General features: G+C 37.1%; 4 protein-coding genes across 4 annotated transcripts in view; 1 reads left to right on the plus strand and 3 right to left on the minus strand.

The window, feature by feature from the left end:
* The window catches only part of LOC127081335 (uncharacterized), a 538-nt gene extending 56 nt beyond the window's left edge, over positions 1–482 (plus strand). Inside the window, exons 1-2 of the mRNA XM_051021602.1 lie at positions 1–53; positions 136–482. The exon at positions 1–53 is cut by the window's left edge and continues 56 nt beyond it. Of these exons, the coding sequence (XP_050877559.1) occupies positions 1–53; positions 136–482 (400 nt within the window). The remainder of the gene's footprint in view (positions 54–135) is intronic.
* A 21,197-nt stretch (positions 483–21,679) lies between these two features.
* Positions 21,680–22,585, minus strand: LOC127081336 (uncharacterized). Its single transcript, XM_051021603.1, has 2 exons — positions 22,186–22,585; positions 21,680–22,134 (listed from the first exon to the last, which is right to left on the minus strand). Exons 1-2 carry the CDS (start codon positions 22,583–22,585, stop codon positions 21,680–21,682), a joined length of 855 nt encoding a protein of 284 aa, XP_050877560.1.
* Positions 22,586–47,844: 25,259 nt separating this feature from the next.
* On the minus strand, positions 47,845–48,285 carry LOC127081337 (AP-4 complex subunit mu). Its single transcript, XM_051021604.1, has one exon. It carries the CDS (start codon positions 48,283–48,285, stop codon positions 47,845–47,847), a length of 441 nt encoding a protein of 146 aa, XP_050877561.1.
* Positions 48,154–49,198, minus strand: LOC127085434 (uncharacterized). Its single transcript, XM_051025945.1, has 2 exons — positions 48,378–49,198; positions 48,154–48,302 (listed from the first exon to the last, which is right to left on the minus strand). Exon 1 carries the CDS (start codon positions 49,156–49,158, stop codon positions 48,379–48,381), a length of 780 nt encoding a protein of 259 aa, XP_050881902.1. The 5' UTR covers positions 49,159–49,198; the 3' UTR covers positions 48,154–48,302; position 48,378.
* Positions 49,199–72,089: the final 22,891 nt, after the last annotated feature.

A 72,089-nucleotide genomic window follows, 5' to 3' on the forward strand; every position in this document is an offset into this window, starting at 1 on the left:
TAAAATTCTTGAGGTATTCGGAGATTCCGCTCTAGTGATACATCAAATCAGAGGTGATTGGGAAATAAGACATGCTAACCTAATTTTGTACCAGGATTATGTGCTGAAGTTACTCCCAAAATTTGACAAAATCAGTTTCTCTTATATTCCTCGAGAAGAGAATCAGATGGGAAGACACTTTGGCAATCTTGGCTTCCATGTACAAGTTAATATGGCCTAACCATCAGCCTAATATTGAAATCAGGCGTTTTGACGAACCTACCCATTGTCTGACAACAATAGAAGAGTCGGATGACAAACCCTGGTTCTTCGAAATCAAACATTATCTAGAGAAACAAGAATATCCGGTGGAGGCTTCCAGCCTTAACAAGAGGACTATACGGAGGTTGGCGTTGAAGTTCTTCTTAAATGGAGATGTGTTATACACACGAAATTATGACATGGTTTTACTCAGATACATAGACAAACATGAAGTTAATTAGCTTATGAAGGATATACATGAAGGATCTTTTGGCACGCATGCAAATGGGCATGCAATGGCAAAGAAGATCCTGAGGGACAGTTACTACTGGTTAACGATGGAAGCTGACTATTATCATTACACCAGAACATGTTACAAATGTGAAATCTACGCTGACAAAGTGCATGTACCGCCTACCCCATTGAATGTCATAGCATCACCATGGCCTTTCTCTATGTGGGGAATTGACATGATTGGGATGATAGAACCCAAACCATCTAATGGACATAGGTTTATTTTGGTGGCCATAGACTATTTCACCGAATGGGTCGAAGCTGCTTCCTATGTGAATGTCACATAGCATGTAGTGGCTCATTTTCTAAAGAGTAATATCATATGTCGATATGGGGTTCCCAGTAAAATCATCACTGATAACGGGTCCAACCTCAACAACAAGACCATGGAGGAGTTATGTGCAACGTTCAAAATTGAACACCATAACTCGTCGCCATATCGGCCCAAAATGAATGGGATTGTCGAAGCCGCAAACAAAAATATCAAGAAAATTATTCAGAAGATGGTACTCACGCATAAGGATTGGCATGAGATGATACCTTTTGCGTTGCACGAGTATCATACATCAGTGCGTACTTCAACAGGGGCAACCCCTTATTCCTTGGTTTGTGGCATGGAGGCAGTTCTCCCTATAGAAGTGGAGATTCCCTCAATGAGAGTCATGATGGAGGCTAATTTAGACGGGGCGGAATAGGTTCAAGCAAGATTCGATGAGCTCAACCTTATTGAAGAGAAGCGCTTAAAAGCGTTATGTCACGGTCAACTCTATTAGAGGCGTCTTAAGAAAGTCTTCGACAAGAAAGTTCGTCCTAGAGTATTCCAAGAAGGAGATTTGGTGTTTAAGAAAATCTTGCCCATTCACAAGGATTCTAGGGGAAAATGGACGCCAAATTATGAAGGTTCATTTGTGGTGGTTAGAGCCTTTTCCGGAGGTGCTCTAATTCTCGCAACTATGGACAGTGATGAATTGCCACTCCCTATAAATGTTGATGCAGTTAAAAAGTACTTTGCCTAAAAGAGTGGAATAATAAAGGTTGCAAAATCGAAAACCTGAAAGGGCGACTTAGGCAAAAATGGCTATCCCGGTGGATCAAAAACCCGAAAGGGAAGTCTAGGCAAAAATTAGGGATAAAAAATAAAAATATTCTCACCCGCTGAGTTGAAAACTCGAAAGGGCGACTCAAGAAAAAAAGGGTACCCTGGTGGATCGAAAACCGATAGGGCGATCCGGGCAAAAATTAGGGATTAATTCCAAGGAAAAGAACTCCACTTTCAGGCATTCATCACACCTCTGAAAGGCGAAGAATCAATCCACCTGACTTTTTCGAAGGCAAGGTGCTCGGACCGTCAAAAAACATGAGGATTATAGCAGTGCTGAAACTTAATGGAAACTCAATTTTTATGGCCATTATATCTTTATACACAACAATTGCCTCATTAAGGAATTGCATCTCTATGTACAGTTGCCCATTCAAGGGACAAATAAATAAAAAGAGAAATTTTCTCGTCAAAGTTATGCCCCAAATTATTTTTGTATTTTATCTGCTTGTTTGCAAAACACCTTTATTATTGATAAGCATCATTTTTAAAATTTTGAAGAAAATAAAAAAAACATTTGAACAAAATGATAAAATTACTCTTGAAACATCAAAAGAGGGGTACTCATAGCCTCCAAGATTATTCTTGTTTCATAAAGATGTTGGATCATTTGCATGCAACCATGATCGTTACCATTACTAACAACTCCCTTTCCTTTAGAAATGTACTCATGTGCACCCTACCACCAGCAAGCCTCTGGTATAATTTTGACATAAGTATTAGCAAAATGCAGTGTGGTTAAAAGTATCGAGTGTTGAAAATTCTGAACCCCTTAATAGCTTGGAATGCCCAAATATATTTCCAATTACCCAAAAGGACATCGTTGCCTGATTTCCATTGGTCTCCCCAACAACAGAAAGTTCATCCCACTAGCATCTTCATCGAAACAAAATTCATTAACCGGGGCACCAAAAGAACCTTTGTCTTCCAAGAGGGAGAGCAACTTCAAAAAAGACATACCCAATTACCCATTTGCACTCCCGCATACATCACATGCATTATTTCACGCATTATGTTCCTGCCAACCAGGAATTTCATCAAACAGTCATATCCATCATCAACATACTTATGCATAGCCTCATACAACATAAAAAAAAATCATTCGCATTCTTACATGCACATCCTAAATATCCCAACAATTACATCCCTTCATGCATCTCATGCATCATCCCATGCATGGAATCACCACCCAAAGTGGAACATCATACAAAAATCACACCAATATCAGGATCCAGGGTCATTCATATGTACCCTGGACTTTCCTCATTTAGTTCAATAGAGTTATTACCATGCATGTGCTCGTAGAATTATTTCCCCACAAATCATTCTTCAACTTTATGGTTAATAACGATATACCCCATCATCTTTGCTATCATTGTTCCCTAAGCAGAGGTTACCCTAAAAAGTCTCTTATGAGCTTTTCCTCTGTAGAGCATTTCTAGTAAATCTCCTCCAAATGGAGTGCTTTTTTGAACTATTTCCCCCAACAGATGAACGTTTGAGATACTGCTTCATTAATCTGAAGAGTCTCATTTGCATTTAGAGATACTACTCTAGTATCCTTGAAGAGTCTTAGATTCAATTAAGGTATCATTCCCTTGTTGGAATATCTTAATTAAATCATATAAGACGTTGCTTCGTTGATGTAGAGAATCTCATTTATCTGTTTGAGATACTGCTTCATTCATATGAAGAATCTCATTTATCTGTTTGAGATACTGCTTCATTAATTTGAAGAGTCTCATTTGCATTTAGAGATACTGCTCTAGTATCCTCGGAGAGTGTTAGATTCAATTAAGGTATCATTCCCTTGATTGGAATATCTTAATTATATCATATAAGATGTTTCTTCGTTGATATAGAGAATCCCATTTATCTGTTTGAGATACTGCTTCATTCATATGAAGAATCTCATTTATATGTTCGAGATACTGCTTCATTAATCTGAAGAGTCTCGTTTACATTTAGAGATAATGCTCTAGTATACTCGGAGAGTCTTAGATTCAATTAAGGTATCATTCCCTTGATTGGAATATCTTAATTATATCATATAAGATGTTGCTTCGTTGATACTGAGAATCTCATTTATCTGTTTGAGATACTGCTTCATTCATATGAAGAATCTCATTTATCTGTTCGAGATACTGCTTCATTTATTTGAAGAATCTCATTTATATGTTTGATATACAGTTTCATTTATCTAAAGAACCTCGTTTTCTCTGTTTGAGATACTGCTTTATTGATATGAAGAATCTCATTTGTTTTTAGGTACTGCTCTAGCATCCTCGAAGAATCTTAGATACAATCGAGGTATCATTCCCTCGATGGAATATCTTGGTTATATCATGTAAGATATTGCTTCATTGATTCTCAGAGAATTTTGTGTGTTCAGCTCAAGACACTTCTCTGATGATACTCAGAAACCTTAGGTACAGTTGAAGTATCGTTACATTGTTAGAATATCTTGATTGTGACATCTAAGATATTGTTCTGATGATTCCCAGAGAGTCTTGATTGTTTCATTTACCTTATGATAACTTTTCTTACTGTATTTCGCATTGCACTCTCTTTCTGCATTTCATCTTTGCATTTTAAGGACAAAATTTGGGTTTTTTTTTCTCGTATTTAACTATCTTGCACCAAGAATGTATAAAGACTATTGTCATTCATACCTTCTAGTTCAAGTTAATTAAATAGGGGTAGCTGTCATACCCCAATTTTGTCCGGGTTGTTTGAAGCTTTCATTGGTGTTTATAACTATAGGTCTTGATGTATAGCCTCAAAGCTAGGGGACCTTACCAGTGATTGAATTTAGGTCTTCTCCTTGTAGTTACCCTGTCCGTGTTCAACGAAAATTTAAGAGCCTAATTTAGAGAAGGGGTCCTCACTTGATTAAAGTCATAAACCTTAAACATGTCTAGCTTTCTTTGTAAGGCTTCCTAGCCCTAAGTTCCTCTGAACTTCCCATCATTCCTAGCATGGCTTCATTTTCCTAGTCAGAGGTCCATTCAATATTCACATGTTCATGGCCATTAGCTAAATTCTAAAGCTCTTAGTTTCATCAAGCTTTCATCTATTCTTTCAATGGAATTTCATCTAATAAATTCCTTGTTCATAACCCATGACTTATTCAAGTATTTATTGCGTTCATTTCCTCTAGCTACTATCAGTACGTGGGTTGGTTTGTTCATTTTTGGGACATTTGGTTTATACAGTCTCATTTCGGTTCGGTCTTTGATAAGGCATAAAGTTCTATGTAAGCAACATATCATCTGCACATACCCATTGTTTTGATCTTGGTTCTTTCATTAATTATCCACGGATCTCTTGTTTTAAGGGAACAATCATGTTAACATGTTCATCTTAATATTGCATTTCGAGGTTCGATTCAAGTCACTCCCGTACGACATTATTCGAATCCATTCTTTCATAAACAAGGAACAATGTCCATTTGGTGTCAATCATTTAAGGCCCATATGTACATAGAATTACAAGTTTCTCTACAAATAGTTGACCTTCGGTCAATGCATTTACCCAAATCCATAAACCCATCTTAACTATCATAAGGCTAGAGTTAACCCATCTTGTTTCGGTTAATCATCCAAGGTCACACTTACTTTCCTTTGGCTTGATTTCAAAAGTTGTTTACATACAATGAATATATTCTTGTTTTTTTTGTAAATAAGGAACAATACACCTGATTAGGGAGTTTCTACATATTACCATTCCAAAATCATTATTATAAATAAATACATCACTCATTACAATTTATGAAACCAAATCTTGACCAAAAGTGTGATATAACAAAAACCCATCCCTAATACTCTGTTTTTTTTACACTTAACCAAAACTCCTTTCTTTTGAATCTCCCCATGTCAAGCCTTGGTCCTATTTGGACGTTCTGTAGCTCGTGACCTATTGAAAGAAAAAGAATTAAGTCCAAAGTATTAGGGAATATAACCTCATTAACAAAACAGTTCGAATTAACAGCAACCAAACAAGAGCCGAATATTGGCGTCGCAAGCTGAAATCAATTAAAAGCACTTGAACATAAAACTTAATAATCATTTGAAGGATAATTTCAATCTAATTTACATAAGAGGACCACAGAATATAAGTAATGTACGATTTTTACATAGGATTTTTTTCCATTACAAGGTGATGATACCACTCAAGTCTCGGCGCTCGCGAATGGGATCCCACAAAATCATGGATGGATGAAATACTCCAACGGATTGATCCTAACAGCAAGAAAACAACTCACCAAATCTAAGAGGACCTCACCCAAAGTTTAAATGGAAAAGGACTCTCCTATAAATAGAGGGGGACAGGAATTGTAGAGAGGATCCTATCGTTACGCTGCAAAAAAATCATTCACCCATCACCAACCCTAGAGCTTATTTTCTATTAACCGCTCAAACTCATCATCAGAGTTCGAGCAAGGTTGAGATATAAACCGAACTTAAAGCAAAGAAGGAGTAGAAGGTAGCTTTAAAGGAATCAATAGAGGATTACGTTACCTTCGAGTTGTCACCTGAATCACGTTGGAGTCTCTCCGAGTAGGTAATTTTGAGTTCTTCTTGCTTTTTTTGAATTTGTCATGATGTAGAACTCCTTTCACTGAGCTTTTTTCCTTTAGTATTTTCTTGAGACGCCTTCGATCTTGGGTTTAATTTTGTTTTGTCTAAGTTAGGGTTTTTATGTTAGGGTTTCTGATCTGGAGTTTTGGTTGGGATTTTGGTGTTTTGGGGCCGGATTCATAATCACGAGTCTAAATAAGGGTGGTTTAGTGTTTGAGATTTGGGTTTTTGTGTGGTGCTTCGCCGGAGAAGAAGGTGGTGCCGCCGCCGTTGACCGGCAACCACCGTCTTCTCCGGTAGGTTACGATCAGAGTAGATGTTCGGAATTGTAGAGCAATTTTGGGTTTTGGGATTGAAGAGAGAGAAACTTTTAAGAAAATGGTTGGGGGGCTAGGCTTTCGTTCTGTTTTTATAATTTTCACTGATCCGTTATGGTGGTGACAAGTGTCTCCACCAATGAGACACTTGTCACCGGTGGTGTGTCACCCCTCCCTAGTATCCTGTATGGAGGCTCATTATGTTGTCGCGCTCTAGCTCATCATGGCCATTGGATACGTTTGACCAGGACAGATCTAGCGATCTGATGGTCAAGATTAGTACCCTCAGTCAACAGAGTTGACTGCGCCTCTAGGTGGATTTCTCTGCATATTGGGCCTCCGGTTTGAGGCCTGAAGTTACATTTGCTCCATACACCCCCGTTTGTAGACTGAGGTCTCCTTTTTGGGCTAAGGGGAGGCCCATTGGGTTTGTTTTAATTTATTCACTCTTTTACTTTTGTTTTGTTTTTATATGATTTGTTTTATTTAAACTAATTAAATGATTTTAGATTTTTTTAACCAATTAATATTTTAATTAAATAAATGAAGTTTAATAATTTATGTAATTAACCCTTTTATTTTTGTTATTATTATTTTAATTTTTTTAATTGATTATTTGTTTATAGTACTAATTTATATTATATTGCATTTGCATGATTGATCCGCTTATACACATTTTTGTGCTATTTAAATCGTATGTCGAAATTCATTTTTTTTATAAGGATGTATAATTGGTGATTATTCTAAGTAATATAGTCGCATTAAACCATCAAGAATTACATAATTCTCGATTTAATATCAAGCCCACTTTTCATACCCTTGTAAGTCGATCGCTTTTATGCATCGCCACCAACCTCACATAGCTTACTCTTGGGCTTTCTTATTATGAAACCTATTCGGTTATTAATAAACCGAGTAGATGATTGATACACTAAAATAATCCAATTTATTTACAAACACAAATTTCAAACCTCGATCCAACATCGAGCATTTTTATTCAAATTAAATTAAAACACCTAATTACAATTAAAATACCACATAGAAATGAAAAAGGAGATGATTTTGAGCCTTCAACTCCTCTCTTCAATTATTTGAATACGAGTTCTCTTACTCGGTTAATCAAATAGTTGTCATTTCTATCCGCCTAAAACCAATTAAATCGAATCATTTTCGTAATAAGAAATAAAAAGGGGGATGGTTTTGAGCCTTCAACTCTTCTCCTCGATTGTTTGAATACGAGTTTTCTTACTCGGTTAGTTAGACAATTGTCATTTCTTTACAAACCTCTAACTCAATTAAATCGAACATTTTCATAATAAAATACACGAAAAGGGAGATGGTTTTGAGTCTTCGGTTCCTATCCTCAAATACTTGGATATGAGTTGCCTTACTCAGCCATTCAAGTACTTGTCGTTTATCTTAAAACACATCAACCATACACAAACTTACTTTCATAATCAATTAAGGATGAAAAGGGAAATGGTCTAGAGCCTTCGATTCCTCTGCTCAACTATTAGGATACGAGTTACCTTACTCGACTATTTGAGTATTCGTCGTTCATTCAAAACACCTTAACTATTATCAAATCCTTTTACAATTAAGAATGAAAAGAGAGATGTTCTAGAGCCTTCGATTCCTCTCCTCGATCATTAGGATACGAGTTGCCTTACTCGATTATCCGAGTAATCATCATCCAATAAAATATCTCAACACATCAAATTTGTCTTCTTTTTCTCGCCCACGTGCGATCGAAACTAATTAAATAAAACATCAAACATATTAACTCAACTTGTCACCCCGGGTGACCAAAGCTCTTTTCAGAAAGAACGATGTTTAATCCCTTCTAACGCGCATAACAAACTAGTGCTTAAGCCTCTGCCGAGAGTAAACAAGCCAATGTTTAGCCTTTAGAGCATGATCTAAACAATCGTTCACTAAAAGACACCAACCAACCGTAGTTCCCCGAACTACGAACGCTCTGATTTCCTTGTTGCACTATAAGGATACGTAGGCCGGATATTGCTATATCTTCACGAGCACACTAATAAAAAAACCTCCCTTTTCCCCCTTCTGAGGTTTCCATCAATATCCATTTTTAATCCTTTATTCACTCGAAGAAAACAAATAACATTTAGCTAACATTTAAATCACAAATTAAACTAAAAGGTTCCTATTGAATACAACAGACGTGAGGGGTGCTAATACCTTCCCCTTGCGTAATCGACTCCCGAACCCGAATATGGTTACGACGACCATTATTTTATTTTTAAAGGTTTTATCGATATTTTCCTATTCCTTCATTGGGATAAATAAAGTTCGGTGGCGACTCTATTCGAACTAGTTTTTTCCGTGACCATCGCGAGGGATCGTATTTTTCGAGATGCGACACCATGCAAAGAAAATGGGAGCATCTCATGCCAATCCTTGTAGGTTTCCACCATCTATTTCACGATCTGCTTGATATTCTTATTGGCTTCCTCAACAGCTTCATTCATCTTTGGTCAATACAACAATGAATTATGGTGTTTGATCTTGAAGTTCTTGCATAGTTCTTTCATCATTTTGTTGTTGAGGTTGGACCCATTATCGGTAATGATTTTGTTTGGGACCCTATAACGATAAATGATCTCTTTCTTCAAGAAACGAGCCACCACTTGCTTGGTGACGTACGCGTATGAGACTGCTTCCACCCATTTGGTGAAATAGTTTATGGCTACCAAAATGAAATGGTGTCCGTTTAAAGCAGTCAGATCTATGTGCCCAATCATGTCAATGCCCCACATGGCGAAAGGCCAAGGTGATGTTAAGACATTGAGTGGTACTGGTGGTACGTGTATCTTGTCGACATAAGTCTGGCATTTTCTGGGTATTCTTAACTCTCCAAGTATCTCATGATACCATAGAACCAGGGATAGCCATCAAACTCGACTTCGGATGCCAAACAGTAGGTTGGTTCGTCCAAGTAGTTAATGCAGATAAATGGTGCTTCATTTTCTCCATTTAACCTTAAACATGGATGATATGGTTGCTAATGCATCAGCCAACTGATTCTCCTCTGGAGGGATGTGATGGGATGTGATCTCATTAAAATAGGGGATTAGCTTCAAGACATGCTCTTTGTACGAGATCAACTTGTGATCACGAGCTTCCCAGTTTCCTTTTACTTGGCAGATTACCAAGGCTAAATCACCATAGACTTCAAGGATTTTGATCCTTAGGTCAATAGCTGCTTAATGCCAAGGATGCAATCCTCGTACTCCTCCATATTGTTTTTACAGTAAAAGTATAACCTTGCGGTGAATGGTAGATGAAAACCAATTGAGGATGTGGTAACTACTGTAATTCCATTGCCTTGAGAGTTATAAGCGTCATCGGACATAAGCGTCCAACGTGAGCCAGGTTGTGGTCCTTCCTCGGGGTCGGGAATGTTGCAATCCCTTATTAACATGATATCCTCGTCGGGGAATTTAAAGTGGATTGACTGATAGTCCTCCAAGGGCTGATGGGAAAGGTAGTATGACAAGGCACTTCCTTTGACGACTTTTTGGGTGACATGCTGGATGTCATACTCAGTTAAGGCCATTTGCCAACGGGCGACTCTTCCTGTCAGAGCAAGATTTTCAAAGATGTACTTGACATGATCCTTCTGTAGCGGGAAATTCATGATCATCAAGCTATTGACAAGCTAGAGATCAAATAACAAGAGTCGCCACCACACTTTTATTGTTTCCAAGGGAAAAGGGAAAAAGTACGAACAAAACCCAAAAAGTAAGAAGTTTTAAAATAAAAACTAATAAAAGTCAGAGATCACAGGTAAGGGGGTTGGTTACACAGAGGAAAGGTGTTAGCACCCAAAGTGTCCTAGGTACTCCTAGGGAGCCCTTTTTGTGTGCATATGTATTTTGAAAAGAATTCATTAATTATATTTTTGTTTTTGACAAGACCTTCGGTCTTGTGCCTACGTACCAACATAAAAATGAGGGATCAAAACCTCGTAGTTCGTAATACAAATTTCAAAGTGGGTGCATGTTGGTGTAAGCCCTAGAGGCCAATACTTTTGGTACTTGTATCGAATAATAAAAGACTTTTCTTTATTATGGTTGATTAACAAAGTCCCTGGAGTAGATAGTCCGTTTAATGTATTAAGTGTGACTTAATCATGAGAACACATTAAACATAAGGACACTATTCTTAAAGTATCCGTAGTCGAGCTTTAATGTGAAGTGGGATAACATTAAAGCATTAAGACTATTATGTTTGTAGACTGATGATCACATCTCATGGATCATGGATAAAGAGTTATCAAGTCTTAAACATAGGTATGGATATTAGGAGTAATATTTATACCAGATTGACCCGCTATGAGAATACTATATAGAAAGTTATGCAAAGTGTCATAAGTTATTCTCATGGTGATAATAGTGTATACCACTCTTCGACCTGAAACCACTATGGATCCTAGATGTGGAGTCGAGTGCTTTATTGCTGATCCAACGTTGTCCGTAACTGGATAACCATAAAGACAGTTGATGGGTACTCCACGAAGCATGCTGAGGGACATGAGTGACCTAGATGGAATTTGCCCATCCTGCATAACAGGATAAATGTCTATGGGCCCAATATTGAACTGGACAAGGATGACACGGTCTATGCCTTGTGTTCAATATAGACATAAGGGCAAAAGGGTAATTATACACATAAGTATTATCACAGAAGGAATTGTCAGATCACATGACATTTTCGTGTCTTGGGTAGCAGTGATGTGTTGCTAGATACCGCTCACTGTTTATTATATTAAATGCGTGATTTAATATAATTGCCAACGTCACGAAAACCTACAGGGTCACATACAAAGGACGGATTGATAAGAGATAGAATAACTAAGGAATACCGCAAGGTACGGTGCCCTTAAGTGAATTATAGAACATCGTAAGGTACGGTGTACTTGAGTAGAATACGAAATATGGTAAGGTACCATGGGCTTAAGTGATTTTGGGCATATTATAAGATATGGGCCAAAATACACTTAAGTGGGCTTTTAGCTTGAAGCCCACACAAGTGGTTCTATAAATAGAACCCTTGTGCATAAGCATTGATTGCGGTTGCATTATTTTCGTTTTCTCTCACCCTCTCTCTCTCTCACTCAAAGCCTTCATTCGTACCAGCTAGCACTGAGATTGAAGGAACCCGTTCGTGTGGACTGAGTAGAGACGTTGTCATCGTTCAACGTTGGTGATCGCTTCGTGGATTTGCATCAAAGGTTTTGATCGTCACAAGAGATCTGCACCAAAGGTTTCAATCGTAATAAGAGGTAAATATTCTATCACTGATCATGACCATTCGTAAGGATCTCTAAAGGAGAAAATTTTAATTTCCGCTGCGTTTTGGACCGCAATTCTCCTTCAGTGCATTGCTTTTAACAAAATTAAGTTTGAAAGGCCCAAAAGGCCTAAAAATGATTTGAATGAGTTAGTTATTTTTGGCTTTTTTTGAAAGTTTAAGTCAAGTATAGTTAAGTCTATTTACAAGTTTGATTTAAGAAAAGAAGTTTGAAAATGCAATGGCATAAGGCCAAAGTTTCTATCTTTTTGCAAAAGTGGTCAAAGTTTAGAACAAAAGTAGTTCACACAAAGAAGGTTTTTGAAAAATGGAGGGAGAGATTTTGAAATTAAAGAAATGGAAGGAGATGAAGAGACTATCCTATGTACAAAATTAAAACTTTAGAGTTGAAAAGATCTGACCAAATGGGTAGCAATCCAATAAACAAGTATGTCAATAGAAACCCAGAATTCCCTTGGACTTTTTAGAATCAAGCAATACACAAATGCACAATTAAATTATCTTGAAGAGCAAGGCATCAAATAAAGATGACCTCATCCAAGCTTATCCATTCCATGATCTTCTTCAAAATAGCCCATGTAATAGATGAATTCCACAAGTCACAGGTTCAAAATAACAGCTTCACAATGATCATATTGCAGATGAACTTAGAGAGGTCTTCAAAGATGTATCAGATGAATTTCAAATTTGTAAGCACTTGGTTCTTCAGCAAGTTGGCATTGGCCAAGTCCATTAGCATATGGAGGTTGCCTAGATTCTAAGTCCATTTGTCCAAGATCAAGCCAACAGTCCACTCAAAAGTTTTTTAGGGTTTTTTGTTATTATTATGTACATTAATGGTCAAATACCACACAAACAAGCAAAGTATACACAAATAAAATATATCACACAATATGGTCCAAATGGAAAAAGTGAAAATTGCATTAACATAAACAATTAGAATGATATGAACAATGGCAAATGAAATAGAGTGCTAAAAGTAAATTGCATTAAAGTAAAAGCTTGAAATTAAAAGTTAGTAGTTAGTAGGTTAAGAGTTAGTATTGTTTTGCTCTTGCTTTTCATTTCAAGACATTCTTTGGAGAACACTCAACCCACTTATTACAAGCATGGATCCTTGAACCAAAACATCTCCCAAAGGAAGGAAAGAAGGCCAAGTTTCTACACAATACCATGAAAGAGGGGAAACTTACAATCTCACTAACTAGAATGCTTATGCCTTTTATGTCACAAATTTAGCGCTATGTTAAATAATCGTAATTGGACTTATGTAGAAGTCTCAACTATTTGAGGCCGGGCAATAAAATTTTGGTATTAATGCATGTTAGAGACATAGTATAATGGACTATGCTCATGAAACATACCACACACACAAAAATATATGCAAAAGGTGTGGCCTAATCTCATCTATACTCATGTCAATTTTTCCATCAACTAGCATTAGGACTTTGAGATGTCATAGGCCAAATGGAATGAATTAATGAAGAAGAGGAATGAGATGAAGTGGGAGGGGAATGAATGAAATCAGAAATTGGTCAAAGGATGACTTTTACCAAATTAATATCATTCATTCATTTTGGGAGATGGAATGTACATTCCATCAATCCCCCAAATCCAATGATATTAATTTGACAAAGTCAAATCAACGTTGACCAAGGCCCAACAACAAGAGTCAAACATAAACAAAATCATCACAATTGGTCAACAAATTTATTTGACATTTATTCAATTAAAAAATATTAAAATAGTGCATTTAAATTAAATATGGTTTGTTCAATTCCTAAAATCTCATCAAAACACCAAAGAAATGGCCATGAGATTTATCATAGGTCAAACAAGGTCAAAGGACCTTGGAGAAAAACTTTCATAATTTTTGGACATTTAAAAATATTTTTAAACAATTAAAAACAAATGCAAAATCAATTAATTCATGAAAAATATTAATAATGATCTAAAAAATAATTTTAATTCAGAATATGAAAGAGAAAAATATTTGAATTTTTTGGTGAAAGTCCCATATTTTTTGGATCAATATTGAATTTAATATGAATTATTGAAAATAATGCAATAAAAATAAAAATTCAGAAAACCAAAAATACGTGGACCACTTGATCTCCCTCATTAATTGAGGTGGCAATTCAAGTGGCCAGGAGCACGCTATCCACCATAGACCTTAGTCAGTGCGTGGCAACTTTGGTAATCAAAACCAACGCTCAGGATTAAAATAAAAGGAATGGATCATGTGGTTCAGAGTCTTGTCAACTCATCGGCGGAGCCAGAGCTTCGGTCATCTTCTCCGGTGGACCTCACCGGACTGGTCCACCATCAACCATCACCAAAATGAAAAACAGGGACATGATTTTAAAGTAAAAATGGCACTGAGCTCGAATCTGACCTCAATTCACTCTAATTCCAAGTGTATTGAGAGATACATGGAGTTGAAATTTGAGGTACATGAACTGAGTTGCTTCAATTTGGCCTCAAAGTAACTCAATCTTCTTGCCTACATTGGTAGGACTTCATACAACCAAAGAATCAATAGAATTAAGCAAGAATTTAACAGAATCGAAGAGTTCAAAATTTCTGGAAAATACCTTCAATGGAGGTTTGGATTCAACTGATCTTGATCTTGCTTGTGCTTGATCTCACTCCACTTGCTTGCAGGAGAAGGATTAGATGGTTAAGAGGCTGTGGATTCCTGGAGATTTGAATTTCAAAACAGTGGAAATTCAACCTCAAATTCAAAAGAATTTCTCAGGCTTATCCTTTGCAAAGTGAGGGTTTGAGATGGGGGATCAAAGCTGGCGCCAATGTTTGTTCATTTCTGAGCAATTGAAGCTCTATTTATAGCTGAAACAATTGATAATTGCACACTTCAAATCACTTTCCAATTTTGGCAAATGGTGATGCAAGGGTGCATGGGCGCGCACATGCCCATGAAATCATTGCTTGAGGTCCACAAATGAATATTAGATGGTCTTAAGTAAGCTTGGATTGCAAGGCAAGTGTGCATTGATGTTTGAAGTTTGATCCTTGCCAAATGATATCACCATGTTCAAGCCATGCGCAACCTATGCATTCCTTGTCCAAAATGGATGAATTTGAGCTCTTGGGAAATGTGAGATCAAGGGGAACAAATTTCATGCTCAACGCTTTTTTATTTGGAGCTTGGAACTTGGAGAAATTTGAGGTGGAAGTTTGGAAATTTTTGACATATCAAATTTTTTCTAAGTGTCAAGCCATATGTCTCAATATTTCACCTTACTTAACTTTTTATATTAGCTTCAAATGAGAAAAGTGTATTCATCAAAGTTGTAGCTCTATCAAATACCTTCAAAACAGTCACCAATTTCATGTCATTTGGATTTTAAATGATAGAGTTATGCATTTTTGAAGTTTGGAAAAATCACTTGATCGATGGTATAGGTCAAAAGTGGCCTATAATGTAACCTCATATCACATGCTCAAAAAAGTTGAATTATCTCCCACTCCAAACATAAAAGTTGAAGTAGGCACATTGAATTTGATTTTGCAACTTGGAAATCTTTCATCTCATAAAAATTGAGCAAGTTATGGCCTTGGGAAGTTGACTTTCAAATTAGGGTTTAGACAAAATGACCTATAATGTTTCAACATATAAAATGATTTTACAAGCAAAACTAGCTCTAGGTATCAACATGAAAGTTGTTTGAAATGTCATTTAGAGTAAGTTTTATCTTGGAATAATTTTCATATGGTGAAAATTGTAGGAGATAGGGTCTAGGGAGACCCAGTTTTGATCAGATGAATTCATCTGGTCAACCACCATCAACCAACTTGCTAACTTCCAATTCTCTTGACTTTCTTGGCTCATGGTAGACCATATATGCATAAGATGATGAAATTTGAAGTGTAACTTGATAAATTTTATCAATTGGTGAGATAGCTTGTTGGAGAAGTTACTCAAGATACCCAGTCAAACTAGGGTTTCCAAGGCAAATCACCCTCAAACTCTTGGAGTAAACTTGATCAATATAACATGTAGAGAACATCGGGACTCATATATGATGTTCATAACCCTTCTTGAATCAATTATTGGTTGTGCTCTTTGTTCATGAGGGTCTCAAACCCTAGATGTGAACTTGATGAATCAATCGAATCATGCCCTTCCTACAAAAGAGTTAGACAAATGCAAAGACATATTTTTGGTATTTTGGTTAGTGAAATGATAAAATACAAGTATGATATAATCATAAAGTGCTTGGTGATCTCTCCCAAAACAAACCCAATAAAAGAGGGGTAAGGAGGATGCCAAGGTATGATCCCAATGCTAATGCTTATGATGGAATTACATGAGGGATCTTAGGGTTAAAATTGGGGTCTTACACCATCTTGGAAATTAAGAGTGTTATATGTGTAAGCATGTATTGCCTCATGCTTTTGGAAGCCCAAGTAAGTGCAAAACATGTCTTTTCAAGCATTGAATACCTACTCTCATAGTCAGTGAGCTTCTTGCTTAAGTGGTATATTACATGCTTTTTCCTTCCAGTCTTGTCGTGTTGAACGAGAACGCATCCCATTGACCCTTCGAGGATAATCAGGTACGTGATAAGGGGTCTACCTGGCATAAGAGGCATCAAGATTAGAGGTTCTTGTCGACACTCTTTAATCTTTTCAAAAGCATTTTGGAAATTGTCATTCCACATGACTGCCCGACCTCTGCGAAGAAGCTTGAAGATTGGCTCACAGGTGGCCATGAGGTGAGATATAAATCTGGAGATGTAATTTAAACTCCCTAGAAATCCACAGACCTCTTTCTCAGTTTTTGGCGTTGGCATAGCATCTATAGTTGTGACCTTTTTGGGATCGACTTCAATGCCTCGTTGGTTGACAATGAATCCTAGCAGTTTGCCAGATCTTACCCTAAATGTTCATTTGCTGGGGTTCAGCCTTAATATGAATTTCCTTAGATGGGCAAATAACTTCTCCATATTGGCTAGATGCTCTTCTTCGGTTTGGGATTTTGCAATCATATCGTCAATGTAGACCTCAATCTCTTTATGAATCATGTCATGAAAGAGTGTCACCATTTTACGTTGGTATGTTGTGCTAGCCTTCTTTAAGCCAAAATGCATAAACTTATAGCAAAAAGTCCCCATGGGGCGATGAAGGTAGTTTTTTTCATGTCCTCCGGTGCCATTTTAATCTGGTTGTAGCCGGAGAAGCCATCCATGAAAGAGAAGACAGAGAACTGTGTCGTATTGTGCATTAGCACATCAATGTAAGGAAGTGGGAAGTTATCCTTAGAGCTAGCTCTGTTCTAGTATCTATATTCAACACATATACACACTTTCCCATCCTTCTTGGGCACAAACACAATGTTAGCAATCCATTGAGGGTAGTTTTCTACTTCCAGAAAGCCTGCGTCAAGCTGCTTTTGAACCTCCTCCTTGATCTTCATCGCCATGTCAGGCCGAGTTCTCCTGAGTTTCTGGTTTACTGAAGGGGAATCTTCTTTGAGGGGTAGCCTATGTTCCACAATGTCCGTGTCGAGGTCGGGCATGTCTTGGTAGGACCAAGCAAACATATCCATGTACTCTCACAAGAGCTTAATCAACTTTTCCTTCACATCCTCTTCTAAGGTGGTGCCTATTTTGACTTCCTTTGGATCCTCCTCTATTCCAAGGTTGACAATTTCTACCGATTCCTCGTGTGTCTGGATGAACTTTGACTCTTGCCACAGTAGTCGGGCTAACTCCTTAGGGAGTTCACAATCTTCTTCAAAGTCTTCATCGGCGTGAAATATAGGATTGTCAAAGTCATAGGGGACTGTAGTAGTATTGTTATCGATGAAAATCAAGGGGAATCTGCAAACTTAAGAAGAAAATAAGAAAACATTGCCATTTATATATTTTTTTGTAAAATGAAAAGTAAAAATAAATGAAAGACAAGGAGCATAATTTGGATGCAAAATGATTGTTTCATTAATTAAAATTGATTGGAAAATTTTAAGGGCCCCTGCAAATGGTTCCCTATGCCTTGGGTAGAGCATGGTTCTTTTTTTCTTTCAAAGCAAAACAAAATAAATGGAAATTACTTCTTGATCATTGTCACTTCAGGTATCTCTATTGATGACCAATTAGTGAGCTTTTGGCCTTCCAACTTTTGGTACACAAGTCCAACTTTATCAACAACACCGTCTTATTTTTCCTCCACCACACTGATTTTTCCATCCATAAGGTGTCTGACACTAGTGAAGATATCTGGTAATGGGAGCACTTGTCCCTCCACAACATTTGGCATTGTTTTTTTCACAGTTGTCTTTTGGGAATGGTATCCCAAGCCAGAGCGATCCTTGTTTACAGACAACTCTAACACTCTACCCCAACCTTCGGGGTGTTTAGCTTCAACCATAGTCCTATCATCCTTATAATAGACCATTGAGAACTCATCATTTTTGGGTTCTTTCACAGGGGGAACCATCACCACACTAACTACTTCGAAAGATTGAAACCGGGTTTCATGAACTTCACCTCCAACCTCCACATAACAGAAAAATGCTAGATGAATCACCATTATATCCTTTTCACCTTCTACTACTACCACCTTATTGTTGATAAAAAATTTTAGCCTTTGGTGGGGAGTCGATGTGACTACCCCAGCTGAACGTATCTAAGGTTGTCCAAGCAGACAAATATAAGTAAGGTAGATGTCCATGACAAAGAAAGTAATGAAAAACGTATGGGGCCCAATTTTGATCGGGAGGTCCACCTCTCCAATTACTTCCCTTCTTGAGTTGTCGAAAGCTCTCACAATCAACTCACTAGGCTTCACCACAAGTCCTTTAATGGTCAATTTTGACAATGAACTCTTTGGCAGCATGTTCAGGGATGAACCGATATCCACCAAAACCCTTGATAAGATTGTGTCTACACACTCAATGGAAATGTGTAGAGCTTTGTTGTGATTCCTTCCTTTGGGAGGGAGTTCATCGTAATTGAAACCCAGGCTAAGATTGGAAGCAATATTGTTTACCACCCCTTCAAACTGGCAGACTGAGATTTCTTGAGGCACGTAGGCCATTCTCAAAAACTTCACCAAGGCATCTCTATGTGCTTCTAAGCATATCAATAAGGACAACATCGATATTTTTGATGGGGTTTAGTTGATTTGTTCAACCACCTTATAGTCGCTCTTCTTGATGATGCACAAAAACTCTTCCACTTTGCTAACCGGAGATGCTTTAAGTGAAGAATCCTACCCTTGTTGACTGTTCTCAATTTGTTTGCCTCTGTCTTGGCCGGAGGTTCCACCATTATCATTCACGGGGGGCACTGGTGCAAATATTCTTCTATTTCGGGTCACTCCCCTAGTTTCAGTTATGTTGAATGTAGGCTCTTTGGTTGCCAATGGTTCATCTTGTACTTTTTGCCCATGGATATAGACTATGGAGTCATAAATCCAAGGCACTTCCTTTGTGTCCTCGTATGGAAAGGGGGCAGGACAACAATTGTTAGAGGGACGACTGAATTAACAGATATGGTCATTGAGGTCAAATCATACGGGATCTCCAATGGTTGCACTAAATCATAGAGGATTTCCAATATTGCAACATACTCAATAGTAGATAGATGCTCTGCTACTATAATCCCTTGATTCATTAATTCTTGAATACCAGCCTTCAAGTCTTCACAAGTTTGTAGGTTAATCAGACAATGCTCACAGGCAGTATTACAACTAGGAGATAAACCATTCATTAACAAATGTTCCTTGACATTAATAAGAGGGATCTTCATATTATCCATCTGGACACCAATTTCTTTCCTTCTTCTTCCTCCATCATGTTCAACGTCGGCTTGTTGTATGGAGGCATCCGATTATTATTCATATTCGGGTCATTGGGTGAAAATGTGATAGCTTTTGACTTAATCAGTTCTTGTACCTTATACTTCAGCGCCTTGTAGTTTTCCACTGAATGATCGGGTGCCCCAGAATGGAACTCACATCGGGCATTGACATCATAACCGTGAGGTAGGACTGCAGGTGGTGGTCCTAACTCCCATAATTGCACTAAATATCCTCATAACAAGTATGTTAACAGACGGCTACACGGAATCAGAACATGGTTAAACCTTCTTTTTGGCCTTCTTTGTCTTTGTTGTTATTGTTGTGGTTGTTGATATTGTTGTTATTGATATGGAGCAGGTTGTTGGACAACTCGTTGATCATTTGGAATAGTGTATGATTGTTGAGTCGGAATAGGTGATACGACGACCACTTGTTGATATGGAGCTCGGTATGCTGAACCTCTTCCCCTTACAGCGGTAGCGTCACTGGTTTTTCCTTCTCTCTTCTTTCCATAAGCGACATAAGGCTTCTTTGCTACACCAAAGGTATTGGTAGCATTCTGAATCTTCCCCATTTTAATCATGTTTTCAGTCCTCTCACCGGCAAACACCAAGTCTGAAAATCCCGAGGATGTACTCCCTACCATCCTATCTAGATACGACCCTTGTAGATTCCCCATGAACATATCTACAAGCTCATGTTCCAACAAAGGAGGTTTTACTCTTGAGGCTAACTCTTTCCAACATTGGGCGTATTATTTGAAAGTTTCGTCAGACTTTTAGGTGAGGTTTTTAAGTTGGGTGCGATTATGAGCCACATCCGTGTTATATTGATAATGCTTTAAGAAAGCCTCAGGCATATCCTTCCAAGAATGGATATTGGTACCCTCTAGTTGCATGTATCATTCAAGTGACGCACCACTTAAGTTTTCTTGAAATAAATGATGAGAAATCTATCATCATCTGAGTAGGCAACCATCTTTCGATAGTAAGCTCTGATGTGTATTCTCGGGTCACTTTCTCCTTTATATTTCTCGAAGTCGGGGACTTTTAACTTTGCAGGGATCCTCACATTAGGGACCAAGCACATTTCAGTAGAATATGTCCCTATAACATTGAAGCCTTCCATCACCTTCAGCTTTTCTTCGATATCACGAACTTTATTCTCCACCTCAGCAGTAGGTAGGCCAATAGCATCGTATATAGAGTCGGATCTTGAACTAAAGAATGCATCTTGTTGGTCATCTATCTCAATGACAGGAGGATTGATGACTGGTGGAGGGACACCACTGGGTGTCATTGTAGAGATTTGCATTAGAGGGTTGCATGGTGGCACAAGGTTCTCGATAATAGAAGGATTGGCAGCAACAACATTATTAGCTCTTTGTTGCATATCCTCTTGGATTCTTGCCATAACTTCTTATCCTCGAGCAAAAACCTGTCTCCATCAACTGTCCCATCTGCGCACGTACTTGGTCAATATGATGATGAGTTATGATGTTCGATCTTGAAGCTCTTGCATAGCTCTTTCATCATCTTGTTATTGAGGTTAGATCCATTATCAATAATGATCTTATTTGGGACCCCATAGCGACAAATGATTTCTTTCTTCAAGAAACGAGTCACCACTTGTCTTGTGACATTGACATACGAGACTGCTTCCACCCATTTGGTCAAATAGTCTATAGCTACCAAGATAAAGTGATGTCCATTCGAGGCAGGCGGCTTGATGCATCCAATCACATCAATTCCCCACAGGGCGAAAGGCCAAGGTGATGTTAGAACATTGAGTGGCACTGGAGGTACATGGATCTTATCGGCATAGATTTGGCACTTATGGCATGTTTGGGTGTGGCGGTAGCAGTCAACCTCCATAGTCATCCAGTAGTAGCCGACCCTTAAGATTTTCTTCACCATCGTATGTCCACTAGCATGTGTCCCAAAGGAACCTTCGTGGATTTCCATTATAATTTGGTTTTCTTATTATTTATTTACACATCTAAGCAAGATCGAATCATAATTCCTTTTGCACAGTACCCATCCACTTAAAAAGAACTTGGTAGACAACTTACAAAGGTACATCTTGTCGGTGATAGATGCGTTCTCAGGATATTCTTGGCTTCCCAAAAACCTCGTGATGTCATTGTACCAAGGATGGCCATCAACTCCGTCTTCGGCTGCCAAACAATAAGCAGTCTCGTCGAAGTAGTCAAGGTGGAAAGATGGTGCTTCATTTTTCCATTCTACCTTAAACATGGGTGAAATATTTTCTTTGGCGTCGACCAACTGGTTTTCCTTTCTAGGGATGTGATGGAATGTAATCTCGTCTAAGTACAAGATCAGCTTTAGGACACGCTCCTTGTAAGGGATCAACTTGTGATCTCGGGCTTCCCAATCCCATTTATCTTGGATGATGACCAAGGCTGAATCTCCATAAACTTCAAGGATTTTGATCCTAAGATCAATTTCAGCTTCAATGCCGAAGATACAAGCCTTGTACTCCGCCATATTATTGGTATATTCAAAGTACAACCTTTCAGTGAAGGGTAAGTGAAAACCAGTCGGGGAGGTGATGACTGCCTCAATGCCATTGCCATGAAGGTTAAAAGCTCCATCAAACTCAAGTGTCCACCGAGATCTAGGTTTTGGTCCTTCCTCGGGGTCGGGGATGTTGCAATCCCTTATCAACATGATATCCTCATCAGGGAAATCAAAGCACATAGATTGGTAGTCCTCAAAAGGTTGATGTGCAAGATAATTTGACAGTACACTCCCTTTGATAGCTTTTTGAGTGACATGTTGGATGTCGTACTCAGTTAAAGCCATTTGCCAACGGGCTACTCTACCGGTTAGAGCAAGCTTCTCTAAGATGTACTTGATTGGATCCATCTTAGATATTAGGAGCGTCGCGTGTGTGAGCATGTATTTCCTCAAATGTTTGGCAGCCCAAGCAAGTGCACAACAGGTCTTTTCAAGCATTGAATAACTTCTTTCGCAATCAGTAAATTAAGTAGTATATTGCATGTTCTTTCTTTCCAGTCTCGTCATGTTGGCTGAGGACACATCCCTAGACCCCTCAAGGACTGTTAGGTACATTATTAAATGTCTTTCATACACATGAGGCATCATAATCGGAGGTTCTTATAAGTACTCCTTGATCTTCTCAAAGACATTTTAAAAATTGTCGTTCCCTATGACGGCCCGATCTTTGTGAAGTAGTTTGAAGATTGGATCACATGTGGCCGTAAGGTGAGATATGAATCTATCTATGTAATTCAATCTCCCAAGGAATCCTCGAACCTCGTTTTCAAATTTAGGCGCATGCATAACATGTATGGCCTTTACCTTTTCAGGGTCTAATTTGATACCTCGTTGGCTGACAATGAAACCTAACAGCTTACCAGATCTTACCCCAAATGTACATTTTCTGGGGTTGAGCCTCAATCTAAACTTCCTCAGGAATTTAAATAGCTTTTCCAAGTTAACCAAATGCTCTTCTTTAGTTTGGGACTTGGCAATCATGTTGTCAACATACACTTCAATCTCTTTATGAATCATGTCATGAAAGAGTGTCATCATTGCATGTTGGTATGTTGCACCAACATTTTTTAAGCCAAAGGGCATGACCTTGTAGCAAATAGTTCCCCATGGGGTGATGAAGGTTGTTTTCTCCATGTCGTCCGGAGCCATTGAGATTTGGTTGTAACCGGAGAAGCCATCCATGAACGAGAAGACATAGAACTGAGTTATGTTGTGCACTGGCACATCAATGTGAGGCAGTGGGAAGTCTCCTTTTGGAATTGCTCTATTAAAATCTTTATTGTCTACACACATACACAATTTTCCATCCTTTTTAGGTACGAGCACGATGTTGACTATCCACTGAGGGTAGTTGGAAACAGCTAGAAAACCTGCATTGAGCTGCTTTTGCACCTCCTCCTTAATCTTCATTGCCATGTCAGGACGAGTCCTTCTTAGCTTTTGCTTTACAGGTGGACATTCTTCTTTGATACGTAATTGGTGGACCACGATGTCAGTGTCAAGATCGGGCATGTCTTGGTAGGACCATGCAAACACATCCATGTCCTATTGTAGGAGTTTGACCAACTTTCCTTTCATGCCATCTTGCAGAGCTAGGCCTATTCTAACCTCTTTCACTTCCTCTTTGATTCCAAGATTGACCACTTCTACTGATTCTTCATGCAGTCAGATGACCCTTGACTCTTGCTTTAGCAATCGAGCTAACTCCTCTGAGAGCTCACAATTTTCCTCACAGTCTTTGTCAGTGTGATTGATCGGTTTGTCGAAGTTATATGGGACTGTAGCAGTATCGTTGTTGGTAGTAATCGAGGGGAATCGGCATGATTCAGGGTTCATGCATTTATTTTTAAGGAGGAGAGAAAGATTGAGTGAAAACTTAAAAGGAAAATATAAGAAAACATTGCAATTTTGATTAAGTGAAAAAGTAAAAATAAATTAAAAACAGGGAGCATTGAATGCAAAGGTTATGATTTCATTGATTATTTTGATTGAAAATTATAGGGGCCCTACAAATGGTTCCCCCATGCCTTGGGCATAGCATGGGTTCTTTTTCTTAAAAGGGAAAACAACAAACATGAAAATTACTTTTCAAACATAGTAACTTCGGGTAACTCAATCGAGGTCCAATTGGTCAATTCTTGTCCTTCAACCTTCTTGTACACCAATTCTTCTTCCATAGAAATGTTAACTCCTTGCTCTTCTACTACACAAGTTTGGCCGTCTATGAGGTCCCCGACACTTACAAAGATTTCTGATAACGGGGGCACTTGTTCCTCCATAACTTTTGGCATTAATCTCTTCACATTTTGGGAATTGTAACCCAAAACGAAGCGGTCCTTATTCACAAGAAGATACAATATCCTTCCCCAACCTTTAGGGTGTCCATTCTTAATCATAATTTTGACATCCTTTAAGGAGATCATCAGAAATTCAATTTTATTTTCTTCCCTTACGGGACAACCATCTCTACATTCACCACTTCAAATTACTGGAACGAGGTTTTGTGCACCTCTCCTCCTCCTTCAACATATCAAAAAGACGCTAAGTGGATGACCATGATGTACTTCTCACCTTCAATTACCATAAGCTTGTTGACCAAAAATTTCAACCTTTGATGGAGTGTCGATGTGACAGCACCGACTGAGTGTATCCAAGGCCGTCAGAGCAAACAACTGTAAGCGGGATATATATCCATTACAAAGAAAGTGATAAATAAGTGTGGGGTCTAATCTTTATGGGGATGTCAACTTCACCAATCACAGGTCTTCACGATCCATCAAATGCTCAAACAATCAATTCACTGGGTTTCATGACAAGCCCTTCAATAGTTAGCTTGGATAGAGAACTCTTTGGTAGTATATTAAGAGAGGAATCAGTGTCCACTAAGACCCTAGATAGAATGGTGTCTACAATAGAAATGTGTAAGTCCTTGTTGTGGTTTCTCCCTTCTGGTGGAAGCTCTTCATCATTAAACCCCAAATTGGTACTAGTAGCGATGTTGTTGACTACACCTTCAAATTGAAAGACAAAAATTTCTTGTGGTACATGAGCGACCTTTAAGAATTTTACTAAGGCATCTGATGTTCCTCAGAGCATGTTAGCAAAGATAATATTGAGATCTTTAAAGGGGTTTGGTTGAGTTGATCAACCACCATATAGTCTCTTTTCTTAATGATGCACAAGAACTCCTTCACCTCACTGGTAGGTAAGGAATCTTGCCTTTGCTGATCATTTTTAATTTGTTTACCTTCATCTTGATCAGAGGTACGACCATTTTCAATTACAAGAGGTACAAGTGCAAAAGTCCTTCCACTTATTGTTACTCCATCGGTTCCAGTTATATTCACCATAGGCTCATTGGATGCTACGAGCTCTTCTTGTACTTTCTGCCCATCAATATAGACAGTCGAGTCACATATCCATGACACTGCTTTAGTGTTTTCAAAAGGGAACAGAGTGGGCATAATTATCAATAAAGGAGTGATTGGGTCATCATAAATAATCATTGGAGATAGATCATATGGGATTTGTAGTGGCTGAACTTCATCGTACGAGATTTCTAAAGTAGACACATCTTCACTAGAGGACATACGCTTTACTACCAAGATTCCTTGGTCCATTAATCCTTGAATAGTAGTCTTCAAAACTTCTCATTCTTAAGGGTTGATTAAACAGTGCTCATAGTTTGCACTACAGACAGGAAACAAGTTGTTCTTCATCAAAACATTCTTAATATCAACGAGGGGAGTTTTCAATTTGCCCACTAGGGATGACAACTTCTTCTTCTCTTTAACTTCTACCATATTCACAATCGGCTTGTTATGTGGCGACATTGGATTGTTGTTTACGTTCTGGCCGTTAGGTGCAAACGTGATCACGTTCAAGTCTATCAAATCTTAGACTTTATATTTCAAGGCTTTGCAGTTTTCAATTGAGTGACCGGGAGCGCCAGAGTGGAACTCGCACCGGGCGTTTACATCGTAGCCAGGAGGAAGGACCATTCGTGGCGGTCCTAGCTCTTTTAACTACACCAATGAACCACATAACAGATACGGTAATATACAGCTGTAAGGCGTAAGAACTGGGTCAAACCTTCTTTCAGGTCTTCGTTGATGTTGTTGTTATTGTGGATAGCATTGTTGTTGTTGTTGTTATTATTGATGACATTGTTGTTATTGATATGGAGCAGGTTATTGGTTGGATCGTTGATCAACTGGGATAACATACGATTGTTGACTTTGAATTGGCGCCACAACGGTGATTGTTGGTGTGTGACACGATAAGTTAGGGCTCTTCCTCTCACCACAACAGTTTCATTTTCCTCACCTTCCCCTTTCTTCCTATAAGATAAAAAGGGCTTTTTCACCACACCAGACGTGCTTGTAGAGTTTTAAATTTTACCCATTTTAATCACGTTATCTATCCTTTCGTCGACTAGGACTAGATCAGAGAAACCTGAAGATGTGCTTCCAACCATTCGGTCTAAATAAGGGTCTTACAGGTTACCCATAAACATATCAATCAACTCCCTTTCCAACAATGGAGGTTGTACCCTTGCAGTTACTTCCCTCCATCATTGTGCGTATTCTTTAAAAGTCTCGTCGGACTTTTGAGTCACATTTTGCAGCTGGGTGAGGTTGGGCGCCATGTCGGTGTTATATTGATAATGTTTTAGGAAGGCCTCAACAATCTCCCTCCACGTCCGAATGTGGGTTCCTTCTAATTGTATATACCAGTCTAGATACACTTCACTCAATGAGTCTTATAAAACGTGCATAAGTAATTTGTCATCATTGGAGTAAGCGGCCATCTTTCAGCAATAGGCTCAGATATGTGTCATAGGATCACTGGCCCCTTTGTACTTTTCAAAGTCAGGGACTTTGTGAAGGAGAATTGCCATCCAAGGCGCAGCGGAATTTAAAAATTTCTCCATTTAGTGATCCTTACGAATGGGCATGATCAGTGATAGAATCGTTACCTCTTATGGCGATTCAAACCTTTGGTGCAGATCTCTTGTAACGATCAAAACCTTGGATACAAATCCACGGAGCGATCACGAACGTTGAACGATGACAACGTCTCTACTCAGTCCACACGAACGGGTTCCTTCAATCTCAGTGCTAGCTGGTACGAATGAAGGCTTTGAGTGAGAGAGAGAGGGAAACGAAATTCCAATTCTTCACTTGAGTGATAATGCTTCTACCCAAGGGTTCTATTTATAGAACCACATGTGTGGGCTTCAAGCTAAAAAGCCCACTTAAGTGTATTTTGGCCCATATCTTATAATATGCCCAAAATCACTTAAGCGTGTGGTACCTTACCATATTTCGTATTCCACTTAAGTGCACCGTACCTTACGATGTTCCTTAGTTACTCTATCTCTCATCAATCCGTCCTTTGTGTGTGACCCTGTAGGTTTTCGCGATGTTGGCAATTATATTAAATCATGCATTTAACATAATAAACAATGAGCGGTATCTAGCAACACATCACTGCTACCCAAGTCACGAAAATGTCACGTGATCTGACAAGTCTTTCTGTGATAATAATTATGTGTATAATTACCCCTTTGCCCTTATGTCTATATTGAACACAAGGTATAGACCGTGTCATCCTTGTCCAGTTCAATATTGGGCCCATAGACATTTATCCTGTTACGCAGGATGAGCAAATTCCATCTAGGTCACTCATGTCCCTCAACATGCCTCGTGGAGTATCCATCAACTGTCTTTATGGTTATCCAGTTACGGACAACGTTGGATCCGCAATAAAGCACTCGACTCTACATCTAGGATCCATAGTGGTTTCAGGTCGAAGAGTGGTATACACCATTATCACCATGAGAATAACTTATGACACTTTGCATAACTTTCTATATAGTATTCTCATAGCGGGTCAATCCGGTATAAATATTACTCTTAATATTCATACCTATGTTTAAGACTTGATAACTCTTTATCCATGATCCATGAGATGTGATCATCAGTCTACAAACATAATAGTCTTAATGCTTTAATGTTATCCCACTTCACAATAAAGCTCGACTACTGATACTTTAAGAATAATGTCCTTATATTTAATGTGATCTCATGATTAAGTCATACTTGATACATTAAACGGAATAGATATTCTAGGGACTTTATTAATCAAACATAATAAAGAAAAAGCCTTTTATTAATTAATAAATAATTCGATACAAGTACCAAAAGTATTGGCCTCTAGGGCTTACACCAACACTTTGAACTTAAATGGTATGACTACACCAGGGACAAGACGCATCTCAGCAGCATCGAGACCTAAAGCATCAGAGCCCTCCATGTATTTTAAATTTTCTTCAATTAACTTAACTTTGTTCTATACCTCGTTGGCAGGTGGACCGAAGGCGTCGTAGACAGAGGCAACCCTTTGGCTAAAGAAGCTGCCTTGCTGATCGTCGATCTCAATAACAGGAGGGCTAAGGACAGGAGGGGGAACACCTTCGGGTGCCCCATAGGAATGTGGATTGGAGTGGGACCTTACGGAGGCACATGGGTTTCCATAGTAGGAATGGCAATATGAATGGGAGTAGCGGCAACATGAGTCCTTTGGTTCATCTCTTCTTGCATCTTCGCCATAATCTCTTGACTAAGAGCATCGACTTGTATAGTCTCCATCAACTGTCCCATTTGCGCTCGCACCTGGGATACTTCCTCGCGTAAAGAAACTTGGTTTTTCTCTAACTGATCCATTATAGCTTGTTAATTTTGGCGCGTGTAGTAATGATACCAGGAAGTCAGTTTGTTATGTCGGTTTCTGTTGAAGAAAGGGTGAATGATGAGTTTTTGTTTGTTTTTTTGTTTTGAAAATGAAAATGATGCATGCATGTTATATGTTTTTTTTATAAATGCAAAGCTCTTAGTTATTCGTGTTGTTTATTGTGAGGAACACTTAACATTTAAACATTGAAATCAAGAATAAAGAAGCACACGCATAGTGAATCATAACAAAGCTTCATTCATCCTTTAAAGGGAATAATACAAGTATAAGTACATTGGAAATTGAAAAATACAAGTTGTTGAAACAATGTATGTAAACTAGATGTCAACCCTAAAAGTAACCCCGTGAGACTTACGGAGAGCCTCAAAATCGGTGATAAGCTCTGCCATTGTTTTCTTGCAGAATTTGACAAAGTGGTAGACTTCTTCAGGGATGTTCTCAGGGCACAGGATTAAATTAGCCTCTTTGAACTTGTCAGGAAAGTCTTGTAGAGCGTAATTAGTCAAGACAACCATGTTCATATACTTGTCCTTCCATTCTTTGTAGAGAGTTTGGAGGTTTTAAATAATCCCATCCATTTGAGCCATTGAGGCTTATGCCCCATGACATATCTCTTCCAAATATTGGTAATTGTTTTGAAATTCCAAGTAGGCTTGGTCGTAGATTCTCATCCTTAAGTTCTTGATTTGCTCACAAGCTTTTCCACGTTGGAATTACTCGCGCAATAAGCTTCGATAGACTTTATCCCTTTCTAATTGTTCTTTGGCCAAGAGATCCTTGCACTCTTTGAGAGTGGTCCTTAACTCTAGGATTTGGGCTTCATAATCCTCCCTAGCCTCCTTCTTCATTGTATTAGACCTTTCAACAATTTTCTCAAGGTCCTTGATAGTGCGGTACGCTTGATCCAACTTATTGTTGTGGAAGTATATCTCAGAATTAGCTCCTTGTAGAGCACCACCTACCCATACTCTTTGGCCTTCTACCTCCCTTAATCTTTTCTTGCTAACATTGAATTCTTCATTGACTAGCTTACCCTTGTTTTCCAAGTCGAAGTTTTGTTGCTTGGTACAACTAAGTTGGACTCGTAGTTAAGTGTTCTTCAACTCAAACTCTCTTATTTTGTCAGTAAGATCGTCCACATCTTCTTGTAAGATGGGCTCAAGTTCGGTAAGCTTGTACACATCTTCTTGCAAGAAGAAGGAGAAGGAGAAGAAGAAGAAGGAGAAGAAGGAGAAGAAGAAGAAGAAGAATAATAAGAAGAAGAAGAAGAAGGAAATCTCGAGTTAGAGAAATAATTCTTGGAAAGAATATCGGCAAGAAAGAAATAGATTCCATAACGGAATCTCAAAAGTGTTAAATTATCGCATATTCATTATATTTAGTTTTGGCTTATATATAATGAATATGCGATAATTTAACACTTTTGAGATGCCCTTCTAGAATCTATTTCTTTCTTGTTGAGATTCTTTCCAAGAATTATTTCTCTAACTCGAGATTCCCTTCTTTTTCTTCTTCTTCTTCTAAGAAGAAGAAGACGAAAAAGAAGAAGTAGTAGTAGTGAAATAAGAAGAAGAAGAAGAAGAAGAAGAAGAAACGAATCTCGAGTTAGAGAAATAATTCTTGGAAAGAATCTCGGAAAGAAAGAAATTGTTCTAGAAGGGCATCTCAAAAGTGTTAAATTATCGCATATTCATTATATTTATTTTTGACTTAAATAGTATTTCGATCCCTGTAACTTGGCGGGTTTTTGATTTTGATCCCTAAATCTTTTTTTCCGTTGAAGTCCTTACATGTTACTTTCTTGTTAGTGTTAGTCTCCGACGTCAAAGTTCTGTTAAAAAAATGGTGAGGTGGCTAACGATGCTGACGTGTAAATATTTTTCCATTTTCTTCATTCATGACGTGTCTTATACAATTATTTTTTATTGGTCCACGTGTCATTGACAAATTTAACAAAATAAAATTTTCCAACTTGTGGGATTCAAACCCACACCCTTTTTTGAAAAATACATATTCCTTTTCCACTCGACCATTAGATTCCTTTGTTTAATTCTTGCACTGAATTGTAATATATGAAAATTGATGTTCAATTCTTATTCTTGAAAGAGATCATGCACTTGCAAACCTTGTTTACACTAATTAATATTCAATACTTATTCATGAATCAGGAGAATGCTAATGATAATGACATGTTTCAGCTCTAACCCTTCTTAAACCAACTTGACCTTGCATTCCATCTCTCCCATATTGTTGTCATAAGTGTACATACATACATGAGTGTATTTGTTTTGGAAAATGCTTCACCATCCTACATACATAAAAATCACATTAGTACTTTGAGAAACTAAGAATCCAAATCTTGCTTCAAAAAGAAACATGAAGATAAAGCTTTAATGGAAGATGATGGTGAAGATTATGAGAAAAAGAGTGAATAATAAAGTTATAGAATCAAACTACCAAAGATGATTATGGTTTGAAATGGTGGAGTACTAAATAAACATACATGAATACCTCATAAACAAACACATATGTTCTCATCGATCTGAAAAAATTCTGGATTTGTATGACGGTTGGGCATGATGATATGAATTCAAACCTGAAATTAGGAATTAAAAAATAATTAGGTTACAATTACTAAAACCAAAATCGCGTCAATTTATAGGGAAGAAAAGACTATTTAATCCAAAATTTTGGGTTTGTGTTCATATCTTCACCCTCAACATTCATACAAACTTAAAATATAATCCAATTAGAACTACACTAAATATGAAATTGATAAACTTTTGAAGAAATTAAGAAGCATTATATACGAAGGAAATCGAGAGAAACCTGGATAATGACCTACTCCGGCAGTTGAGTTCAGTGGACTCAAATTGGCCCTGAGAAAAGGCAAAACCGCAACAAATGTATTTTGTTTTTTTATTTGGTTTGAGGGAGCCGCTGACTTTTAATAGATAATGATATGATATTTCCAACACTGTACTAAATTAAAAAGCAACATGTCCCAAAACAACTTTATGCGCTGCTAAACCTAATTTCGATTAGAACCGAGTCAAAATTTGGCCAAAATGGGTCAGTTTGTGTTATGTGAATCCGAGTCAAAGGCTCGAACCAGACAGATTTTGGCCAAACCAAAACGAAATAGATCACAGATTTCACGCGCTTACAATCTTCATCGGCGCATCAACCTCTCTCCCATATTCAACGATCTTTGCACCGATCCAACTCGGTGGCCGGTTGAGGAAGCGTAAGATCGTACGATCTTAGGAGTTAACACGTGCTCCTGACAACCATTGCAATTGTTTCTTTTCATCTTTAAGGCATAATTACACAAATTTGTCATCATCATTATGGATTTAGACATATAAGGCTTGTAACATTGAGGTTGAGCCATCAAGCTTTTTACATACACTAGTACTTTTAAGATTAAGTTTATTTTCTCTGCATTTCTAATTCCTACAAAGCTTTGTTTATGTATTGTTGTTAAAGTCTCCATGGAGTAACTTGTATAAACTTTTTCACTTCTATTTCAAGTTTCATTTCGTTTATTATTATTATTATTATTATTATTATTATTATTATTATTATTATTATTATTATTATTATTATTATTATTATTATTATTATTATTATTATTATTATTATGTATGTGTTCATATTTGTTATCATGTATGATTTAATATTAAACATGTCTTAGTAGAATTCCTTAGGATTTGGGATATGAGGATTGTCCAATTGACAGGCCTCAGGTAGGTCCTCTAATGAATGTTATATAACAAGAAATTCCCTTTAGTTCAATATTTGTGTTTTAAATGATTAAGTTCGTTATGAAAGTATGAAAGATTTCAGAATCAATTATATGCTGAAATGGTATAGTTGATGTCTGACTTAGAAATTTTGGACAGTTGAACCTAAGGCGACGAAAATATCTTAGGGTAAAGTGAGAAAAGTTATACCATTTTAGTAGTCGTGTTTTAAAGGATTCTAAATAAACGAGATACCCTGCAAAAGCACGCAACTCGTTAGTCTAGGCGATGGTAATGTGCAGGCGAAAGTAAGCATTACCGGTAATTTCTATTATCTTTCTACAAAATGAATTTCTCGTTATTAACTGGAATCGAAACTTGCATGAGTAAGTTTCAAACATGATTCATTGTCCTAAATCCCTCTTTATAAATGGTTAAAAATCAATTTTAATTATTCTCAGAAAAATCTCAAAACAATCCCTATTTATAAGCCATTTTATCCTTTTGAAACACCATTACACTGCTAGGGGGCTTGCTGAAATTATTGCCAAGGAGGTTGTCCGTTTGCATGGAATTCCCACATCAGTTGTTAGTGACAGCAATTTAAGATTCGAGAGCCTGACCTCTCCCTTTCCAAAATGTTTCAGAGTTGGATCTCTCACACTAACCACTCAATAACTCCCCGATAATCAACTCCCTCACTGCAATGAGCTTTATGGGTAGAAATGGGAGTGTCATCTTCATAAAGGATCTCTCCTTTCATTCAGAATATCAAAAGCACCAACATCCTTCCTCTATCCTTATTTAATCTATGCATATCTATAATCCTCTCTAACTAACCAACTACCCAATTTAATTTGAACTATAACTAATTACTCTAAATTGAGCCACATATATTAGCATTATCTTGAGAAGAATGAATGTAAATTCTATGTTAATTAAACATTTTTATGCAAAAAGCATAGTATGTATCCTAATTAAAGTCAACAAGACCAATCATAACATGTTGCTTCACAAAAACAAAATTGTGGATTTGAAGAACACTTTTATCATTATCATAATATAATCCAATTAGCGCTACACTAAATATGAAATTGATAAACTTTTGAAGAAATTAAAAAGCATTAGATGTGAAAGAAATCGAGAGAAACTTGGATAATGACCTATTCCAGTAGTTGAGTTCAGAGGACTCAAATTGGCCTTGAGAAAAGACAAAACCGCGACAAATGTATTTTGGTTTTTCTATTTGATTTGAGGGAGCCACTGACTTTTAATAAATAATGCTCTGAAATTTCCCACTAAACCTTTTGAGGGAGTCTAATACTATGTTTGGATACACTAAAATGAACGAATCAGAATGGAGCGTAATAGAGTGGAATGGAGCGGAGCGGAACAAAATAGAATAAATATGTCATTCCATTGTTTGGGTATTTCATAACGGAATAGAGCAATTTTTTCATTCCGTCCAAATTAAAAGGTATAAAAAGTGATGGAAAGTGAGGGAATGGGATGAAATGCATTCCATCATGTTCCGCTCCATTCCATCCATTTTTAATTAAACCAAACAATGTAATATGAATTTATACCATACCATTCCGCTCCGCTCCATGATGTTCCATCAATCCAAACATAACCTTAATTACAAATGTTATTTGCTTCATCATTCAAACCCGACTAGAGCCACAGAAGATGAAGAAACCATTCACCCCACTTCCATTATGAAAATTGCATCACACTGATTTCAACACCCTCCACGGAACCGCACAACAACCACCATGGATGCCTCTGCGACCGTCGTCGTCATATCCGCCATTATCACAATGCTGCACACTGAGTTTCCTCGCCATGATTTTGTTTTGGTTTACGTTGGCTTCTGATTTGCTTGCTAAGATGTGGTTTTGATTTGTTCTGAAAAATAAAATAGGAATTCATGTTGTTACTTGCATATAGATTTCTACTCTGGAATTCATATGTTTTTTTATCCTTTTTGTTTGTATAATTTTCATCTGGTAATAAAGACATTATTGTGATGTGAGACAGGTGTCCGATGTTGCTACGACTGAGACATTGATTATGAGTTATCACCGACGGGCTGAAGTGGAGGTCATTTTCACTTTACTTTATATTATTTCAAATTGTTTGTTGGATTGGATTCAATTGATTCATTGTGAAATGTGTTTTTCAGGTTAGAATTGCTAGGATCTTTAACACATACAGATCCAGAATGTGTGATTAGATGATGGACGTGTTGTTAGTAACATTGTTGCTCGGGTAGTCCTTTCAATTTTTTAGCTAATTAAGATGTTTTATTGTACTTGCTTTGGTGCTCAGAGATTTGTTGATAAGTTTATGCAAGTCATGAGTGAGTAAAGGACATCTTTCATTGGCACAAATTGTAAGAATGCTCATAAGATCTCAAGATGTTGTTTCACATAACCATTGTAACTCCATAGAAGTTGAGTCTTACCTGTCAAAATAATTCTTAGCAACAAAGTTTTCTTGATGAGTGGTCTGTAATTTAACAGCCAATATTTAGAAACACACAAGAACTAAACATGTATCCTTCATCAAATGCTAATATTCCATTTGAGCATCCTAACTGGTATACATTGTTTTAGATTGGTTTGATTTCCATACTTTGTTGCCATGATGAAAACTCAATTTATTGATGGCACTCGTTGGGTGCTATGATGAAAACTCAGTTTATTGATTAAGATGCTTATCTAGATTGTTTCTTATAACTGAACATGTTTCTTACTTTCCAATTTGTTTAGTTAAGTGTTATGTAAGGCACTTTGGTCAGCCCATAATAACAACAATACACACAAATAATGAAATGCAACCTATTTTCTGTCTTATCTAATCCATTGAGCAAAGTGGAGTCTTTCTTAAGTTAATTATTCCTCCATTCTAAATCAATCACTGTGGTGTGATTTAATGTTGTCTTTGAATGAATGACATGTCATTAAAATTTGTTTTGTATCTGATTTTTTGAACACTGGCTGTTATGGTCTTACATTAGTGTCTAATTTTGTGTTATCGTTGATGACTCTGTCTTAACACTGTTTTTAATTTTTACAGATAGACCTAAATTACACCACTTCTGTTGACGTGTATGGTGGTGACGCTATAGTGACCTTGTGGTTAACTTCAGATTTCATTGGTAATTTTAGTAGTATTTGGATATGTGCATGTTAGTTATATCTAAGATTATTAATCAGATGCCTTAAACTAGAAAGAAATAGAGATTAGTTATCCTCTATAATAGAGGCACTCAAGGAACAAGTTCTTGGTTCACAAGAATAATATTTGTTATGAAATGATAAATTTATATGTACATTGTATATTGATGGTTATCATAAGGCTATGAAGAGAACTGCTAAGAAATTGGATAATCGGAGGAACACAAGAGGAAAAGAGCTTTGGATAATAATGGATTAATGCTAACAACATCAATTAGGGATGGCAATTTAACCAATCCCAATAGATATCCGCAAATTTATCCAGAACAACTAGGATAAAAATCCGCAAAAATGAGTATGGACATGGGTGCGGGTATGGGCACCTTGATACCCACTCTGTCCCATACTCGCACACTATATATTTATGTATTTTTATTTATATTCCTACTCTGCCCCATACTCACACGTTATATATTTATGTATTTTTATTTATATTATATATATATTTTTTATATTATTATATAAAAATGTATGTTTATCAATTATAAAACATATATCAATGATAAACCATTACGTATTTAATATAAGTGTTCCTTTATTTCAACAATAAATTGTTTGAAAACTTTTTAATGATTTTAAAAACTTAAAATTATATTATATTTTATAATTAATCTATTAATTTTTAACAGGAATGCGGATTGTGAGTACGGGTATGAGTACTTACCTATACATAGAGCCGAATATTGGTGCTAATTTTGACACTCAAACGGATATGGATTCGGACATGGGAATTTTTTTAAATCGTGGATATAGGGAATATTATTATAATACCCTATCCAAATTCTATCCATCGTCATCCCTAACCAATGAGTTGAATGGAAACTCCTTTATCGAGAAACACATAAAGACCATCAAGAAAGGAAGTTGTGAAGTCATTGAAGTCCAACACACTTTTCTTCATCGACACAATCATCCCTTCGACATGGTGACGAGTGTTGTGAATCGTTTTCAGCAACAAAAACAAATGTAAAAGAAGCAAATGGTTTGAATTTGTTTACTACTCCCTCCGTTCCTTTATAAGTGTCACTTTCTTGCAAAAAATTTGTTTTTTTTTAATTGTCACTTGCAAAGTTAAAGGTAGTATTAATTGCAATTTTGTCAAAATTACCCCTAAATAATGATTGCAGAGAGAGAAAAAGTAAAGTGAATGTAATAAATAATTAAGAGTATTATAGGTAAAAGAACAATTATTGTTTGAAAAGTAACAATAATGATTAGTTTCCTTGGTATGTGTAAAAAGTCAAAAAATGACACTTAAAAAGGAACGGAGGGAGTAACAAGTTGTTAAATATTTAGTGTTTGTGGATTTCGATGTGTGAAAGAATGATTTGCTTTGCCTTTTATTGACCCAAAGAGTTATCAATTTATCATATCTGAATCTAATATTTAAGGACAATCGAATACAATAAATTATGTATTTATAACTTATAGATTTATTTCTATAAAATATATTAATTAAAAACTCAAAATTAAATATGATAAGATATGAATAAATAAAAAAATAAACATTAAATAAATAATATTAATAATTAATGACTAATTTCATAAAATTAAAATTTTAAAAGTTATTTAATTTTTTAATTAATTGTATTATTTATTTAATTATTAAATTAAATATTATATAAGATTATTTATAAAATAAAGTTATAAAATGATAACATTATATTTCTTTATAAACGGAAAAAAATGTATTGTTGATCCAAATATTTTTATAAATGAAAAAAATGTATTGTTTATACAAATATTTTTTTAAATGGGAAAATATGTATTGGTGATACAATTAATTTTATAAACAGAAAAATACAATTATTTTTATAAATGAGAATAATTCTACTATTGATAGAATTATTTTTAAAAATGGGAAAAAGTGTATTTTTTGTACAAATATTTTTATAAATGAAAAAAAGTCTAATATTGATACAATTATTTTTATAAACGGAAATAAGTTATAAATATTTTTATAAACGGAAAATAGTCTATTATTTTTATAAACTGAAATAAGTTACAAATATTTTTATAAACGAAAAAAGTCTATTGTTAATAGAATTATATTTATAAACGGGAATAAGTTACTAATATATTTATAAACAGGAATAAGTCAATTGTTGATACAATTATTTTTAAAAATAGAAATAAATTACAAATAGTTTTATAAACGGGAAAAAATATATTGTTAATACAATTAATTTTATAAACAAAAATAAGTTACAAATATTTCTATAAACAGGAAAAAGTCTATTGTTGATACAATTATTTTTTTTAAACAAAAATAAGTTACAAATATTTTTATAAATGCACACACGAGTTCTAAGCGTTTATATTGTATCAAATGAGTGTATTATTATTACAAATATTTAAAAATACTACTTGGATTAATGCATAAAAGTTGATACATTTTGTTTATAATATGTAAAACAAATTTCAAAGCTACTTAAATTTGCATCTTTATAAGTAATTCTTTTTTTGTTATTTACTTTAAATAAAACAAATTGAAAGTTCATAATTATTTTATTTATATTGATGATCATCTGTTTGATATTGGCATACTTGATTTGTATCAGATATGGTGATCCAGTTTAAAAACTGCAGGGAGGCTAACAATTTATATCGATTCAAATACAGATATTTGATGATTGGTATGTTACAAAGTTCTTTATGCTATTGTAGGATGGAAAAAGAAGTTATGAGCTTTGGTCTTGCTGCAATGATGAAGTTCAAGGTTTTATGGTTTAGTTAAGAGATATTTTTTGAGATGTTGACATGTTGTCTTTTGAAGTTTATAATAACTACATACTATTAAATATTTTATTCATGTTACCTTTGTTTTTTAATGTACTTTTTGGATAGAGGAATCAAAGTTGGGGATTATATTAGCTTATGATTATAATTCTCTAAATGTTAACAGTCCAAAAATATGAATTCAATGTTGATAAAACGTATTATGAATTCAGACGGGAACTCGTGCGAACGCACAAATTTGTTACTAGTATTATGAATAAACTAGTAAGAGATTTGTCCCAAGTTCATTCGCACTCACATAGGTAGATGAGAAATATTAATTCATAAAAATATATTAATAAATAATAAATAGGAACCAAATATTTAGGACATTTTTAATGCACCTTATATATTATTAGAATACCACGTGAAAATATAAAAATGTCTCCAGATTTTGGAGATACATCTCCGGACGCACCCCAAACACACATATCCTAGGTCAATTCCGAGTCACGCCTTAGGAGTGTGGCTTTTTTAGATCCGGAGATGTATCTCTTAATTTGTCTGTAGATGCATCTCTGTAGCATACTGAAACAGAAACAGAAGCAAAAAACTAGAAAGTTGTATTTAGACAAAACAAAATTACCATTCATAATATAAAATCAACATTACATAGGTGATGTTAACACAAAATCAAACATTACATTGCAATATCCATGTGGACGCTTCAACGTCTTCACAATATTTTTGATCGGTCTTGAAATCGTCGCTTCCACCTCGATTAGAACTTTTGTTTCAAAACGGAAAATATATCCAACATAGCTCTTACATTTACATCCGTCTTGAGCTCATAGTTGTTGAACTTAATCTTGTCTTTGTTGTTAATTAACGGTGAATGGTACTCGAGCTTCACAATTTTTCGATTATCTTCGTAAGGTAGGAGATTCTGCACTTCGTATTACAGATCTGGAAAACAAGTGTACTCATTGATCTTAAATTTTCACCCGAGTGTCGCGCTGGAAAATGATACATTTGTGAAATACCAGATGATGTTCATTTGCGACATTTTCATTTTGTATGAAATAAAAAATATGAGCCTATGTTTTTAGAAGTTGTGGACAAACATGGACCTTAAAAATTCTATCTTGTATCAATGAAGGTTTCGGAGATGCATCTCTGGTACCACCCTATCATCTTATTTCGGAGGTGCATCTCTAGAATCTCTCTTGATCCAGACAGAAAACAAAACTTGTGTGTTTTGTTTGGCAAATGGACAATTTTTTGACAAATATCAAAGTGTATTAAAATATTTGAAATTTTATATATTACACTTCATTAATATTAATATATAATTAGATACAATTAATTGATGACGAAAAAGTAAAATAAATTGAAAGATCTGACGAAAAAGTAAGTATGGGTGGTCCCCCTTTTGATTTTTGTGCATTTGATTCTCTTTCAATGTCGCTCAATTTGGTGAACTCTTGCATCCCTTCCACAAATTGGTTCGACCAAGTCTCAACTTTTGCTGTTGAATGAGTCATCCACTCCACTGATGTAGGTGGTATAGGGCATCCCAGTTTCAAATAAACTTGAACAAAGTGTCGTGATTTTGAAAGCCATCCAATACACATAATACAATCATTTAGATTTTGAGGTGGGATGGTGCGCAATGGGAAAAAAGTGTCAAAAAAACAGTATCTTGTAAGTTTAATACACATTATATCATACGCACTTGCTATGAGCTAACCCATTTCAGGGAAGCGCATCCATTTTTCCTCCTATGTCAGTCCACTAATACAAGGAACAAGAGACTCATAAATTGCATCAAATTTTTCTTTCTTTCCGCAAGGTCGTGTGTATGATTCTTTATGGGTCCTCAATTCATGGATAAATTGATGGCCGACAAGTGTGTGATTATCTTTTCCTTTATCGAGTAAAGCCGAAACAGCTCGAAAACCGTAATTACTGTCACCCTCAACATTGGCGATCTGCTTGATGTATTTATGCATAAAAAATGATTGGAATTTTTGGTGGAGGCGGTGAAAAAGGTGATTTGCTAATGCGAGCTCCTTTAAAAACACTTTTTTTAGATTTCGAAGTTTGTGAGCCCGAAAAAACTTTGTCAACATGTTCAAAATACGAAGGATATTGCACCGTTGAATTGTCACTCGATGTAGACTTGACCTTCTTCAGAGCACCTTTTATTTTTACCGGTTGAGAGAGTGGTTTCGAGTTAGTAGTTTCCGGAGAAGAAATCTTCCTCAATTGTTATTTGATGTTGAGTTTCATATTGTCGCACCTCGAAAAAATGGGGATACGACTTCAAAGCGAAGCGCGATCGCACGCTCGCAATGATGGACTGAACAGAGTCGCCATCGAACTTTATTTATTCCCAAAATGGGAAAGGGAAAATATCGATAAAACCCCTAAAAGAAAGGATAAGATATGGTCATCGCAACCAATATCAGGGTTCGGGAGTCGGTTACGTAAGGGGAAGGTATTAGCACCCCTCACGTCCGTTGTACTCAACGGGAACCATTAGGTCAGTTGTGTGCATTAATGTTAGTTTGAAATGTTAGGCTTTTCAGTTTATTAGGTGGGAAAGAAAGAATAGAAGAAACAAGAAATGTTTTTGGTTTTTTGACGAAGGACTAAACCTAAGTTTTTTTATTAGTGGGCCTGACAAGATTTATAAATCCTGCTCCTACGTATCTCAAAAGAGAAATCAAGGCTTACGTAGTTCTGGGTAGAAAAATGTTTGTGTGTTGGTCGATTTTAGCGAAAGCTATATTGTATTAATCGACAAAAACATCGTTTTACCCAAAACAGATGAGGAGTGGACGCATACCACACATCGAACGGATTTATAAATCTACATTCGGAAAAGCGTCATTTATCTCTACTCAACAATCGTGGCCGAAACATTGTTTTGTATCACTTAAGACAATATATCTTTCGTTTATGAAAAAGGTTTTTGATTAATCGCACGGCGGCGGGAAAAGAGTTTGATTGGTTGGATGTACTTTGAGTGATGGCGAGAACTTGGATGAGCGAGATATACATCTCGAATCCTAGTTTCAGGAGTGCATGGTATACACCATGTTCCATTTCCATCTTTATTGAAAGAGGTTAAGATAGGAATTAAGTATTTTGGAATTTGATTGAGAAAGGGTTTGAAGAAACCGTATTGACAATTTTAGAAGATGGCGAGAGTTAAGATTGGCGAGGCATACGTCTCGAATCTTAATCTCAGGAGTGCATGGTATACACCATGTTCCATTTCCACCTTTATTGAAAAAGTGTTAAATAAGATTTAGGCATCTTAGATTTGATTGAGAAAGGGTTTGACGAAACCACATTGACAATTTTAGATGATGGCGAGAGAGTTAAGATAAGCGAGGCATACGTCTCGAATCCTAGTCTCAGGAGTGCATGGTATACACCATGTTCCATTTCGACCTTTATTGAGAAAGTGTTAAATAAGAATTAAGTATTTTGAGTTTTGTTGTGAAAAATGACTTGACACTAGATCAAGTAATGATGGACGTTTAAAAGAAATTTGAAAATTTGAATGAGTGTTTGAGAGAAAACAAAGTGGATAAGTTTTGATGATGGCGAGAGCTAGGATTGACGAGATATACATCTCGAATCCTAGTCTCAGGAGTGCGCGGTATACACCACGTTCCATTTCCACCTTTATTGAAAAGGTCTTAACTATAAATTAATATTTTTTGAGTTTTTATTAGAAAAAATGGCTTGACGTTGAAATCAAGCGTTTGATGAAAGTTTGAAAGAACTGGAATGGAATAGGAGGGAGAAATGACTTGATTTGTTTATTGAGAAAATACTCGACGTTGGATCGAGTCCTTATTTTTGTATTTTTTTGGAAATGGTTGGTTTTATTCGAGATGTATATCTCGTTAATCCTAGCTCTCGCCATCATCCAAACTTATCCACTTTGTTTTCTCTCAAACACTCATTCAAATTTTCAAATTTCTTTTAAACGTCCATCATTACTTGATCTAGTGTCAAGTCATTCTTCACAACAAAACTCAAAATACTTAATTCTTATTTAACACTTTCTCAATAAAGGTGGAAATGGAACATGGTGTATACCATGCACTCCTGAGACTGGGATTCGAGACGTATGCCTCGCTTATCTTAACTCTCGCCATCATCTCGAAAAAAATGGGGATACGACTTCAAAGCGAAGCGCGATCGCACGCTCGCAATGATGGATTGAACAGAGTCGCCACCGAACTTTATTTATTCCCAAAATGGGAAAGGGAAAATATCGATAAAACCCCTAAAAGAAAGGATAAGATATGGTCATCGCAACCAATATCAGGGTTCGGGAGTCGGTTACGCAAGGGGAAGGTATTAGCACCCCTCACGTCCGTTGTACTCAACGGGAACCATTAGGTCAGTTGTGTGCATTAATGTTAGTTTGAAATGTTAGTCTTTTCAGTTTATTAGGTGGGAAAGAAAGAATAGAAGAAACAAGAAATGTTTTTGGTTTTTTGACGAAGGACTAAACCTAAGTTTTTTTATTAGTGGGCCTGACAAGATTTATAAATCCTGCTCCTACGTATCTCAAAAGAGAAATCAAGGCTTACGTAGTTCTGGGTAGAAAAATGTTTGTGTGTTGGTCGATTTTAGCGAAAGCTATATTGTATTAATCGACAAAAACATCGTTTTACCCAAAACAGATGAGGAGTGGACGCATATCACACATCGAACGGATTTATAAATCTACATTCGGAAAAGCGTCATTTATCTCTACTCAACAATCGTGGCCGAAACATTGTTTTGTATCACTTAAGACAATATATCTTTCGTTTATGGAAAAGGTTTTTGATTAATCGCACGGCGGCGGGAAAAGAGTTTGATTGGTTGGATGTACTTTGAGTGATGGTGAGAACTTGGATGAGCGAGATATACATCTCGAATCCTAGTCTCAGGAGTGCATGGTATACACCATGTTCCATTTCCATCTTTATTGAAAGAGGTTAAGATAGGAATTAAGTATTTTGGAATTTGATTGAGAAAGGGTTTGAAGAAACCGTATTGACAATTTTAGAAGATGGAGAGAGTTAAGATTGGCGAGGCATACGTCTCGAATCTTAATCTCAGGAGTGCATGGTATACACCATGTTCCATTTCCACCTTTATTGAAAAAGTGTTAAATAAGAATTAAGTATTTTGAGTTTTTTTGTGAAAAATGACTTGACACTAGATCAAGTAATGATGGACGTTTAAAAGAAATTTGAAAATTTGAATGAGTGTTTGAGAGAAAACAAAGTGGATAAGTTTGGATGATGGCGAGAGCTAGGATTGACGAGGTATACATCTCGAATCCTAGTCTCAGGAGTGCGCGGTATACACCACGTTCCATTTCCACCTTTATTGAAAAGGTCTTAACTATAAATTAATATTTTTTGAGTTTTTATTAGAAAAAATGGCTTGACGTTGAAATCAAGCGTTTGATGAAAGTTTGAAAGAACTGGAATGGAATAGGAGGGAGAAATGACTTGATTTGTTTATTGAGAAAATACTCGACGTTGGATCGAGTCCTTATTTTTGTATTTTTTTGGAAATGGTTGGTTTTATTCGAGATGTATATCTCGTCAATCCTAGCTCTCGCCATCATCCAAACTTATCCACTTTGTTTTCTCTCAAACACTCATTCAAATTTTCAAATTTCTTTTAAACGTCCATCATTACTTGATCTAGTGTCAAGTCATTCTTCACAACAAAACTCAAAATACTTAATTCTTATTTAACACTTTCTCAATAAAGGTGGAAATGGAACATGGTGTATACCATGCACTCCTGAGACTAGGATTCGAGACGTATGCCTCGCTTATCTTAACTCTCGCCATCATCTCGAAAAAAATGGGGATACGACTTCAAAGCGAAGCGCGATCGCACGCTCGCAATGATGGACTGAACAGAGTCGCCACCGAACTTTATTTATTCCCAAAATGGGAAAGGGAAAATATCGATAAAACCCCTAAAAGAAAGGATAAGATATGGTCATCGCAACCAATATCAGGGTTCGGGAGTCGATTACGCAAGGGGAAGGTATTAGCACCCCTCACGTCCGTTGTACTCAACGGGAACCATTAGGTCAGTTGTGTGCATTAATGTTAGTTTGAAATGTTAGGCTTTTCAGTTTATTAGGTGGGAAAGAAGGAATAGAAGAAACAAGAAATGTTTTTGGTTTTTTGACGAAGGACTAAACCTAAGTTTTTTTATTAGTGGGCCTGACAAGATTTATAAATCCTGCTCCTACTTATCTCAAAAGAGAAATCAAGGCTTACGTAGTTCTGGGTAGAAAAATGTTTGTGTGTTGGTCGATTTTAGCGAAAGCTATATTGTATTAATCGACAAAAACATCGTTTTACCCAAAACAGATGAGGAGTGGACGCATACCACACATCGAACGGATTTATAAATCTACATTCGGAAAAGCGTCATTTATCTCTACTCAACAATCGTGGCCGAAACATTGTTTTGTATCACTTAAGACAATATATCTTTCGTTTATGAAAAAGGTTTTTGATTAATCGCACGGCGGCGGGAAAAGAGTTTGATTGGTTGGATGTACTTTGAGTGATGGCGAGAACTTGGATGAGCGAGATATACATCTCGAATCCTAGTCTCAGGAGTGCATGGTATACACCATGTTCCATTTCCATCTTTATTGAAAGAGGTTAAGATAGGAATTAAGTATTTTGGAATTTGATTGAGAAAGGGTTTGAAGAAACCGTATTGACAATTTTAGAAGATGGCGAGAGTTAAGATTGGCGAGGCATACGTCTCGAATCTTAATCTCAGGAGTGCATGGTATACACCATGTTCCATTTCCACCTTTATTGAAAAAGTGTTAAATAAGATTTAGGCATCTTAGATTTGATTGAGAAAGGGTTTGACGAAACCACATTGACAATTTTAGATGATGGCGAGAGAGTTAAGATAAACGAGGCATACGTCTCGAATCCTAGTCTCAGGAGTGCATGGTATACACCATGTTCCATTTCCACCTTTATTGAGAAAGTGTTAAATAAGAATTAAGTATTTTGAGTTTTGTTGTGAAAAATGACTTGACACTAGATCAAGTAATGATGGACGTTTAAAAGAAATTTGAAAATTTGAATGAGTGTTTGAGAGAAAACAAAGTGGATAAGTTTGGATGATGGCGAGAGCTAGGATTGACGAGATATACATCTCGAATCCTAGTCTCAGGAGTGCGCGGTATACACCACGTTCCATTTCCACCTTTATTGAAAAGGTCTTAACTATAAATTAATATTTTTTGAGTTTTTATTAGAAAAAATGGCTTGACGTTGAAATCAAGCGTTTGATGAAAGTTTGAAAGAACTGGAATGGAATAGGAGGGAGAAATGACTTGATTTGTTTATTGAGAAAATACTCGACGTTGGATCGAGTCCTTATTTTTGTATTTTTTTGGAAATGGTTGGTTTTATTCTTGTGTTAGTATCTAACTAAAGAGTCAAACAGATAAAGAAATAAAACAGTACAAAATTATTACACATCGGGGAAGTGGAGTACATTTTGTCACATGGGGATTCAAAATCATGAAACAATTAAATCGGACCCAAACAACAAATAATGCAATGCATGAGTGTAAGTGCAAGAGAACCGGCTCATTGTAAGAAAGCCCAAGAGTAAGCTATGTGAGGTTGATGGCGATGCTTAAAAGCAATCGACTTACAAGGGTATGGAAATGAGCTCGACATTGAATCGAGAAAAAAATGTGATTTTAATAGTTTAAAATGGTTTTGAATGGATGATGAAATTAAAAGAAATCAAATTTGTGCTATTAAATAATAATGAAACCATGAGTATAGGAGAAATTATAATAAAACATAAACATGAAAAATGAATGCTAAAAGAAATAAAATGCTACATATAGGTCTCGAACCCACCTACTCCACTAAAGACCATAGAAACCACCCCTCTCCACCAGGCCACTTATGACTAGTTATTATTTTAATGCTAATTTGGATAAATAAACCAAGATAGATTAAAAATTAGAATTAAAATAAAAAAATTAATAAAAAAGAAAACTGTTGGACTACCATAATTAAACCCAGCCGCTTGGCTGTTGGGTTCTAGAGGCTAGTGAGTTGGGAATAGTAAAAAAAATGGAATCATTGTTAAACACCAACGTTAATGTCCACTGGGAACACTAAAGGGTCACTTAAATGGAGTTAAATGGTCTGTCTTATAATGTTTAATTAAAGAGCAAATGATAATAATAAAAAAAAGAACTGAAAATGGAGGACGCAAACGAATTTCGAAACTCATCGTCCTCCTCCCAAATCTCAATCTCAGAATCTCTCTACCTCAAAACTCTCTCAAACGAAATCTCTCTCTGCTCTCAAAATCGCTCATCAACGCTCACCCATCGCTCAACCTCGCTCACTCAGACGCTCAACAACGTTAGCCAAAGAGAGCGCAAATCCGTGGCTTCAAAGAGAGAAATCAAGTGGAAATCTCACCTTCGGCGACGACGACGGAGTCAGGTGAGCTTAAATCTTCTTCCTTCTCCTCTTTCAATACCGATTTTCTTTTGATTTGGGGATTAGGGTTCTTTTTGTGGGGTTTAGTCCGCCTCCGATTTTTTTTCCCTTCACTGATTCTCTTTCTCCCTATTTATGCTCTGCAGATTAGGGTTTTGATTTGGTACCCAAAGGTTCAATGGAGAAAATTTCCAGAAGTGCTTTTTGTGCTCAAAAACGAGTTTGTCCTATTTGATGCTACAATCCGAAAATGGTAATATGAACTCCTGCTTTCTCTTTGAATTTTGTCTTAATGCTAAATTGGGATTTTTCTGAAATTTCAACTGACTTGCCAATTGCTTTGTGTTACTGCAGTAAAAAAATATTGAAGATTCAAAAACAGTTTCGGTTTTGATCACAGCTCTGGTTTGCTATGGTTTGGGTTATGCAGGTCCACGGTTAACATGAATTATGGCGGTATGGTTTGTTATTGCTGACAGGATAAAGATGTTCTTGCAAGCCGCCATTCGCCGTAAATTCATACACCAACAGCTTATGATTATGATCAGAACAGTATCCAAGCAACGCAAGCAAATATGGCGAATGCAACCGGCTTAGCAATTCCACCTCGACTTCTTCGCTATTTGCAAGTATTTCACCTGAAGCCTTGAAGAGTTGTACATAGGTATAGTGAATGTCATGCCAAGAGGCCCGACTTCTTTCACGATATTTCCATGTAATTCCTGCGAAAACGTCAGCTTTGCTCGTAAAGTATGTTCGGATCCATCAACAACCTTTTTTATTCCCCGTTCCAGTCTTTTATTTGCTTCCTTGAAATCAGTTGTGTGTCCAACCGCTCCAGGTTCTAACTCAAAGTTGACACGAGCTGTAAATGCAGGAAGTGGCATTTGTACAAGAACAGTGTTGGCATTGATGTTTGAGTTGAATTCCGCTCGCACTTCAATGGTCACTTCAGCCTTGAGTGGTCCTGTTTCTTCAATCAAAGTACTAATACGAAAGGGTGGCTTAAATGCTTGAGTGATACGATAATTCATGACAGGAAATTCACCATCTGATGGTACCAAAGATAAAGTTCGGTCAACATCCAAACTATCAAGATGTACAGACTCATGAAAGTTACAATCACCTTAAATGACAGCACCAGAACCTCCATAATCACTTGTTCCTATACTCAGGTCCTCATTGAGTGCAAGTCGAATCTCCGGGTTACCAGTAAGATAGCTCTTCATTTGAATGGTTCCATCAATCTCACTAGTAAGTATATATCCACTAGAATTGAATGTGACACTAATTTTCTCAATTACAACAACAAAGATCTCATCCCTCTTCCTACCACCAGGTTCATTAGTAACGACATATTTTGTAATAACTGTGCCCGGCATTCGCTTGCTCCCGTGCATAAAAATGGAAGTGGGACCAAGGGGCATCTGTGCATTCTTAATCACAATTGGCTCAAAATTGCAAATTTGTTCTGGTTTGGTGTGTTTCTTTTGCAGGTTATGGTTGGTGTGGAGGAAAGTTGTTGCGGATTGTTGGTTGTTGCTGCTTTTGTTTTTCTTGTGCAGGTCATGGGTTGTCATATCAGTGTAACAAGCTCCACAAAGCTCCCTGTTACCAGAAGTACCAGGTGGAATACACTTGCACCTCACACAACAAGTTCCACATGCTCTGTTACACAAGTTAGGCCTTGAATGTACACTGCATCTCGAATTGCACAATCCTCCACAATCTATGTCTTGCATTAGCCTTCTGTTGCCGTCTCGCACAGTAAGCAACTCATTAGGTAGCTGAAGTTCTTCTTCATCTTCTTCTTCCATTTCTATCTCATGCTCAGATGAAACCTGAATCAGATTAGAGAGGCATACTAGAAGCAACAAACCCAGCACGAAAAGGTTACGCAATGCCATTGCAGCATATTGTAGCAGTTTAAGTTGTGATGAGTATTATAGTTTGTTGATATTCATTTCAAATTATGTATGCTGATATTTATATAGGTGTAAAGTGTCACACAGCTCATTTGCAAGTTGCTGAAATTACTGTCATGACCCAATATTTTGTGACTAAAAGGGTATATGACTATGGAAAGAGGGGGTATATTGTAAATCACCTATGAGTATATAGTAACTGATGCTTATCTGGTATTTCACCTACAACACTGGCACAATTTTTTGTTGAAGAGGACAGGACCGGGTCCAATATTGTTTCTTTTCTGTATGTGATGAAATGACTCCAACTTGGCTGAAATTTGTAAACTCATGCAGAATTTTTTTGTGATAAAAAAGTGGTTAAATGGCCTACCAACAAATAATACAACCATGGCTAATTAATTGAAACTTCTAAAATTAAATTGACAAAAGGTATTGAGATAATTTCCAAAATTAATCTAATCCTCAAAATCAATTTGAATCTCTAAAGTCAATTTTGGATCAAAATCAAATTGAACTTAATTTGCTACTCCTAGAATTAATTTGAAAATGATGAAATGATTATGGATACATGATTAAGGATTTGGAGGTTAATGGTTGCCTTTGGTCACGAATGTATGCAAATGAACTTTAGGCCAAATGCCAAATAAAATGAAAAAATGGAAAAAATTCAGGATCAAAATCGGGGTATGACAGTTGCCCCTATTTAAGTATCTTCACTAGAGAATATGAAGCAGGGCACTCTTCATATGATCATAGTGGGAGATGGTTAAATACTAAGAAGACCCGGATTTTGATACTGAATCCCTATGACATTAGGTGATATGATATGATATGATATGATATGATATGCATGGATGCATGATTATTTTTTTGTAATTTTTATCTGCTAGGGATATGGTGGACCCTTGACAGGAAATGCTACTTAGACAGACCAATGTGTGGGGAATGCTGGTGGTCCACAGGGAGACAGACAAATGGTAAAAAAAACAAACTCGTTGGGGAAGACAAATCCGGCTGGAGAATCAGACACAACGGGGAGTACTCAAAGTGAAATTTGATAAACAACATTCAGAGTACAAGAGATTTCGGTAGTGAGTTCTCACATGACTCATTAGAACCGAATAAAGGAAAAGATGCTATAACAGGTTCATATATGACCTGACAACGCTGGGGAATATCAAGAAGTTCTGACAGCAGGTTCAGGTATGACCTAACAAACTCAGAAAAATTCAAGAAGAGTGTATCAACATGTTCATATATGACCTGATAATACTGGAATGAAAGCTCATCAGCAGGTTCATATATGACTTGACAACACTCAAACAATCATAGAGAAAGACTCTTCAGAACAGGTTCATATATGACCTGACACTGGAATAAGGTTCAACAACAAGTTCATATATGACCTGAATAGTATTGAACAAACAGAGAAAAAAATCTTCAGAACAGGTTCATGTATGACCTGACACTGGAATAAAGCTCAACAACAGGTTCATATATGACCTGAATAGTATTGAACAAAAGGAAAAACTTCAGAACAGGTTCATGTATGACCTGACACCGGAATAAAGCTCAACAACAGGTTCATATATGACCTGAATAGTATTGAACAAACAAAGGGAAAAAATCTTCAGAACAGGTTCATATATGACCTGACACCGGAATAAAGCTCAACAACAGGTTCATATATGACCTGAATAGTATTGAACAAACAGAGAAAAAAATCTTCAGTACAGGTTCATGTATGACCTGACACCGGAATAAAGCTCAACAACAGGTTCATATATGACCTGAATAGTATTGAACAAACAGAGAAAAAAATCTTCAGTACAGGTTCATGTATGACCTGACACCGGAATAAAGCTCAACAACAGGTTCATATATGACCTGAATAGTATTGAACAAACAGAGAAAAAAATCTTCAGTACAGGTTCATGTATGACCTGACACCAGAATAAAGCTCAACAATAGGTTCATATATGACCTGAATAGTATTGAACAAAAGGAAAAAACTTCAGAACAGGTTCAAGTATGACCTGACACCGGAATAAAGCTCAACAACAGGTTCATATATGACCTGAATAGTATTGAACAAAAGGGAAAAACTTCAGGACAGGTTCATATATGACCTGACACCGGAATAAGGTTCAACAACAGGTTCATATATGACCTGAATGGTATTGAACAAAAATTGGATTTGAAAATGACTGTGAAAACCGGATGTGGGTTTAAGGGCACCAAATAGAAACTGGAATCAAAGGTCAAAGGATCTAGGATCGACAACAAGACCTGGGTCAATGCAAAATGAGCACGAAGTACATTTCGGCTATGCATAATTTGAATTTCCTTTTATGCATGATATATGAATGATCATGATTATGAGAATGCTGACACTGGGCAGACTGGGAGTTTGTAAAGGCTTTTTATGGGAGCTCATGATTCCTCAACACCGAGAACTCAACCAAATATTTTATGATAGATGTTGTCAAAGGAGAGTTGAAGATACTTAAATAGGGGCAACTGTCATACCCTGATTTTGGCCCTGAATTTTTTTTCCATCAATCAGTCATTGGCATTTCTCCTCATGACCATTTCACGTTTAAAACTCTTCACTTCATATCGAGAGATTTTTCATTCATTCATAATTCAAAGAAATTTCATACATATTTCTTCATTCACATTTATATTCTCCATTTCACACTCAAGATTCTACATTTCATATTTAAAATTTTCATTCATATTTCGTCATTAAATTGGAAATTTCTTCATTCATATTCAAGAATTTCCACATACTCATTCATAGTTCGATTACTTCGATCATTCATTCAATCATAATCATCCATATACATGGCATATGAATAACTTATAATAAATGTAAAAAAAAAAGATCTCATCACTTTCTCCTTCGATTTCAAACCTTCGTCATTCCAATTCTTGGAATCCCTAGGTTCATCAATTGTTGGGTTCCGAAGGTTAGCAACGATGGCTTGCTTTGGAGGAGACTAGTGCATTGTTCCCAATATTTATATTGACAATAATGGCCATCCCTATAATTCCTTATACAATAACTAAGTTATGTCGTGCGGTTTCTAAGAATTTAAAGAGTATTCACTGTCAGTGCAATGATTGCTCAAAATCTGGGAAGTACCGCAAATCGATATTTAAGAGGATTTCGAATGTTTCAACATATAGTAACTTGACGTTATTACTACTTTGGGTGGTTATGATTATTCTGGTTTATTACATAAAGAATAAGAATACTGAGGTTGAGGTTTTTGATCCATTTAGTATTCTTGGATTAGAGCCTGGAGCAGCAGAGTCTGCAATAAAGAAAAATATAGGAGACTCTCTATTCAGTATCATCCAGATAAAAAAATCCAGATCCAGAGGCACACAAGTACTTTGTTGAGCATATTGCCAAGTCATGGACGTCTTCACAAAAGTTGCTGAATACATGGAAATTCCAGTTCGAAGGACCCATGATGAACCTCTTCAAAAGCTTTTTATGTTGGTAAGGAGTGAGTTGAATCTTGACCTCAAGAACATTAAACAGGAGCAAGTCAAGTTTTGGAAGCAACATCCTGCACCGGTTAAGACGGAGCTGTTAGTTCAAGCTCAGTTGACTCGTGAATTTGCAATCTTGTCTCCATCTTTAGCAAGTGATTTCAAACAGATTTTGGAAACAGCACCTCGCCTGCTTGAAGAGTTCATGAAGATGGCAGCCACCAACCTACCAAATCGATCAAAGAAGCGAAATGTCAAAATAAATATTCAAGCAAAACTTCAAGAGCACCATTCACAGTTTTAGCTCAAAACTCTTATAATATCAACAACTTGCCTTATCATAACGATGTCGGCAATGTGAAGTTCGGTGGCTTCGCTCCAAACAACAAGGTTCAAGGAATATTCCTTAAAAAGGATAATCCAAGATGCCACATTAATACAAGAAGTAAGAAAGAAAGTGGGCTGCCAGATTATTATCCGTGTAGATGCAAATCGAAACTGAATTTTTGAAGAAGCTATGAAATTTGGCTCTTTGGCTAAAGATTGCAACATGCAACGTATTGAGGAACCTGTCCAGGATGAAGATGATATTCTCAAGTTTTGTGAAGAAAGTGGATTACCTGTTGCCCAAGATGAAACCGTAGATAAAATTCAAGAGAATCCCCTGAAAAAGCTATTGAAGTTTACTCATCCTGGAATAGTTGCTGTTGTTATCAAGCCAAGTGTTGTTGGTAGATTTGAGAATGCAGAATGGGCGCACCAACATGGGAAGATGGTTGTTGTCAGTTCTGCCTTTGAAAGCAGTTTGAGTCTCTCTGCTTATACTCAGTTTTCTAGTTATCTTGAAGTTCAGAGGTTAAGTACATTCAAACTGTTAGATGCCAGTAGAACCAGTAACAAGCTCAACCACTTTTTAGCCGCCGTCACCCAGGATGAAGTACTTGCAGTTACGGTATCACCTGAAACCAAAAGAAGGACAAGTTTAAATTTCAAAACTCACAACAACAAAAAGCAAGTTGGCAGCATATAATATAACCATTTGAAACCCAACAACAACACCAACACACTCACTTTTCTGCCGGTGTTTTCTGCAACAACAACAACTCCAACACACTCACTCAAAAACATAATCCTGATGTAACTCCTTTTGACAGATACAAACAGTCCTAACTCCTGTTAACAAAAGCAAACTCATTAACAATGAGTTTCTCAAAAACAGCTTTTGTTTGGTGTTTATGGTTGGGATTATTGGAGTTATCATATGGAGCAACAATCAGACACTACAACTTCGATGTGGAATACATGATCAAAAAAACCAGATTGTTTAGAACATGTTGTGATGGGAATCAACGGTCAGTTTCCAGGTCCAACTATTTCAGCTCAAGTTGGTGACACTCTTGCCATTGCACTCACCAATAAGTTTTCTACAAAAGGAACTGTAACCTGTGGTATTTGCAGTTCAAACCTGAAGCACGCTCCCTTGAAACTAATGGTTGAAGCTACTGAAAGAAAACTTCGGGATAAGAAGATATCTGCTAGAAAGAGAGCCTTGAGAAGTTGATGGAAATATATCAAACTTACCATAAGAATCCTGCAGAATTTTTGATTATTCACCTCTCATTCGAAAATGTTTCAGACGGTAGGCCAAATCGCAAAGACAAGAGGCTGGTAAGGATAGCCTCTCAGCCCCAGTTTCTAGGCTCTAGGTTGGTGAAGATCTTAGAGACCCCACAGCTTATGTACCTGCCAAGATGAACGCACTAGTTATAACACATGAAGAAATCCCTCACAAAAGAGAACATATCAAATTTCATTGAAATTCAAAGCTCATAAAAAAGGCAAACTTGCGGTGTACATTATAATTATCGTTGCATACCGTTGTTAACTTGAAGACTTCTTCTCGCGATATTACTTTACAAAGGTCTTCACCAAGTTTATTTGCAGCTTAAGGAGCATCATTAGCCATGTTTTACTTGCAGCAACACCGCCTGCCACTGTTGCACCTACTGCAGTAACATTTTAACCCGACAATCACAGTAGACTCTTTTTGCACCATGTAGCACCTCAAATTTGCACCTATCATTGTACATACATTTTCATATTAGGTCATAGCATATCATGGTCCATTGCATAGCATTGCATTGCCCCCAGTTGCCTCAAGAGCAAGCAAGTCAAGGAATTAGGTCAAACTGATCAGGAGATCAGTCAACCAAGCAAACAAGTGTGTTTCTCAAGGAGCCAAGGCCCTAGGGTTTGTCCAACATGTTCACATGACTTGGAGGTCCATTTGAAGTGTTTAAGTCAAAGATTGGAGGCTCAGAGGTCACCAGTTCATGCACAATCAGTCAGAAACCCTAGAAAGTCAAAGTTGGTCAACTGTGGTTGATTTTATGGTTTTGGTGGATGGATTTGGTTTGAGAGAGCTTATTCATGTCCCAATAAGCCTCATGTGTCATGGCAATCAATATCATTGAAGAATTTGAAGCCAATCAGAAAATTTCCAAAAATAGAAAGTGGACCTGTAATTTTAACTGCCAAAAATGGAAACTTCTTGATCCCAAACTTACATCATGATACAAGCTTCAAATGAATTTTTTCCCAACATGAAAGTTGAAGATCTTGTTCTCCCATTTCCAAAAAGTCCAAGAACTCTCAATTCCCATGCATGGTTGTCAAGATATGATCAAATCATTTTCACAAAATCTTGAACTTCAAAAAGCCATATCTCTCAAACCATTTGGCCAATTTTGGTGGGGTTTTTTTCTACAAACCACATTTCATCTCCTCTTTCCAAAAATGTAAATTTCATGTGCTAAAACATTGCCAATCAAAATGGCATTTTTGGACTTAGCATGCTTAATTTTCAAGTGAGGTGCATTTTTGAAGTTTTGATTTAAGTGATTTCCATTACATTAGCCATTTGGAATTGATTCAAAACATGATTTCTGACTTGCCAAAGCCCAAATTCGAGCAGCATGCTACCATTATACCTCCTTTTGGTCCAAAGTGGCAAGCTTAGCAAAATTATGCATTTGGCTTCATTTAACATAAACAAGCTTAACACATTGATTAGGAACCTTAAACAGATAATATAAATCACATTTTTCTGTCATTTGAGGAACCCTAGCAGCCATCACATACAGAAATTTCTTCATTCTCTCAAATTCCATTTTGCTTGCATTTTCCAAAATCTGCCAAATCCTCCAAAGGCCACGATCTGGACATTGTTTATTCACCATCTAAGCAACCTTGTGAACACTTTGCAACCCTTCTTCTCCAGCTGGAAGGAGCTTTTATCCAACTGTTATTCCAAAACTCAGCCATGGCAGATGGAGTTTCGAGCAAAGACAAGTTACACTGAGCCAAGGCATCTTCACTATCCATCATTGGGAGCACAAGGCTGCATCTGTTTGAGCTTATCCTGGCCAAATAACACCTGAATCTTCATCTGCTCTTCCAAATTGGTCAGTTTTCGGTTCATTTGTTTTTCCAAACTTTGCCATGCTTAGTGTAGGCCTTAGTACCCTGATCATTAGGAGCTTTGTATCATGTAATTTGGTTAAGTATTTTGCAAGAAATCTGAAAATAAAAGTTGATGTTCATATGCTTTTTTGCTCGATTCTCTCTCAATAGCCTGTTTCCATGAAAACTGATGTTGGATTTGTCTTTACCATGCTTGGATGAACATGTATGTGTGCCCATTATTCATTTCTGAGAATTTTTGTTCATGAGCAAAGCTTGATGTTGGATTTTCTTCTGCTCGATTCAGGATGTATGTTGTGTGTTAATGGAAATTATTGTTGGAATCTTGTTTGCCATGCCATGCTGAACATTTGTGTGTATTTAGTTTTGGTTTTTGGAATTTTTTCTGAAAACACGAATTGGTGATGATGAGTGTTCATGCTGCTGCCCAGAAACCCTAAGTTTACAAAGCCATGCCCAGAACATCCAATTATCACGTTGCAATTTACTGTCCCATTGGAGCGGACCAATTAGAACATTTCCCTGGCCGTGCCTAAACGCTGCGTTTTGCTAAATGAACTCAATATTTACAGCTTTGCCACCCGGTCATTTATTTATTCCAATTTAATTCATTTTTATTTCAATAAATATTTCATTTGATCATCAATCTTTGAAAATTCATAACTTGTTCATTTCAAATCCAATTTTCATGGGGTTTTTTGCATCATGACCTGTTTGATGTCTAGTTTTTTATCATTATTTTTGATGATTTTTTGGATGGCTGGATTTTAAATAGTACTGGGGTTTGTAACATGTGACCAAATTTTGTACACCTTGCCAAATCTATTGTGAAATTGTGATGATACATCCATTTGATCTGAAATTTTTTGTGCATAACCTACACTCATCCATGTTTATTTTGATGTAAAGATCATGATTTTATCTTATGTGGTTTGAGAGTTGTGATTTTTTGAAGTAGGGTGTGACAACTTGTGTCACACCATTGATATGCAATTTCATGAATTTTGATGACATGCTTCCTGACCCCCAATTGATGTGAAATTTTGCATGAACCTTCTCTCATATGTCTAGTTTATGTATGAATTTTCTTGGATTTAATTATGCCATTTCCTATTTGTTTGAGATTTTTCTTCCCTGCCTAGTCAAATGTTGACTTTGTGTGACACATTTTGCCATTTCATTTGGGAAATTCTCATACCTTATGGGATGATCATGGAATTTTACATGTGCATACTAGACACCTTAAGCTTTGCATTGGTGTTAATCCCATTCATTTCTCATCTGTTTTCATTTAGTTATGATTTTTTGAAGTTGACACATGTTTGTTTGACTTCTTTGTGCATACTTGAAATTGTTTTGACTTCCTGATTTTAATTGACCATCTTCCCATGATCCAATTGAGTTGAAATTTGGTATGCATGCCATGTTATGGATTGTGATTGACCCTGAATTATTTGATAATTTTTGGAATTGACTATGTCTGGTTTTGAGCTAAGTCTTGCTGTTGACTTCATTGAGCATATTCAAATTTGCTTTGACTTCATGATTTTCATTGACTGCCTTCCACTTGTCTAATTGTGATGAAATTTTACATGCTTACCATGCTAAGTGTTAGGATTGATCATGAATTATTTGATGATTTTTGAAAATGTTTGAGTTGACTTTTGATGCAAGTCATTCTGTTGACTTCTTTGAGCTTTCATTTACCATGCTTTGGTTCCTTTTGCTTGTGAATTGATGATGATGCATGATATGAACATGAATCCAATTGGAATTTCTTCTTGATTTGATTGAATTTGATTTTGATTGAATATGGTTTGCTGTTTTGACTTTTTCATTCTTTTTTGACCCTAGGCTTGCCCTAGTGGTCTAGTTACTTACTTTTGAGCTTGTGTTTTCAGGTTGAACACCAAATGACCAATGAGATCAATTTCTTTTGGTTGAGATTGCTTGAATAGCATTGTTTAATTTTGTTTGTTTTGTAGGTGACTTGGCTCACATGCCTAAGTCTTGTGCCTTGCACATTCATTTGCTTCTGATTACCTATTGATGTCTGTTTCCTTTTGTTTTGTTTGTGAACTGTGAACTGATTGGTTTGACTATTTCAGGTACCATTAGTTGCTTAAGTTCTTTGAACTTGCTTTGCTTTGCTATTTAGCAACTTGCTTGAGGTATAATTCCTTTTTCTTCATGTAGTCTGGAAGACCTGGCATGTTACTTGGCCAGGCAACTGTCTGAAGTCCTCCTTAAGAGGCAATGTTTGTGTATGTTTAATTTGTCCTTGTACAAGAGTCAAAGACCTCCTAAGTGAAGAGGCAATTGGCAGAACCAAGGGATAAGCAACCTATCCCCTGCTATTCAGTGTGTCTTCTGTTTTGCTCACACCACTGTGTTGATGCATTACAGATAAAAACCCAAGATCTTGTACAATTGTACGGTTGAGTCAGTATCAAATGTGTAGAAGGGTTCCCACTTTCTGAACCCACACATTCTTGTCAAATGCTCTCCCTGGCCAGGGATAGAAGCAATGAGGCACACCCCTCATCTCCTTTCATCTGCTTCACCTTAGCCCCTCAATGGCAAGGTTAAGAGCACACTTCACCCCATTCCAGAGGTTTGTTTGTTGAGGTTGATGTGACCCCTCGACTAAAACCTAACCCATGTTTGAGCCCCCTTGTTGGTGTGTTTACTTTATGCTGAATGTGTTTGTGTGTGCTTGTGTGGTGTGATCATATCCCCTAGGTTTGTTAGACTCCGCGTAGTCTCGTTTGCATGTCAATTAAGGTAGCACTGTTCCTTCGTATAGGACTTCCTTTCTTGCTTGAGCTTCTTTAAAACACAAACAAACATCATCCCCTCTTAAGGATACGTTAACTCCTTCTACTACAGGTGAGTAAGTCTCCAAAGGTCGAGCATCAGGTAGATTGTGCAGTGACGTTGTCCACTTAAAAAACACAAACCAACAGTAATAGTTTTGCCGAACTACGGCAACTCTGATTCTCATGTTCAGATGAGATACGTAGGCACGAGATGCGATGTCTTGTCGAGTTTGACTAACAACTAACAGCTAATCCTTGTTTGCTTTCGCCCTCGTTGCGATTCTTTTCTCTCGCCCTCGTTGCGATTGAGACCTCCCCTTTCTCTTGCCCTAGTTGCAATCGAGATCCTTCTTGCTTCCTGTGCAAGTTGGTGTGTGTGTGGCTTGCTTCCTGTGCAAGTCATGTTTAGGATAGGCTGGCTCCCTGTGCCAGTTAGCTAGAAACCTTAACTTAGGGACGACTTTGCATGACAACATCTAGGCTCGAGTCGTAGTCTCCCTAGAGTTGTGTCTCCCTCTGTTATCTGGTTAGGCTAGATCCTTTGTCCCTGCGTAGGGGAACTACATCGCCCTGATCTTCATACCAGATGAAGTATGTAGGCAGGAGATTGAGCTGATCTCTCCGGGCGCCCTTTTTTCTTTTTGTGTGTGTTGTCTGTCAGTTGCTAGGCTCGAGTGCCTGACTCCTTAGCAATTTGTTGTCTGTTTGTTTGAGTGTGTGCTTGACAGTTATAGGCTCGAGTCCCCGACTCCCTATTAACTTGTTGTGTTGTTGTGTGCTTGGAAGCTGATGTAAGACCATCGAGTAGCATTCGGGTTCCAGTGTGTGTGCGTTTTGGTTCGGATGCTGATGTAAGTCCAGTGATTGGCATTCAGGCTCCACGTTTGCCTTTGCCTGCTTTTGTTTGTATGCGTGTCAGCCGAGCTACGAATGCTCTGATTCTTCTTCGTCCAAGAAGATACGTATGCATAGGATGCGACATCCTAGCGAGCATGTGTCGTTTCCCCAGTCCGAACTACTTCGACTCTGATGTCTATGCCTGATAGACTAAGTAGGCCCAGGATACGATGTCCTGCCGAGTCAGTTTCAGTCAGTTTCTTGTGTCTCTTTCAGCCAGTGTGTGTGTGTGTTTGAGCAGCGTTTTAGCAACCATTTTCCTTTCTATTGTGCGTGGATCCCGTCGAGTACGACGGATGCGTAGGGGTGCTAATACCTTCCCTTCGCATAACCGACTCCCGAACCCATTCTCTTTGGTCGCGAGACCATGTTCTTTCCTAGGTTTACTCTGAGCGTTTCCTTTCCCTCTTTTGGGATAAATAACGCACGGTGGCGGCTCTGTTGTTTCTTCTTTTTCCCGCCGGTTTTTCGCGTAATGCGACACACCAGTATTGCTTACTATTGCATTTAGACGTGCTTCCATATCTCATCAAGTGGAACCTTTGCGACCCTGTGAAAATCCAAACCGGAACCAACAGTAGTAAAAAAAAACCAAATTTCATAATGCAAGAGTTGGATCAATGGAAGGAACAGATTTCTCACCCGTTGAATGTCGCAAATGACTACATTCGTGAAATTCCCACCAATCAACTTTATGTTACTGCTGCTATCGCGGTTTTTCACAACCCTAGTTCTTCTCCTGCTTCGGTTTTTAAGCGCATCAAGCCTAACACCATTGTGTTGACAGGACTCGGTGGGAGTGGGAAAATCAAACCTAGCAAAAACATTGAAATCCCAAGGCAAAATCAAACCAATGCTCCATTTTTCACTGCAGTAACACAGGTAATTAGTTAAAGCGTTAAATTTCAGAAAAATTACCCAAAGCAGAGTTAAGACAAAAACGAAGAAGAAAGCGCATGCTCAGATTACCTGTTCCAAATCCAAACATCAGGTAAGGCAATCCAAAACTGGGAATCCCTAAAGGGATTTTGCAGAGACCTCTTTTGAAATCAAAACCCTAATCTGCAGAGGATAAATAGGGAGAAAGAGAATCAGTGAAGGGAAAAAAAATCGGAGGCGGACTAAACCCCACAAAAAGAACCCTAATCCCCAAATCAAAAGAAAATCGGTATTGAAAGAGGAGAAGGAAGAAGATTTAAGCTCACCTGACTCCGTCGTCGTCGCCGAAGGTGAGATTTCCACTTGATTTCTCTCTTTGAAGCCACGGATTTGCGCTCTCTTTGGCTAACGTTGTTGAGCGTCTGAGTGAGCGAGGTTGAGCGATGGGTGAGCGTTGATGAGCGATTTTGAGAGCAGAGAGAGATTTCGTTTGAGAGAGTTTTGAGGTAGAGAGATTCTGAGATTGAGATTTGGGAGGAGGACGATGAGTTTCGAAATTCGTTTGCGTCCTCCATTTTCAGTTTTTTTTTTATTATTATCATTTGCTCTTTAATTAAACATTATAAGACAGACCATTTAACTCCATTTAAGTGACCCTTTAGTGTTCCCAGTGGACATTAACGTTGGTGTTTAACAATGATTCCATTTTTTTTACTATTCCCAACTCACTAGCCTCTAGAACCCAACAGCCAAGCGGCTGGGTTTAATTATGGTAGTCCAACAGTTTTCTTTTTTATTAATTTTTTTATTTTAATTCTAATTTTTAATCTATCTTGGTTTATTTATCCAAATTAGCATTAAAATAATAACTAGTCATAAGTGGCCTGGTGGAGAGGGGTGGTTTCTATGGTCTTTAGTGGAGTAGGTGGGTTCGAGACCTATATGTAGCATTTTATTTCTTTTAGCATTCATTTTTCATGTTTATGTTTTATTATAATTTCTCCTATACTCATGGTTTCATTATTATTTAATAGCACAAATTTGATTTCTTTTAATTTCATCATCCATTCAAAACCATTTTAAACTATTAAAATCACATTTTTTCTCGATTCAATGTCGAGCCCATTTCCATACCCTTGTAAGTCGATTGCTTTTAAGCATCGCCATCAACCTCACATAGTTTACTCTTGGACTTTCTTACAATGAGCCGGTTCTCTTGCACTTACACTAATGCATTGCATTATTTGTTGTTTGGGCCCGATTTAATTGTTTCATGATTTTGAATCCCCATGTGACAAAATGTACTCCACTTCCCCGATGTGTAATAATTTTGTACTGTTTTATTTCTTTATCTGTTTGACTGTTTAGTTAGATACTAACACAAGAATAAAACCAACCATTTCCAAAAAAATACAAAAATAAGGACTCGATCCAACGTCGAGTATTTTCTCAATAAACAAATCAAGTCATTTCTCCCTCCTATTCCATTCCAGTTCTTTCAAACTTTCATCACACGCTTGATTTCAACGTCAAGCCATTTTTTCTAATAAAAACTCAAAAAATATTAATTTATAGTTAAGACCTTTTCAATAAAGGTGGAAATGGAACGTGGTGTATACCGCGCACTCCTGAGACTAGGATTCGAGATGTATATCTCGTCAATCCTAGCTCTCGCCATCATCCAAACTTATCCACTTTGTTTTCTCTCAAACACTCATTCAAATTTTAAAATTTCTTTTAAACGCCCATCATTACTTGATCTAGTGTCAAGTCATTTTTCACAACAAAACTCAAAATACTTAACTCTTATTTAACACTTTCTCAATAAAGGTGGAAATGGAACATGGTGTATACCATGCACTCCTGAGACTAGGATTCGAGACGTATGCCTCGCTTATCTTAACTCTCGCCATCATCTAAAATTGTCAATGTGGTTTCGTCAAACCCTTTCTCAATCAAATCTAAGATGCCTAAATCTTATTTAACACTTTTTCAATAAAGGTGGAAATGGAACATGGTGTATACCATGCACTCCTGAGATTAAGATTCGAGACGTATGCCTCGCCAATCTTAACTCTCGTCATCTTCTAAAATTGTCAATACGGTTTCTTCAAACCCTTTCTCAATCAAATTCCAAAATACTTAATTCCTATCTTAACCTCTTTCAATAAAGATGGAAATGGAACATGGTGTATACCATGCACTCCTGAGACTAGGATTCGAGATGTATATCTCGCTCATCCAAGTTCTCGCCATCACTCAAAGTACATCCAACCAATCAAACTCTTTTCCTGCCGCCGTGCGATTAATCAAAAACCTTTTTCATAAACGAAAGATATATTGTCTTAAGTGATACAAAACAATGTTTCGGCCACGATTGTTGAGTAGAGATAAATGACGCTTTTCCGAATGTAGATTTATAAATCCGTTCGATGTGTGGTATGCGTCCACTCCTCATCTGTTTTGGGTAAAACGATGTTTTTGTCGATTAATACAATATAGCTTTCGCTAAAATCGACCAACACACAAACATTTTTCTACCCAGAACTACGTAAGCCTTGATTTCTCTTTTGAGATACGTAGGAGCAGGATTTATAAATCTTGTCAGGCCCACTAATAAAAAAACTTAGGTTTAGTCCTTCGTCAAAAAACCAAAAATATTTCTTCTTTCTTCTATTCTTTCTTTCCCACCTAATAAACTGAAAAGCCTAACATTTCAAACTAACATTAATGCACACAACTGACCTAATGGTTCCCGTTGAGTACAACGGACGTGAGGGGTGCTAATACCTTCCCCTTGCGTAACCGACTCCCGAACCCTGATATTGGTTGCGATGACCATATCTTATCCTTTCTTTTAGGGGTTTTATCGATATTTTCCCTTTCCCATTTTGGGAATAAATAAAGTTCGGTGGCGACTCTGTTCAGTCCATCATTGCGAGCGTGCGATCGCGCTTCGCTTTGAAGTCGTATCGCCATTTTTTTCGAGGTGCGACAGATGGCGACTCTGCTGGGGACAGGAACAACCCTAAGTGAGTCAAGCCTAGTTAGGTCATTTGTGTGCCTTTGTTTGTTTAATTATGTGGCTTTTCCCTTATTTATTGCTTTTTAATATCTTTATTGTTATATTGATATTTGTTGTATATTGGTTCCACCGTGTTGGGTACTTGGATTTTGATTGCAAACCATGTGGGAAAGACTCTACACCCGAGTCTAGAGTGAAAAAAACATAAGATAGGACGATGGTTGAGTAGTACGGACTCCCGAGGTGGATACTTCGTAAGAGTCGGTACGAGAACCTCACTTAGAGTAGATCCTTTTGCAAATATTATCGCCCGAGGTGTATACCTCGTAAGCTTCGATGTTTCAAAGGGGTCCATGACTCTAGGAACCTTTTAGAACATTGAACCTTTGGCCAACTAGAAATGATGGTTGCGTAGTATGGATTCCCGAGGTGAATACTTCGTAAGAATCGATACGAGAACCTCGCTCAGAATAGATTCCCTAGATGGAGTTGATGACCGGAAAGTATTTTCCGTAAGCGTCAAACAGTCTTTTGAATCCATGACTCTGAGTACCCTGTCTAGAACCCAGCCGGTGGTTGCGTAGTATGGACTCCCGAGGTGGATACTTCGTAAGAGTCGGTACGAGAACCTCACCCAGAATAGATTCCCTTGATGGAGTTGACGACCGGAAAGTATTTCCCGTAAGCGTCAAACATTCTTGTGAATCAATGACTTTGGGGATCCTTTGTAACAAAACCTTAGATCTTACCCGGTGAGAACCTATTCTTGGAAAACAATCAGATTCATCAGTACCTCAGGCTTTTGAACCCGTGTATGAAAAAACAAATGTGCATGGCTTGCATTGCATTCATTCGCATTCCATTGCATTTGCATCGCATCATAACGCATGTCATTTTCCAGACAAAATACAAAAAAAACTCATCCATCCTTTGTCCGTGATCAGCAAAGTGATTCTCAACACGCGTTCAGAGCAAATAACCATGTCTCAGGAGATGATGGACGAGCTAAGGAAAAGCCAAGAAGCACTGAAGGAGGAACTTAATCTTTTGAAGAGCCAAACGAGATAGGTCTTGGAAACCCTGCAAGTCTTGTTGGGAAAAGAGGGTCACCCAATATACACTGCTGCAACAAAGAGAGCTATTACTCCACATCCATCTGGTGTTACCCCAAGTCAAGGGAACTTCTATGTGGCAACTCCTCATTTACCAGTATATGGACATCCCTCAAGATGTCATCATCAACATCCTCTGGCTATTGCTCCTCAAAGTCACCAAAGCCAGGTTCAGAACAAAAATCAGAATTAGAACAAGAGGAACAAGGATTACAATTACTCGATTCCGGTGCCATATAGCAAGCTCTACCCGCAACTGATCCAAAATGCTTTGGTGACCCCTCGAGCTCTCACACCTGTGTCACCATACCTGCCATGGTACAATCCAAATGCAACATGTGAATTCCATAAAGGGGCATTGGGACATGACCTAGATTCTTGCTTAGCGCTAAAAGCATTGGTACGAGGACTGATTAACAAAAAGAGCTTAGTTTTTGAAGAAGATCACCCGAAGATCAAGTGTGGATACCATACTGGAACAATGGGGCACTCCATCGAGGAATGCAAGAGTTTTAAGCTCAAGTTGCAAGGATTGATTGACATAAGGTCACTAACACTCAAGGAGGAAGGCTCAGGTACATATACCTTGATTTCTGAGCCAGGTAATGAGAAAGGGAAAGGACCCTTGAGACCCCTCAAGGTTTTGTACCACAAGGAAGATGTCAGGGATGTGGCTAATGAGCTATCATTGTTTCCTGGTAAGAGCATTGAGATACCGCCTTGGATTTCCAATGTCACGACCCATACCAATGAAAGAAAAGGAGAAGTGAGTAGTGGATTCAAGAAGGTTGCGTTCAACGATGAGATTGAAGGAAAAGAATTTGAAGATCATCATGCCAATGTCAAAAAGCTTGTTGATCCAAACCTTCAAGTTTGAAGAAGTCAATTCCCTAGAGCTGGCAATCATTTGGCTGTTTCAGCATTTCTTTTGTAGTTTCCTTGCATGTTGATTGTTAATTGCTTTTAAGCATTGTTGTTTTCTTTGAATTGGTAAGATTAATGAAATGTTTATGCATATTTTGAATTAATCCATTCGTATTCACTCGTTTTTCATTTATGTTAAAAAAAAATAATACTCCTTTCATTCACTTTTGTTTTTCAAACTGTTATGTTAACAAAGATTGGGAGGAGGAGGATGAAAACGAAACACCTGAAATTGTTGTGGTATGCTTTTGAGTAAAACCTTGTCGATGATGTAAGGCATTGTTTCAAATCCCCAAACACTGAAGAGATAAGGAGTTAATCCCTAGTCAACCACTTTGAGCCTAGAAGTCGGTGTTTATTTTGGATCTGAAACCCTTAATCTTAACCTGGGGCAGGGTAGTTATGTTCAGATAGTTTGATCGTGCATTCGATCTTTCAAAAAAAATCGTCCATATGTACACCCTCCAATTAGGTTCAACCACATGTTATCCTTCGCGCACATGTTGAAGTGTCGAAGAAGTTAAGAAAAGCTAAAATTAGTGTTGGTTGATCCTTATCCACCAATAATGTGGCAGTCAATACCTTTAAAGAATAAAAAAGGCCCGCTAAGTCAAATACCACAAAATGATTTAGGCAAAAGTTAGGGCATCCCGATGGACCGAAAGCTTCAAAGAAGCAGTCCAAGAAAAATTAGGGAATAAAGAAAATCAATCAAAAGAGGTCATTAAATCCTTAACAAAAATAAAATAAGGGGACTGCCATTTCAAGAAAATTCGCCTTGAATCCCCATCACACCTTTGAACCCTCTTGGAAGTCGAATGCGTGTGTCGAATTAACTGAACGTAGGAACTGGAGATCATCAAGAAGAAGGGGTGGGTAAAAACAAATTTTGAGCCTTATATCCTTTTGTTTCAAGAAACCGCGAACCAGACCACGTTACAACCCTTAAAAGACCTAATTGAGGCAGGGTTTATTTTGAAAGCATACTATAACAAGGTTGTGTTAACTTGACTCCAAACGATTTTTGTTAATCATTTGATAGCACCAATTTGCATACTGTGAATGACTTGATCACCATTGTGTTCTTATCAACGACTCGTTCACTGTATTTCACCCATTCATATCAATAAACTTTGAGTTCAAATTTTTGCATAAGCATTGCATTAAGATTACCATTTTTGAATGCACAATCTTATTTGCGAGTCAACACTTAGCATCAAAGAAATTCCAAATACAATTGAGGAACTTGATAAAGTGAAAGAAGTCTAGTCAGGGGCAAATCACTTTGAGCATCAGTTAATTCGAGCTAAGCTGCTTCAAGAATCAGACCGGGGCAAGCCACCTCAGAGCTCAGTAAGTCCAATCACTCCAAGGTTCAGTTAGCCAAGAGTAATTTGCTTCAAGACTTAGACCGGGGCAAGCCACCTCAGAGCTCAATGAGTCCAATTATCCAAAGGAAGGTCAACCAAGAGTCTACCATTCCAACATTTGGTTAGCCAAGTTCAGACCATTACAAGTTTCAAACACTTGGGGCAAGCCATCTCGAGGTAGTCTCATGGAAAGTTATTTCCAAACCCACTTTCAAGGTGAACATTTCCAAAGACCCAACAAACTAGGGCAAGATGAGCCACAGAGGGGCAGAACCTCTTTCTTCGTGCTTTCAAATTGCTCAAACAAATTCTGCCATACGTCAACAACTATTGAGTTTAAGACGAGTGCCCGAAAATTATGCTAGCACGATTCATTAATCCTCCAAAAGGATCCCATTGGGAAAGTTGTGGTTATCAAATTGGATAGAATCCTCCTTTGACAACATCTATCATAAAATATTTGGTTGAGTTCTCGGTGTTGAGGAATCATGAGCTTCCATAAAAAGCCTTTACAAACTCCCAGTCTGCCCAGTGTCAGCATTCTCATAATCATGATCATTCATATATCATGCATAAAAGGAAATTCAAATCATGCATAGCCGAAATGTACTTCGTGCTCATTTCGCATTGACCCAGGTCTTGTTGTCGATCCTAGATCCTTTGACCTTTGATTCCAGTTTGTATTTGGTGCCCTTAAACCCACATCCGGTTTTCGCAGTCATTTTCAAATCCAATTTATGTTTAATACCATTCAGGTCATATATGAACCTGTTGTTGAACCTTATTCCGGTGTCAGGTCATATATGAACCTGTCCTGAAGTTTTTCCCTTTTGTTCAATACTATTCAGGTCATATATGAACCTGTTGTTGAGCTTTATTCCGGTGTCAGGTCATACTTGAACCTGTTCTGAAGTTTTTCCCTTTTGTTCAATACTATTCAGGTCATATATGAACCTGTTGTTGAGCTTTATTCCAGTGTCAGGTCATACTTGAACCTGTTCTGAATTTTTTTTCTTTTGTTCAATACTATTCAGGTCATATATGAACCTGTTGTTGAGCTTTATTCCGGTGTCAGGTCATACTTGAACCTGTTCTGAAGTTTTTTCCTTTTGTTCAATACTATTCAGGTCATATATGAATCTGTTGTTGAGCTTTATTCCGGTGTCAGGTCATACATGAACCTGTACTGAAGATTTTTTTCTCTGTTTGTTCAATACTATTCAGGTCATATATGAACCTGTTGTTGAGCTTTATTCCGGTGTCAGGTCATACATGAACCTGTACTGAAGAATTTTTTCTCTGTTTGTTCAATACTATTCAGGTCATATATGAACCTGTTGTTGAGCTTTATTCTGGTGTCAGGTCATACTTGAACCTGTTCTGAAGTTTTTTCCTTTTGTTCAATACTATTCAGGTCATATATGAACATGTTGTTGAGCTTTATTCCGGTGTCAGGTCATACATGAACCTGTACTGAAGATTTTTTTCTCTGTTTGTTCAATACTATTCAGGTCATATATGAACCTGTTGTTGAGCTTTATTCCGGTGTCAGGTCATACATGAACCTGTACTGAAGATTTTTTTCTCTGTTTGTTCAATACTATTCAGGTCATATATGAACCTGTTGTTGAGCTTTATTCCGGTGTCAGGTCATACATGAACCTGTACTGAAGATTTTTTTCTCTGTTTGTTCAATACTATTCAGGTCATATATGAACCTGTTGTTGAGCTTTATTCCTGTGTTAGGTCATACATGAACCTGTACTGAAGATTTTTTTCTCTGTTTGTTCAATACTATTCAGGTCATATATGAACCTGTTGTTGAGCTTTATTCCGGTGTCAGGTCATACATGAACATGTACTAAAGATTTTTTTCTCTGTTTGTTCAATAATATTCAGGTCATATATGAACCTGTTGTTGAGCTTTATTCTGGTGTCAGGTCATATATGAACCTGTTCTGAAGATTTTTTCCCTTTCTTTGTTCAATACTATTCAGGTCATATATGAACCTATTGTTGAGCTTTATTCTGGTGTCAGGTCATACTTGAACCTGTTCTGTAGTTTTTTCCTTTTGTTCAACACTATTCAGGTCATATATGAACCTATTGTTGAGCCTAATTCCGGTGTCAGGTCATACATGAACCTGTACTGAAGCTTTTTTTCTCTGTTTGTTCAATACTATTCAGGTCATATATGAACCTGTTGTTGAGCTTTATTCCGGTGTCAGGTCATACATGAACCTGTACTGAAGATTTTTTTCTCTGTTTATTCAATACTATTCAGGTCATATATGAACCTGTTGTTGAGCTTTATTCCGGTGTCAGGTCATACATGAACCTGTACTGAAGATTTTTTTCTCTGTTTGTTCAATACTATTCAGGTCATATATGAACCTGTTGTTGAGCTTTATTCCGGTGTCAGGTCATATATGAACCTGTTCTGAAGATTTTTTCCCTTTGTTTATTCAATACTATTCAGGTCATATATGAACCTATTGTTGAGCTTTATTCCGGTGTCAGGTCATACATGAACCTGTTCTGAAGATTTTTTTCTCTGTTTGTTCAATACTATTCAGGTCATATATGAACCTGTTGTTGAGCTTTATTCTGGTGTCAGGTCATATATGAACCTATTCTGAAGATTTTTTCCCTTTCTTTGTTCAATACTATTCAGGTCATATATGAACCTATTGTTGAGCTTTATTCCGGTGTCTGGTCATACTTGAACCTGTTCTGAAGTTTTTTCCTTTTGTACAACACTATTCAGGTCATATATGAACCTATTGTTAAGCTTTATTCCGGTGTCAGGTCATACATGAACCTGTACTGAAGATTTTTTTCTCTGTTTGTTCAATACTATTCAGGTCATATATGAACCTGTTGTTGAGCTTTATTCCGGTGTCAGGTCATACATGAACATGTACTAAAGATTTTTTTCTCTGTTTGTTCAATAATATTCAGGTCATATATGAACCTGTTGTTGAGCTTTATTCTGGTGTCAGGTCATATATGAACCTGTTCTGAAGATTTTTTCCCTTTCTTTGTTCAATACTATTCAGGTCATATATGAACCTATTGTTGAGCTTTATTCCGGTGTCAGGTCATACTTGAACCTGTTCTGTAGTTTTTTCCTTTTGTTCAACTCTATTCAGGTCATATATGAACCTATTGTTGAGCTTTATTCCGGTGTCAGGTCATACATGAACCTGTACTGAAGCTTTTTTTCTCTGTTTGTTCAATACTATTCAGGTCATATATGAACCTGTTGTTGAGCTTTATTCCGGTGTCAGGTCATACATGAACCTGTACTGAAGATTTTTTTCTCTGTTTATTCAATACTATTCAGATCATATATGAACCTGTTGTTGAGCTTTATTCCGGTGTCAGGTCATACATGAACCTGTACTGAAGATTTTTTTCTCTGTTTGTTCAATACTATTCAGGTCTTATATGAACCTGTTGTTGAGCTTTATTCCGGTGTCAGGTCATATATGAACCTGTTCTGAAGATTTTTTCCCTTTGTTTGTTCAATACTATTCAGGTCATATATGAACCTATTGTTGAGCTTTATTCTGGTGTCAGGTCATACTTGAACCTGTTCTGAAGTTTTTTCCTTTTGTTCAATACTATTCAGGTCATATATGAACCTGTTGTTGAGCTTTATTCCGATGTCAGGTCATACATGAACCTGTACTGAAGATTTTTTTCTCTGTTTGTTCAATACTATTCAGGTCATATATGAACCTGTTGTTGAGCTTTATTCCTGTGTTAGGTCATACATGAACCTGTACTGAAGATTTTTTTCTCTGTTTGTTCAATACTATTCAGGTGATATATGAACCTGTTGTTGAGCTTTATTCCGGTGTCAGGTCATACATGAACATGTACTAAAGATTTTTTTCTCTGTTTGTTCAATAATATTCAGGTCATATATGAACCTGTTGTTGAGCTTTACTCTGGTGTCAGGTCATATATGAACCTGTTCTGAAGATTTTTTCCCTTTCTTTGTTCAATACTATTCAGGTCATATATGAACCTATTGTTGAGCTTTATTCCGGTGTCAGGTCATACTTGAACCTGTTATGTAGTTTTTTCCTTTTGTTCAACACTATTCAGGTCATATATGAACCTATTGTTGAGCTTTATTCCGGTGTCAGGTCATACATGAACCTGTACTGAAGCTTTTTTTCTCTGTTTGTTCAATACTATTCAGGTCATATATGAACCTGTTGTTGAGCTTTATTCCGGTGTCAGGTCATACATGAACCTGTTCTGAAGATTTTTTTCTCTGTTTATTCAATACTATTCAGGTCATATATGAACCTGTTGTTGAGCTTTATTCCGGTGTCAGGTCATACATGAACCTGTACTGAAGATTTTTTTCTCTGTTTGTTCAATACTATTCAGGTCATATATGAACCTGTTATTGAGCTTTATTCCGGTGTCAGGTCATATATGAACCTGTTCTGAAGATTTTTTCCCTTTGTTTGTTCAATACTATTCAGGTCATATATGAACCTATTGTTGAGCTTTATTCCGGTGACAGGTCATACTTGAACCTGTTCTGAAGTTTTTTCCTTTTGTTCAATACTATTCAGGTCATATATGAACATGTTGTTGAGCTTTATTCCGGTGTCAGGTCATACATGAACCTGTACTGAAGATTTTTTTCTCTGTTTGTTCAATACTATTCAGGTCATATATGAACCTGTTGTTGAGCTTTATTCCGGTGTCAGGTCATACATGAACCTGTACTGAAGATTTTTTTCTCTGTTTGTTCAATACTATTCAGGTCATATATGAACCTGTTGTTGAGCTTTATTCCGGTGTCAGGTCATACATGAACCTGTACTGAAGATTTTTTTCTCTTTTTGTTCAATACTATTCAGGTCATATA

The sequence above is a fragment of the Lathyrus oleraceus genome, chromosome 5 (assembly GCF_024323335.1).
Source record: "Lathyrus oleraceus cultivar Zhongwan6 chromosome 5, CAAS_Psat_ZW6_1.0, whole genome shotgun sequence".
Taxonomy (NCBI): Eukaryota; Viridiplantae; Streptophyta; class Magnoliopsida; order Fabales; family Fabaceae; genus Lathyrus; species Lathyrus oleraceus.

Excerpts from the sequence above, each read along its gene's own strand:
- LOC127081336 (XM_051021603.1), bottom strand. The coding sequence starts at position 22,585 with ATGGATCCAATCAAGTACATCTTAGAGAAGCTTGCTCTAACCGGTAGA. Across the intron at positions 22,135-22,185 it reads TATGGCGGAGTACAAGGCTT|TTTATGGAGATTCAGCCTTG; the intron begins GTATCTTCGGCA and ends AAATCCTTGAAG.
- LOC127081337 (XM_051021604.1), bottom strand. The coding sequence starts at position 48,285 with ATGAATTATCGTATCACTCAAGCATTTAAGCCACCCTTTCGTATTAGT.
- LOC127085434 (XM_051025945.1), bottom strand. The coding sequence starts at position 49,158 with ATGGCATTGCGTAACCTTTTCGTGCTGGGTTTGTTGCTTCTAGTATGC.